Below are 71,750 nucleotides of genomic sequence, written 5' to 3'. Positions count from 1 at the left end.
GTTTAGAATCCAAGAAGACCAAAACAAGTCCAAACACTAGAGAGAAAAATGATAGCTCAAAGACACAGCCACACACCCACAGACAAAAACACTAAACACCTAAAAGAAATGAGATGAAATAGGACAGGAAAGGGAATGAAATGAAGGAAGTGAGAACAAAAACTCAGAAGGAAAGAGAGAGTGGTAGATGACCATTCTCTCCTTGGGTCATATATCATTCTTATCTTATTTACAATTCAATAAACGTTTTTATTAATAAATAAGTCAAAGTAGAAGATCTAAAAATCATGAGCAAGTATGAGCTAGAGCTACATTGTTAAATGACTCATAACTTCGCCAACTTTAACTAATTAAAAAGTTGTTAAATCACAGCTAGAGCATGACTAATATTTATTGTTATAAAAATTACATGAACATGCAAAGTGAAATTTGTATGAATCCACATATACCAAAAGGGGATTGAAGTTAAAATCAACCACATCTTATAGCACTGGGATGAGATTATGTATGTGTAATAAAGTGATACATTGTATATGAATATATATATATATATATATATATATAAATGATTATAAGATAAGATTGCAATAATATTGAGAAGGGGCTTTAGGTAAAGCTGCATTAATTAAAATGTCCAATGAATTATTTTTACATTTTTATATTATTAGCATGATGAGATTCAATAAGAAAAAAGTAGCACATTATTTTAGTTAAAATAAATTACTATTGTGTCTCAAATTCAATTATTACATTCTTGCAAAAAAAAAAATAAAATCAATTATTACATTGGGAGCTTCTCATCATCATTACCATGTGTTTTGTCGAGTTTTACACCCTTGAGATACATAGATAGATTTCATAAAAGAAAAGGCACTAATTCAACAAAAATTACACACAATAATTCATTGATGGGGGCCATGCTCTCATTATATTAGCAAAAAGCATTTTCATGTTTTGAGATTAGAAAGCATTTACACATAATTTAATATATATTTATGTAGTATGTAATTTAAATTAATTATCTTTAATTTAAAATGGGCATGATCAGTCATTAAAAATGACTTACTACATAAGTATGTGTTAAATTTATATATACACATATTATGAAGAACAATTTGAATGTTTTGTGTTTGGAAAATATTGTCATGAAGAGAACACTATAGGGACAAAGAAATCTAGGATGTTCTTCAACCAAACTACAAAAATGAGTGAAGAAAATAAATTGTCATTATGTTTGTGTTTGTTGCATTTGTTATTTTATGTGCATAGCATATATGTGTAATTATTTTAACAACATAATTATAAATAATAATGGATAAATTCTATATAAAAAATATTAAATTGTTTTGGTATGCCATATTAATTGTATTAAATAGTGTTGTTATATTAAATTGTATCCTATATTATATTTTTATATACATAATCTTATGTGAAATCTTAATTTATATGAAAAATATTGTATATTTTTACCTTTAAATAAAAATAAATACCAAATATAGTACTAGTTATATAAAAATGTGATATATAATATAATACATCGAAATACAATATACGGTATACCAACCTCACTCTTAATAAATAAAATAGTTTTTCTTTTAAAAAAAAAAAAAAAATAGCTCAAGGGGGTAGTTGAAAGGACTAATAAAATGATTAGTGAGTACATTTGGTAAAATAATAGTCAATTAGTGTAAAAAAATTTATCAACTCTAATAATTCATACTAAATATCACACAAAAAATTTCACTAAATAAATATATTTTACATAAAATCTCACATTTTATATTATTAACTTAAAATAGCTAATTTATAATATAATCATATCCTATCATGATAACTAATAAGAATTTATAATTTTAAATTGATTTAGTAAAATAAAATATTTATTAAATCAACTAAAAATTACACATTTTTTTAAAAATAAAAACTTAAATAAAATAACACCTAAATAATTTAATTATTTAAATTATTATAGTGTTTTCACATATAATCAATTAATGCATTTTGAAAGATATAGTGAGCATTCATATTCTTAATTTGTCTATGTCGGCCAAGAAAATATTAAATTATTTTAATATTCTTCAAGACTAAGATACTTAAGTAATTAATTTAACTATTAAATTATTATTTTACTTAATATTTATTTTTATTTATGTTATTCTTTTTAGTTTTATAACTTAGTGTTGTGTTATTTTTATTTTATTAATATTAGTATTTTTATTATTATTATTTTGTATTTTCCAATATGTTAGTTTAAATCAATTACTACTTTTATAATAATTTTTTATTTGAGGACTATAATATAAAATTATTTTATATAATAAATTAAAATACGGGTATAATTGCAAAAAAAATATATATTTACACTAAATTGAAGTAGATTCAAAATTCAGCACCATTAATGGTGTCAAATTTTGTGTATTATTAGAGTAGAATAATGTGAAAATTCTACACTAATTTGGTAAAATGGTACACCATTGGAGATGTCCTTAGAGCATCTCCAAAGACATGACATATTGTATATATGCAGTGGGTAAACTCTCAAAGGACACACCATATTCAACATCATTTTGAGGTTAATACTACAATGCAAGGCATATATACCGCGCATTGTAGACATGATATTATTTTTTTTAATATATATATTTAATTAATATTTATATATATTTTATATTATTAGATGTATTTATGAATTAAGAATTTAATTTTAGAAAATTTTATAATGTACTTATTTAAAAGTGATGTACCGATGTATTCTTATCTTTTTTGGCACATGATAGACTTTTTTAGTCTAATTTTTTTACAGTCATGTTATTTAAGATATTCTGTAAAATTTTAAGAAATTCAGAAAAATTTAACACGCCAAAAATAATATACCTCTTTAAAAGTGGTTCACTGATGTATTCTTACATGTTTCAACATTCGAGAGACTTTTTTAGTCTATTTTTTTTCATGGTCGTATACATTATAGTTGTTTAAGACATCTTGTAAAATTTTAAAAAATTCGAAAAAAATTTATACGTCAAAAATAAAATTCAAATTGTTTGTTGCACGTGTGACTCTTTTATTTAGAAGAGTGCATTGTTAAATCAATTTATTGTATGTAAATTTAAATATGAATACTATAAATTATTTATATTTTTAATTATGATTTAAGTAAAATTTTATTACATTTATTGCAAATTAACATTATTTTACTGATTTTACAATTTAATTACCTTTAAACTAATTAGTAAATTTATTTAAATTATTATTTAGATATGACTATTGTGGTAATTTTAGTTAATTAATATAATATTAATTTTTTTATTTTATTAAATAATTAATATAATAAGGAATAATTTTTTAGTGTAATTTTTGGTATTGTAGTTGGAGTGGAAATAGTTTTTGACACCAAATTTAGTGATAGTGTGATAACAAATTTGGTGTGCTCTTAGACCATCTCTAATAATTATACCAATTTGGTATAGAATCTACACTAATTTAGTGTAAAATTTTATTTTTTGGTAGAACAATTCTAATAATTCACATCAAATATTCTACTAAATAAATATATTTTACTTAAAATATCTTATATAAATTATTTAATATTAATTATTTTTCAAAATTAATTAAGTAATAAAATATCTACAATAAGTATAATTAAAACCATCATAACATATATGTTTATATATTTATGTATTTATATAATTTTTCGAAATAAGAAGATCTCTATCAACAAAATGATAAAACTAACAGGTAAGTTTATAATTGATCGACGTTTTGGTAGATGTTTTAATTATTTTAGCATGTAAAAGAAATTTTTAGTCTATTTTATTAATATTGTGATAGTCAGTAGTCCCGTGATCCGTAAGGGGAAATACCGGGTAAGCTGTGCAATCCCACATCGCCTGGGAAAGGTCAAGTGGGATGATTCTGAGACTGTGTAAGTATGAGACTACACAGTTGAAGAGAGCTTAAATGGATTGATTGGTACTACCTATATCAACAAGGTGCATCTTGTTTTTCGGTAACCCATCTCGAAAGAACTCCACAGTTAAGCGTGCTTGACTTGGGACAATTTCAGGATGGGTGACCTCCTGGGAAGTTTTCCCAGGAAGCGTGTGAGTGAGGACAAAGCACGCTGGAAACACTCGTGTTGGTCTGTAGGGTCAGTCATCAATCCAGGAAGTAGCCAGAGTGGCGTACTCGTGTATAAGAGCCATTCATTCCGTGGGTGTAAGGACCCAATGAAAGCTTGAAGCGGGGACGTTACAAATATTTAGGTTTACTTACAAAGTTTTTAAGAATTTCGAATAGTTTACATAAGATTTAAATATTTTATTGTACAAATAATTATTTTTTCTTATGCTGTGGTGAATAATTGTTTAAATCTTATTTTTAATAGTGGAAAACTAATGATAAATTTTTAAAAATTTAGAGATATTCCTCAATAACTAAAAAATATTAATATATAGGATCATAAAATAAAATTAACTAAAAAACTCCTGCAAATACTGAAAGAGATACAAATTTTCTCAAAACTAACACCCATATTATAGCTTCTTCTAATATTTTTTTTCTCTTAAAAAAATAGAAAATGAAAAGAAGTTTTTTTTTTTTTTTTTTTTTTTTCATTTGGCTCAATATATAGACTATTTTGTCAGGTTTTTGAATAATTATGTTATAATAAATGAGTTGAAAGTTAAATATATATAAATATAGTAATGTGGTTGTATGGAGAAACGATAAAATTAAAAGCAGTAAACAGTTGAGTTTCACCTGAAGAATAGTGTAGTTTATTTTGTCAATGAGATTTCAAGTCAGTAGTCACTTCTTCTCTTTTATGGGTCAATTTCAGTTTCAGATATATTAGTTCTTTCTTCTTCTCAACAACAAAACAATCATCACACCAATTAAAGTCACCTTTCTATTAAATTTATATTAATTGTAGTTTAATGAGGTTTTAATGATTATCCATTCCATTTACTTACCTAAATCTAAAACCATGTAGGATTGGATAGAACCAAAACCTTATTTATATATTTATAAATGGATTTTTGTTTTATGTTTTATTAAGTAACAATAATGTTTCTTTATAGAAATATAGATAAGATCTTAAAAATAATTTTAAATCATTTACGGTGTTAAAAATTAGATTTAAATGGTTACTTACCATACGAATAAGAAAAAACACTTACGGGTAAACTATTCAAAAAAATTTGTAATGTAAACTACTCAAAATATGTAATATTATTTTTGGCATTGTAAACTACTCAAAAAATTTTAAAATTTTACAAGTAGTCCTAAATAATTATAACGAAAATGATTTTGAAAAAAAATTGACTAAAAAGATCTTCTGTATGCCAAAACAAATAGGGATACCGAAATACCCCTTTATGGGGTTTACTGTAGACTTACCCTAACTTTATTACACTTAAAACTTTATGTAGATTTTTTTGAAATATTTGTAGTACACCCTTTTAAAGAGTTATTTTGGTAGACCTCCTATCTGTTTTGACATTTGGAAGAGCTTTTTAGTCTTTTTTTTTTTTAATGATCGTGTATGTTATAACTATTTACAATCACCTGTAAATTTTTAGAAAGTTCTAAATAGTTTACAGTGCTGAAAATAAAGTTTAAACAGTTGGTTACCACACGTATAAGACAAAACAGTCACACATGTAACAAAATATTTGAATCTTATTTTCGGTAGTGTAAATTATTTGAAAATATATAATTGCAACGTACTCGATCATAAAAAAGATTGGACTAAAAATTTCTCCTAAATGGCAAAACAGATAGAAATCTATTAAAATAAGTGTATTATAGACTTACCCTAAATTTTTTAATGGTAAAAATATCTATAAAGTTGTGACAGTCAGTAGTCCCGTGATCCGTAAGGGGAAACACCGGGTAAGCTGTGGAATCCCACACCGCCTGGGGGAAGGTCAAGTGGGATGATTCTGAGACTGTGTAGGTATGGGACTACACAGTTGAAGAGGGCTTAAATGGATTGATTGGTACTACCTATATCAATAAGGTGCATCTTGTTTTTCGGTAGCCCATCACGAAATAACTCCACAGTTAAGCGTGCTTGGCCTGGAGTAATTTAAGGATGGGTGACCTCCTGGGAAGTTTTCCCAGGAAGCGTGCGAGTGAGGACAAAGCACGCTGGAAACACTCGTGTTGGTCTGTAGGGCCAGTCATCAATCCAAGAAGCAGCTAGAGTGGCGTACTCGTGTATAAGAGTCATTCATTCCGTGGGTGTAAGGACCCAATGGAGGCTTGAAGCGGGGACGTTACAAAAGTCATTTTATTCAGTAAAATCTCTATATAAATAGTTTAGCCATAAAAATTTAGGGACACGATTTTGTTCCGTGATGTACTTTCACGGAATGTACGGCAGCCGTTAGATGGGTGAGTTATTTGATCTGAGAGTTGGGGTTGATCTAGGGGTAATTAGAGTTAAAAAATAGTAACGTACCCTGAGACCCATCTAATGTACCACGGAATACATTCTGTGAAAGTACATCACAAAACAAAATCGTGTCGCAAAAAATTTGTATGTAATCATTTTATTACAATATTAACCAGTTTAATATTGTTACTAGCTCAGAGACTAATGTTGCATTTAAACTAAATATAACAAGTATTTTTTTAATAGCTCAAATATTGATGATTATTTATATTTTTATTCTATTCTATTTTATTATCCCAACCAAATACGAAAAAAATAATTATTTAAGTGTTTGATTAGTTTTATGATAAATTCAACCAACTGTCTAATGTTGGATACTATTTTGTAATGAATTATCGAAATTGAATTACAAATCACTTGATTTTTTTTTTTTTTTGATTAGTGGTTAAACAGGGAACCACAACCCAAGCAAACAAGGAAACAGCTAAACAGGGAACAAACGACTAACAGCCACAGACTAACAAGAAAACTAAAGAGAACAAACTAAGGATAGGAAAAAAACTACTACTAGACAGTACCAATTAAACAACTAGGCTGAGCCATGACCATCCGCAGTCGCCATATGCGGGAAATCATCAAAATTGGCCAAATCGATACACCCAAATTTGTTGTAGCGATTCGCCCATTGAGCCACAAAGTGGGCTACACCATTGCAGGTTCTAGGAGTCCACACAATCTCCCAGAGATTAAATTTTCCTGCAGTAGAACAGAAGTTGAGAACTTTGTCTTGGATATTGTAATGAAGCTTATGAATTTCAGATAATTTGCTCTTCAAGGCTGCAACCGCATTGAGAGAATCGCACTGGAAGACTATATTCCTATAACACAACCCAGCTGCGACAGTTTCACCTTCGCACACAGCGGCCACCTCTGCCGATAAAGCTTCGCAATTGTTCAGTCGAAAGGTATGGATTCTGAGGATGGTGCCATTATGGTCTCGAAAGACAGCCGCTCCCGAAGACTGATTACAACCAATGGCCACATCCGAGTTGCAAGTTATCCGTCCCTCAGGAGGGGTTTTCCATTCGACATTGCATGGATCTGTTGGGTTGGTAGATGGATAGATTTCTTGAATTCTGTTGTTGATGGAGTTGATTATGATAGCTATTTTGAACGAACTAAAAAATTCAATATACGCAATAATTAATACATAGGTGATCATAGTTTAAAAACAAAAGTTGTAAATAATTTTTTTTTTTTTTTAATTAGAAGAAAAGGGATGGTGGTGTCCTCAAATCACTCCCATTAGTTTTTATTTTCTATAAAATATTTCACTAAAATTTTAATTTCATTATTTTATCTCTCACATTTATATTACATTATAAATTAACTTCTCTATATCTTCTTTATATTACTTAAATAATCTATTTTTCTAATATAAATAAATATAGTAATATCACTCACACATAATAAAGTAAATATTTGAAAAAGTAATACAATATTTATAGTTCAATAAATATTTTTAATATTATTTTTAAAAATTAATATAATTAAAAACACTATTTATAAGCCAATTTTTTAAGGGTAATTAACAGTAAAACTATCTAAATTTTAAAATTTAGTATGTCGAACCCCCTTTATTTAATTTTTAAGGGTTAAACCCTCAAAAATTTACATGTGTTTTGGTTTTTGAAGTTTTGTTAGTGAGCTACTATTAATTGGCAGCATAGATGTCTATGTGTATATTTAGTGTACACATGATATATTATAATTGCTCCACATATTTAAATTAATTAAAATATTATAAAAATTATTATAAAATTTAAAAAGTATATTAAAAATTAATTCTTAAAAATATATTTTTTTTAATTTTTCTTCTTCGTTTCCCCTTAGAAGCATGAGACCTCCCTCATTTTTATGGAGCTCTAGCCAAGCCTAGGTCTACCACCTTCGGCCACCATTTGCCCAGGTGGGATATCGCCATGAATTTCGCAACCTCTAAAACCTTACTCATATTTGTCCTTGTCCCGTTCATCTTAGTCGTAGAAGAAATGGAGCCTCTTACTGGCTTTAATGGTGAGTCTATGACCCCGTCTTCTGGCCGAAGAAACTCAAGAACTCTGGTCGCCAAAACCCCATGGTTCTTCCCTTTTACCCCTCGATCTGCTTTCTCTATGTGATAAGGGAGTTGATCTTCTCTCTCTGTGCGATAAAGGACTCGTCCCACCTTCTTCGAGATGGCGGCAAACCACCACCATCGGCGACAACCTGTAACGGAACCCCAACCATTAAATCTCGAACTCTGAAATGCCAACGTCTCCTTTTCATTTCTCTCCGTCTCTTTATCTCTCCCTCTCTCTCTCTCTGTCTCTGTAATGCCCTACTAGTTTAGGTACGCTACAATGCTTTTCTTAATTACTGTGCTGACATTTGCTAATCAAAGGATTTAAAATAAAATTATGTATAATTAAAACTTTATAATAGTAATATAGTTTCATAAATAAACATTATAAATGTAAAATATATACAAAATAAGGGATTCCGAAATCGATTTTTAAAAAATGAACATAATAAAAGTGTTGCCCATCAACTAACAAATTTGAGCCTATATTGTCCTGAAGATCCAAACAATTTAGGGCGAATCATCCAGTTATGTACAATCTTTACTGAGCTCTAATACTCATATCTTTACCTACACATGAAACATATATTTGTGAGTCAAAAGACTCAGAAAAGCATAAAATATAAATATATAACTGACATGTAACTAGACGTCTATACACCTACTCACAAGTTTAAAATTGAGCCACAAACGTAATTGACATAGTACGATTGACCATAATATCAGCCTATATTTAGTACTCTAGTCGTACTAATGTGATAGCATCAATCCATACTATAAGTACAAATGGCCAAAATACCAGTCTATACTCAGCACTCTAACCATACTGATGTAGTAACATCGCTTTGTGCTTTATTAATTTGTCAAACATATATTCGTTATTATCCAGTGCAACTCTATGTACACCAATACCGCTCTTACTGATATATTTATCTAATAGACAATCACAAAAACATGTACGCTAACACATATATGCATGTATATCTATTATACTAATCTTACCTCAATTCCATAATTAAGTGTATTGATCAACCTAAGTGAAAAAATTGCTCGATGAGAAGCTCTAAGTTACATTCACGTAAAAATGGTAAGTGTCTCGTTAAGACATTTTCAAGGACTTAAACTTAAAACTAGAAGTTTCTCTATTGATAAATAATTTAGCAATACCCGAAATATCGAGAAAATACAAAAATCGAGGTACTTGAAAACCACCCCAACCGGTGGACCAGATCCCTAAACGGTGAACCGTTTATTGGGTACCTGCCTGGGGAGGTGGACCAAAACCTTGAGTTCTTATCCTCAAATCTCATCCAAACCACACCAAACTTTCTAGAACACTTTAACATCAAGTTCTAAAAAAATGCAATAATAAACCCATGGATGAAAATCCACCATTGGAGAGATAAGTTTGAGTTCAAAAAATCAAACTCACTCAAACCAACATAAAATTGTTATTAGCTTACAAAATCAACTTCAAACAACCTTAAAATCAGCTCAAAAAAATTCATATGATAAAGATGTGGCTATAAAGGATTTTTCTTATTTTTATTTGATTAAGGGAAAATGATGATGTTGGTGGTGGTAACAATGGTGTAGTGCTGGTGGTAATAGTGAGGTGATGGTAGTGGTGATAATATTGGACACGAGAAGAAAGAAGAAGAAAAAAGAAAGAGGAAAAAATGATATCTTTTTTAAAATTTTATAATGTTTTATTTTAATTTTTAAGATTTTCTTATTAATTTTTTAGTTTCTTATAATTTTCAATTATTTTTTATAGTTTTTAAATCATTAATGTTATATGGATTAGTGAAAATGAATTAGTCATACTAAATCCAAAAGTATAAATAGTTTAACCATAAATTTTCCATTTTTAAACTATGATAATTCATTTAATGGAACAATATTTTTCTACTTTTTTTTGCTGAACATTATTTTTTCACTCTACTAAATAATTTTATTATTAGAGCACTCGCAATAGAGTAGCTAAAATGTTAAAAATAATGAAAAATATTGCTCCATCAAATAAATTATTATAATTAAGAGATTTTGCTCATGAATAGTATTTAATTACGCGTAGAGAATTACTATTTATTGAATTATAAATATTAATATATAAGGGACATTATTATATTTATTTATTTACTTTTTAAAATTAGTAAAATATATTAAATTAAATAATTTTTAAATGATATAGAGAAACTCTTGTATAATGTAATGCAAAAATATGGGTTACAATAGATAAATATTTGGGTTTAGTAAAGTATTTTAGTTACACTATTATAAATATTTGGCTAATGAGGATTTTTGCTCTTTAAATTTTTACATATACTAAATCATGCCCTTTAAATTTTTTTGGCCGTTAAAAATTCCTCCCGAACTATTGATTATTAGATTTAAGGACTTTTGTCTAATTTTATTTAATTTTACTAATTCAATGATTTTTTATATACTAAATCATGCTCTCTAAACTTTGATATCTACCAAATCATGCTCCTCAAACTTTGACATGTACCAAATCAAGCCTCATGAACTTTCATCTATATTAGACTTTCCTTACTAAAATTAGACAAATGTTTTTAAAACCAACAATCTCAATAGTTCAGGGGAAATTTTTAATGACATTAAAAGTTCATGAAGCATAATTTAGTATATGTCAAAATTCGCGGGGAAAAAATTCTAATTAGCCTAAATATTTTCACGTTCCTTGTCCAATATTTTTGAAAAATTTACTGAACAAAAGTGGAATGAAAATTGATATGTTCTTTGTTTTCCCAATGACTATTTGGGAAGTTATCAAATAGATAATTATTTCAACTTCACTACGTGAATCCCTCAATAAGAGCATCTCTAACCTATACACTAAATTTGGTGTTAAAAACTCTTTCTACTCCAATTACAACACTAAAATTTATACCAAAAAATATATTTTATTATTATATTAATAAAATATAATATATTTAACATTAAATAATGTATATATGCACAAATTAGCTATAAAATATCAATAAAAAAATGCAGTTGCTACAATACTACAGTGCTACTGTATATATGCAGTGTACTATAGCTAAAACTGCATATATAATGTTGAAATGGTATTATGTTGGAGAGGTCCTCAAATTTGAGGTTACATTGAAGTTGTTCTTTTTTTTGAAAATAAGCGTATTCGTGTCATTAAATAAACAAACTAGACCTCTCGGTCATTACATAATAGTTCCACCGGAACAGAGTCAATCGGAATAGAGCCGTACAACTTGTGAATAAAAGCCCAATTCGCCACATTATGGGCAGTAAAATTACAAGTTCTACTAGCAAAAACAAAATTACAACAATTAAAATAGGGAGAGGATCTAGAACAAAAGGAGACATAGTTCTCAATCGCCCAGTGGGACTCCGTCCCATTGAGAGCATTGATGACTATTCTCGAGTCACTCTCCACCAAAACATATTTGAAGCCTTGCTCCAGAGCCAAAGAGACTGCTGAACAACAAGCCGCTGCTTCTCCACATAAAGCATCCACAAAATCTAACTGAGTTGTGTGAATCTGAACCACAGTCCCATGATGGTTTCTGGCTACCACCGCTATGCACATACTTTCCAAGCCTACCCTGACATCACAATTTAATTTTATCCACTCCAGAGGAGGAGGCCTCCAAGTCCCCTCCAAAGAAGGGGTTGGGGAAGGCAAGACAACCTCATGAAGTTCTGCATAAGAAGAACTAATCAGGTCAATACATTTCAAAATATTCGGGCGAATGTTGTCATGAATAAGCTCATTACGAATTCTCCAAATAGTTTCAACAACAACCGAGGCATACAAAAACACTTCCTCCACTCGAATCCCCCTATTTTTAAGATTCCAGATGAATTTGACCCAATCCCAAACTCGAATCCCAGCATTACATATAGGATATATGCCCCATGGTGAGGAACGCCAAAAATGCATTGCCACATCACATGACAAGAAAAGATGTTCCATTGATTCCTCCCCTAAACTGCACAAAGGGCAATTGGTATCCTCAATGTGGAATCTTCTTCCAAGCACAGCTCTAATAGGAAGCGCATTAGAGAGAATGCACCACCAAAGGATCTTATGCCTCTCCAAAATTTTGCTATTCCATAGCTTGTTCCATAGCGCCGGAGCAACCGCACAATGCTGAGCTCTCTCCAAAGCTTGGGACAGATAAGCCGATTTGCAAGTAAATTGTCCTTTTTTCTCCAAAGTCCAAACCCATCTATCATTCCCCAGGCCCGAAGGTTTACCGCCTTTGACGATTGCAGACACCGTTTCCTTATCAAAAAGTCCAGTTAGTTTTTGGATGTCCCAATCTCCATTAGCTAGCAAAAGGTCAGCCACACAGTTATCATTGGTTAAGATCCCGCTTCTTGGATTCGGGATAAAACCTTTAAGATGAGGAATCCAAGGATCCCTCCAAATATTAGTCGACCTTCCATTAGTCACAGTTTTACAAGCCCCTTTTAATAAAATAGATTTTGCTTTCACAACATTTTTCCAGAACCAAGAATCCGAGTCCTTGTAGCTACATCTGAGAAAGTCCTTCCCCTTAAGGTACTTGGCTTCTAAAATTTTGCAACATAAGGATTGAGATCTATTTAATAGATTCCAACCCCACTTGGCAAGGAACGCCAGATTCATCTCCTTTGTTTTCCGAAACCCTAATCCACCCAAAGACTTAGGAAGGCAAAGTTTATCCCAAGCCTTTAGATGGAGACCATGATTTCCTCTTTCAAAACCCCACCAGAAATCTCGGACTAACCCATCAATCCTCGACACCATTCGACCAGATAGTCTTGTGGTTTGCATGGCATATATAGGCATCGATAAACCCACAGACTTGATTAGGGTGGCACGACCGGCCTTCGACAGAGTCTTAGCCTTCCAACCCTGCAATTTAGAAGAGAGATTGTCCAGAATAAAGTTAAAGTCAGCATCCTTCTGTCGAGACCTGAAAAGAGGCAACCCCAAGTAGTTTATAGCACCTTCCGGTGAATTAATGCCCAACCCTTCTTTTATCCCTCTCCTCAAACCATCAGGAGTATTTTTACTGAAGAAAATTGACGTTTTGAGTTTATTCACTTTCTGGCCAGACCAAGAGCAAAACCTCTCCAAACAATTCCAGACACTATTTGCTTCATTTAAGTTAGCTCTACCCACCAGGATAAGGTCATCTGCAAAGAACAGGTGGGTAATAATAGGACCTCCCCTACTAAGTTTAATACCATGTATGTTACCCTGCCCAAGAGCTTCTTCCAGAAGTCTCGAGAGAACCTCTGCAGCACAGATAAACAGGTAAGGGGATAGGGGGTCGCCCTGACGGAGGCCACACGATGGCAAAATCTGGCCAACTTGGCCCCCATTCAAGCAAATATTAAGAGTGGAGGTGGTAATACATTGCGAAATCCAAGAACGCAGCTTCAGAGGGAAGCCAACGCACTCCATAGCGTGGTCAATGAATCTCCAACTCAGTCTGTCATAAGCTTTAACCAAATCAATTTTAATTGCAAAGTATCCCTCCCTACCTTTCTTTCTTTTGAAGGAATGGATGATCTCCTGGACAATTACATTATTATCTTGGATATTTCTACTTGGAACAAAAGCAGCTTGAGTAGGGCAGATTATAGAAGGCAGAATAGGTTTGATTCTATTCGCAAGTAATTTGGATATGACTTTATAGATAACGTTACAAAGAGAAATAGGTCGAAATTGACTAGGTCTCTTCGGGTTCGTGACCTTAGGAATCAGAACTACATTTGTAGTATTGATTCCTTTATGCATATGACCATTTCTAAAAAAATCCGAAACTGCTTCACAGAAATCATCACCCACAGACTCCCAATAATGTTTGAAGAAAAGAACTGACATTCCATCCGGCCCCGGAGCCTTATGACTATTCATGGCAAACAAAGTCCTCTTAATTTCATCCCTGTCAGGGCACTGAAGGGTCCCCTCTTGGTCCTCTATAGATAACCTCTCATGGAACAACTGCCTGCAATCCATACTCTGGTCAAGCTGAGTTCCTTCAAAAATACCTTTGAAGAAGTCGGTAAATTCGCGACCAATAGAGTCTCTATCAGTGAGCCAAACATTATTTTTGCTCAAAATACTTTCAATGGCGTTTCTCCTGCCTCTGATCGCTGCCGATAAGAAAAAAAACTTCGAGCATCTATCCCCCTCCTTGAGCCAAGAGATTCTGGCTCGTTGCTTCCAATAAAGAGCTTTCCTGGTTAACATTTCGTTCAGCGATCTTCGGATTTCACATTCCTGGTTCCACTCCCGATCGCCCACGGGAAGTCTCTGGAGGCTATCCAGTTTCTGCTCCAGGTCTTTAATAACCCAATCAATTCTGCCATACTGAGTTCTATTCCATTGCATAAGAGCAGTCCTAGTAGCACCCACCTTTTTAAAAAACCGGGCAGGAGCCCAATAGTGATTCACCGAATCCCAGGCATTGGCAACTACCAATTTACTTCTATCATCCCTCGTCCAGCCCTCTTCAAACTTAAAGAATCTTTTGAAATTAGGAGGATGACCACTGGAATTCAAAAAAAGAGGTCGATGATCCGAATTACAAGTATGGGAAGAACAGAGAACAGCTTTAGGGAACAAATGGAGCCACGCTTCATTCACAATCCCTTTATCGAGAGCCGATTTCACATGACGATTCCCAGACCTATGGTTATCCCATGTCATCTTATCACCCTGGATATTCATGTTGATCAGCCCTCTCGAATCAGTAAGGTTAGAAATGAAAGGGATAAACGGGTCCCTTCCAGAGGAACCTTCTCTTTCCGAGTTGCTGAAAACAAAATTGGTGTCTCCAAAGATCAACCAAGGACCCCCAAACCTATCTCCGAGGGCCATGACATCCGACCAAAACTTTTTCTTCGCATGGAGATAGGGGGGGCCATACACACACGAGAGAAGCCACGGATTGGAAGGGGGATCCGAGTACACAATTCCAGATATATGATTTCGAGTACAAGCAATACATTCAAAACTAAAGCCAGCTTTCCAAGCCAAGATAATACCTCCCGCAATTCCAATAGATGGCACACATATATTGAAATAAAAGTGGAGGGATCTAAGAATACGTACCAGAGGAGTCGCATCCACTTTTAGCTCAGACAGAAACACAAAATCAGGAGATCGCGCTCTAATCAGGGACTTCAGTTCGCGAACTGTAGAGGTCTGCCCTAACCCCCTACAGTTCCACGCAATCCCTCTCATGGCGCCTGTGGAGGAGATATGACATTCTCCTCCACAGGGTTTTGCGTGTACACAGACACGCTGGATTCCGAAACATCAATGACAAAAGAGCCGCTCAGTGGGTGCTTCATGGTACTTTCATTGCAGCTCGGGGAATCAGAAGATTCCTCAGATGGATCATCATCATGAATCACCTTAGATTCCCGATCCTTATCTTTAGTATCCCACAGAAAGTCACGAACCATATCAGGGTGAGTTCTAATAATCTTGAGAGGTCTTGAACAAAAGGACGCAAAGCCTTTAAATTTTCTTTTCTTAATAGGGGTAGTTCTAGCATTCGTATCCCATGTGGACGACACACTAATGTCCCCTCCAATCCTTTTAATCTCATACAAATCAAGCTTGCCAAAATGTTTCGAGTCAAGAAGCGACTCCTCATGGGCTTTGAAAAAGTGAAACAAAGCATACTCTTCATCAAGCACACCTTTTCTATTCCCATTAAAAGTGTGGGCCACCCCACGGTCAACACCTTCCAACAAATTAGACCCAGATTTCACACTACCCACATTCTCAACAATATTTTCAATATTTTCATTAGTAGCGATGGGCCAAATCTCCAACTCCCCAGACCTATTTCCCTTATCCAAAGATTTTTTAAAACTGGACCCATCCCTGGGAAGTCCATTCGGCCCCTCAAAAGTAGCAAAATTCACCAAAGGGCCCACACGGCCCAAACCCAACAGCCCACACCTTTGCCCAACTTGACTAAACTTAGCATTCATACTATAACCCTTCGGCCCAGACGGCCTTATAACTTTTGAAATGGGCAAAGTGTCCATTACACTCAAGCCCTCCTCATTACCCAATGGTTTTTCCTCAGTTGACTCATTAATTAAAACCAAAGGGTGTACAGCCTTCTCTCCTACAGTCAACGCCTTCAAATTAGGCAATTGAGCAGGAGACCTTTCATCTAAATTCAAAATCTCTAAAGCCATACTACCATATTCAGCATTTCCTCGTTGCACTCCCTTAGCCACCTTCTTGGGAACCCAGAGATTCAGAGCCATTTGTCCCTTCCCAGGAGAGACTCGATCCATCAACATCATACCTCGTCTCGGTCCGCGCTCCACGTAGAACATCACCTTAGACCCTGAACCGGCTAGACGAGGCTGAGACGACGAAGCCGTACGACGGTAACGTCCAGGAAAACTCGAAGGAAGCATTTCAAAATGTTTTCTTTTCATTCTCTTTCATTTTCTCATTCATAACCCCTGTTACCCGGTAAACCCGCAAAAAGGAAAAAATTGATATTTCCGTTTGATAAGTCTACGCAGAGACCGGAACCGAAGACAAAGAAACCCCAGAAAAAGATTTGGAATCAGAGGGGAAAAGGTTGGGACTTTTGGAAAAAAAGAAGAAGAAGAAGAAATAAATGAAGAGGATGAACTAGAAGAGGAAGAAGATTCTCCTAGAGGTGTTTTGGAAATCCCTATCTGGGCAGAGCAGATTCCGATGATCATATCAGTAGCTCCATCGACAAAACGACATCACCTAGTCGTCGTTGTCGTCGACGTCTTCTTACGACCATGAGACGACTCACGACCATGCCGTTGAAGGAAGCGACCTACGAGATTTCGAGGAAGGGAAGGAAGCTGGCTCGGATACGCAGCGCTGACGACGCCGTTCAGACCCCTTCGATATTCCTACGCCCTCTCTCTCTCTCTCTCTCTCTCTCTCTATGCCAATCATATTATTGAAGTTGTTCTAACACTTTATTCTATAACATTTTACATTATGCCACAACCAATTAATATTGAGTAAATTTGAGTTACAATATTTTTAGATCAATATCGAGAAAATAAAGTAAGTCTTTTAAAATGTATTTTGTCTTAAATTAATTAGAAAATATTTGAGTTGCAATATTTCTAGATCAATATTGATTATTTGGGACTAATTTTTAAGATGAATAATGTAACAGTATAGAAAATAACAGAAATAACAGAAAGACAAAGAGAGGAGAGAAACAGAGAGAACGAGAGCTTTGGAAAGAATGAATTGTATTATTGATTGTTATTGAGTATTACACAGACAAGGAATATATACAAAGGGAAAACTGAAATTAACAAACAAGTGACATCAGCAAACATCCTAACTGACACAAGGATAACTAACTAACTGTTAGTTTCCTTGACACTCCCCTTCAAACTGAGTGTGGCCTTGGAAACGACACACAGTTTGTCTCGAACATCATTAAACCTGGAGTTGGAGATAGGCTTAGTTAAGCAGTCAACAAGTTGAGCTGAGGCAGGCACATGCTTAACATGAATTTGATGTTGAAGAACCTTGTCTCGAACAAAGTACAAGTTGATTTCAATGTGCTTCGTGCGGGCATGCAGGACTGGATTTGCAACAAGAAGAACACTGCTCTGGTTGTCACACCAGATGGATGGAATCACAGGCTAAGAAATACCAAGTTCTGTAACAAGAGCCTGAAGCCAGGAGATTTCAGAGACAACATTGGCCAAACTTCTAAACTCAGCTTCAGTAGAAGATCAACTAATAGTGACTTGTTTTTGAGATTTCCAAGCAACAAGGTTACCCCCAAAAAAGATGCAATATCCTGATGTTGATCTCCTGTCATCAGGATCCGAAGCCCAATCAGCATCACAGAAGGCTTCTAAGGAGTAGTCTGGTGCAGGTTGAAGATATAGACCATAGTCTAATGTGCCTGCAATGTACCTGAGAATACGTTTCACAGTTGTCCAGTGAGCTTGCAAAGGGGCCTGCATAAATTGACAGACTTTATCGACTGAAAAAGAGAGTTCAGGCCTTGTGATGGTTGCATATTGGAGTGCACCAACTACAGATTTGTACAAGGTAGGGTCATTAACCGGTTCAATGCCATAGTGAGAAAATTGGAGGCCACTATTCATTGGTGTATTTTGAGTATTGACATTGTGCATGTCTGCCTTGGTTAAAAGATCCTGTAGGTACTTTATTTGAGAGAGATGAATTCCATTCGAGTCTCGAGTTACCTGAATGCCAAGAAAGTAGTCAACTAGACCCAAGTCCTTAAGAGCAAAAGTGCTACTGAGTTCCTGAATTAACTGATCCACAATGTCATTGTTACTGCCCATCACAAGAATATCATCAACATATACTAAGATGTATATGCAACTGGTTGCTGTCACCCTTATGAACAAGGACTGATCTGATTTAGAAAAATGGAAGCCATGATGTAGTAGCACAGATGAAAGCTTTTCAAACCAGGCTCGAGGAGCCTGTTTGAGGCCATAAATGGCTTTGGTAAGCTTGCAGACATGGTTAGGAAATTCAGGGTCTATGAAGCCTGGTGGTTGGTGCATGTAGATGTCTTCTTGAAGCTCACAATTCAAGAAGGCATTGTTGACATCAAGTTGATGAATTGGCCAGCTCTTGGTGACAGCAATGGTTAAGACAACTCGAATAGTGATTGGCTTTACTACAGGACTGAAAGTTTCTGAGTAGTCAAAGCCTTCTTGTTGATGAAAGCCTTTGGCTACAAGCCTGGCCTTGTAGCATTTGTGACTTCCATCAGCATTAAACTTTTCTCTGAACACCCATTTGCATCCTATGGGTGTTCTACCTGGTGGAGGCTTGACTAGTATCCAAGTATTGTTTCTTTTTAAGGCAGTAACCTCTGTATCCATAGCACCAAACCAGTGGAGCTCTTGAAAGTTTTAACAAATCTGGGAGCACAGGCAGCAAGAAAAATTTTTGGTTTCCTGATACCATTTTTGAGTCTTGTTGTCATTGGATGAGTGGATATTGGAGCTGTTGTGTTTACTGTAGTATTTGCAAAAGAATCATTAGTGGCAACTGGAATTGAAACATGAGAATCATTGGTAATAGGCTGTGTTGTAGTGGGCAAAGTGGCACTGACAGGTTCTGCTACAGACACAGGTAGAGTAATAGGTGAGTTGGCTGTAGAGACCTCATTTGGGGTTGGTAATGGTGATTGAGATGGAGAGATGTGTGGTGATATGTTGGTAACAGAGGTAGGGGACAGAGATGGTGGTATAGGGATTGGTAGAGATGTGGGTGTGACTGAGGAAATGCTAGAGAATTCTGCATAGCAGAAGTGGCATAAGGAAAATGCATTTCATCAAATACAACATCTCTTGATATATACATCCGTTTTTCCTTTGAAAGATATTTATAGCCTTTATGGGACATGCTATAACCAAGAAACACACATGGGGTAGACCGGTATTGCATTTTGTGTTTATTGTAGGGTCTCAAATTAGGATAGCATAGGCAACCAAAAATTTTTAATTGGCTATAGTCAGGTTTGATGTTAAAGAGCATTTCAAGAGGAGTATAGCCATGCAAAGTTGGGGTAGGCATCCTATTTATGAGGTAAGTGGCAGTTCTGTAGGATTCATCCCAGAATTTAAGAGGCATGGATGCATGGGCTAATAGAGTTAAACCTGTTTCTACTATATGCATATGTTTCCTCTCAACTGTGCCATTTTGTTCATGTGTGTGAGGACAAGACAATTTGTGTACAATGCCACAGTTTTCTAACAGATTGGTGAAGGATCAAAATTCACCTCCCCAATCTGATTGAAGAGCTTTGATTTTGTACCCTAATTGCAGTTCAACTTGAGCTTTAAACTTTGTAAAAGTTGGTAATGCCTCATCTTTTGTTCTAAGAAGATATAGCCACTGTTAGGTTTTATGCCCTAAATAAAACTCTTTACAATCTGATTAGTTATCAATATAAGAAATTTGAAGTGATTGATGTTTGCATGAATTTTACATGCTAATGGTTTAATATGTTTAATATGTTTATTACATTCATACACACAAAATCAGTTAAATCCAGATCATATGTTTATTCACAATTACAGTATCGTCAACACAGTGGAATGTGATTGTGATCATATGAATCAAAAGTTTTGGTCCCTGTTTCATCAGTGTTATTGGATTTACACTAATGTGATAATCAGCGATGATGTGTACTTACACTTGGAGTAAGTGTTATGTTCTTTCCAGGACATTAGTAAAGTATACTAGTTTCGAATGTATGGAGTATACATTGGACAGGACCGATATTGCAACTAAGTTAAGATATTACAAACTTACCGTTATACATATCTTTCCAAGTCAATATCAGTAGTTGATCTTAAGATTGAAAAGAATCTAAATCCTGATATGCTTGGGCTCAACTCAGGAGTGCTATTCATGTTCTTTGATTTATTAGTTAAGCCTACTTTTGGGTCAGGGTGATACGTATATTTTGGGAACATGATAGTATGATTGAGTGGGAGTGCTGAACATAAATATGGAATCTATAGCTTCTACTGGTGTATAGAAGTTAAGTGATGATTCCCTTCGAGCTTAGCAAATAGAAGTAAATGGATGAGCTCTTGTTTAACTGACTAATTATTAGATCACTAAACACCATTTACAGGTAGCTAAGTGTTTTAAGGGGCAAAATACATTGAGGGGTGAGAACGGTAAAGAAATCCCATCTAAATGTAAATCATCTATATAGAGGATCTTTAAATCACAATAAGATTATAACAATGGTTAAATGAGATAGTATATTGGTATCGTGAAACATACAATATGCTCTATATAAGTCTGAGAGTGCAATTCTAAGTTCTAAGAGTGGATTCAACGAAGAATTAATAAGTAGGAATTTACTTGGTAAATTTGGTTCACTTATTGGAAGCTCAGCATATAGATCCAGGGTCCCCATTCTAGTTGAGAACATTCTGCTTGTAAGACTCATTAATTGATTCGTGATTGATCAATTATAATTCTAAAGTTAGACTATGTCGATTTTATGAATTTTCACTAGCCAGGTGAAATTGTAAGGAAAAGAGTTTTCTAGGTTTATTTATTTATTAATAGACTTTATATGTCTAATTAATAATTAAATTAAATGACAATATTATTTAATAATGTATTTTAATTATTAAATAATTAGTTTTGGCATTTAAAAGGTTAGAATTGGAAAATTGGCATTTTTGAGAAAATAGAGATAAAATTTGATAAAATTGCAAAATTAAGTGAGGCCCATTAACACCATATGGCCGGCCACTTAAGAGGCTTTTTCAAATTAATATTTTCATTATTTTAATGCCAAATAAATCCTAACCTAAACCTAGTAAGTTGCCTATAAATAGAAAGTGATGGCTCATTCACAACACATGCTTTCATTAGCTTTACGACGTAAATTTCTCTCTTCGAGAAAAGCGAGCCTTCCCTCACTCTCTACCTTGGCCGAAATACTTCTCCCTCTTTTCCTTCATCTTTTTCGTGACCCTAGTGAAAGAGTAAGTGCCCACACACAGCAAGCAGTAACTCAATCATAGATTGGAAGACTGTGAAGGATCAAAGCTTGAAGAAGAAGGAGATTCGGGCTCAGATCTTGATTATACTCTGCTACAGAAAGGAATCAAGGGTTAGAGATCTGAGTGGAAGGAGACATTTATTCCGCTGCATCAATGTAAGGTTTTCTTAACTTTATATGTGTTTATTTTATCGTTTTAGAAAGTTCATATTTAGGATGTTAATAAGCATACTTGTGAGTAGATCTAAGATCCTGGTAAAATAATTCCCAACAGCCACATCAACAAAACTTATGTAATACCTATAGCCATTAGATGAGTTTATTGGGGCAGGACCCCAAAGATCATAATGTAATAGCTCAAGTGGTGTGTTATAGACTGTAGTAGAGATATGAAAAGGGAGTTTATGAGATTTACCAAGACAACATGCAGCACAAACATCTGAAAAAGTTTTATTAGGTAATGAGATATTACAATTTGAAAGAGCCTGTTTTACAATTCTAGCAGGAGGGTGCCCAAGCCTGCTGTGCCACAAAGAAAAAACAGGGTTTGAGGTAGACATTTGAAGTGTGTTGCATTGAGACAGAGCCATAGTATTGGATGACTGATTTGGAGTATGGCAGAGTTGAGGGGAATCAAACTTGTATAGCCCTTTCTCAAGCTTCCCAACCAACAAGATCTTCTGAGTAACAGGGTCCTTTACACAACAAGAAAATGGGTGAAACTCAAAGAAAACATTGTTATCTTGTGCAAATTGAGAAACACTTAGAAGATTCTTTATTATTGAAGGAACATGCAAAATATTGGTAAGATTAAGAGATTGAGAAGAAAAAGGTGAGAGAAAGGAGGTATTACCAATGTTTTCGATGTTCAAACCAGTTCCATTACCAACAAATATTTGTTCATTACCTGTGTAAGGTGTGCTTGGGCCAAGATTGGTGTTGTCTGGTGTGATATGGTGAGTAGCACCAGAATCTGGGTACCAGCCATCATCACAGACAGACTCAGAGGTGGCATAGAGAGCTTGAGACTCAGCAATGTTAGCATTGGCAGGGAAGTTGGTGAATGATTCAGGCACATTAAACGATTTATCAAAGCGGTAAAAGCATTGTTTGACAGAATGACCAACCTTGTGACATAATTGACACTGAATTCTTTGTCCTGTAGCATTGTTAGGGCCACGATTATATGCAGGGGGACCACCACGACCTGAATTGTTGATTCTGCCATGAGGGGGACCACCACGAGACTGATTCTGATGAGGGGGACCACCATATATGTTTCCAGGATTGTCAAATCTGGGAGGACCACCTCTGTAATTGAATGAGGGATTTTGATATCCATTATATTGAGGCCCGAAGCTATTGTTGTATCCAAACGGTTTTGTATGAGAGAGATTGGCTTCTCCTTTACTGATATCAAGATTCTTGGCATTCTTGTCAATTCTTACAGATTGGGCCATTAGCAGTGCTTCAATTTCAGCTACTGAGTAGATGTCTTTTCTTCTAGTTACTGAGGTTACAAACACATCATATTCGGAGGGAAGGCCATTAAAGATAGCTTCAATATGGTCTTGAGCAGACTGAGTATGACCGATTGTGGCAAGTTGATCTACAATACCCTTAATCTTGAGCAAGTAATCATTGAGAGATTCAGTCATTTTGGTGTTGCGTAGTTGAGTTTTGTAGAGACCAACATTTGTAGCATTAAGAGCTGTGTAATACTCGTTGAGGCGTGTCCAAATTTGAGCTGTTGTTTCGCATCCAATCATTCGATTGGTTGTCTTTTCTGACATTGACGACAAGAGCCAAGAAACAAGCAGATTATCTTATTGTTCCCAATCTTCGAATTCTGGATTTACTGTGTTGGTTCTTTCGGCTGCAGCATCCAGGAATTTGGGAGGCGCACGGCCAAGATCGAGGTACTTTTGAAGGCGACTGCCTTTGATTGATGCTAACACTTGATGTTTCCATGGGAGAAAGTTGTGTTCTTCAAGTTTACTGGATAAATAATGGTTGAAAGAAACAGGGTACGATTTTGGTAGAGGGACTTATTGATTGTTGTTCACCTGAGCATTGTTCAATCTTGATGCTCCTCCGGTGTTTGCTGTTGAACTCTCCATTGTTGAACGACTTCAAGCTCTGATACCATGTAACAGTATAAAAAATAATAGAAATAACAAAAAGAGAAAGAGAGGAGAGAAACAGAGAGAACGAGAGCTTTGGAAAGAATGAATTGTATTATTGACTATGATTGAGTATTGCACAAACAAGGAGTATATACAGAGGGAAAACTGAAAATAACAAACAAGTGACATCAGCAAACATCCTAACTGACACAAGGATAACTAACTAACTGTTAGTTTCCTTGACAAATAATTAGCCATACAGAACTCTTGTTTGGAGGAGGATTAACTTTTTTGAAAACCCTTCTCGGAAGGACAATAAAGCTTTCTAAGACATACATTCGCGAGCAAATCAATAATTTTTTAGGAATGATGATAACTTCTGGAGATCTTTTTATTTAAAAGAACTAAACCACACTGTATAATACTTAAATTGAAAATATTAATTGTATGATATTGATTGTTTATATATATATATATATGAGTGAGAACATACTCCAATATTCATAATTTTTCGCAAATGGTCGAAAAACATACTGTTTAATTAAATTCTAATTTAGCCCCATTGTCAAAAAAAAAAAAAAAATCTCAAATAGTAAAATATTATTTTGTTTTTATTTTTTAAATAATCATGGTGTGCTCCTTTCAACAAAAGAACATGAAATCCCTATAATATTTTATTTGAATTAATACTTTGTTATCATAGATTAAAAGTGTAAATTATTTAAAAAAGGGAATATATGTGGAAGAATAGCCATAACATTAAAATATCACTATACATAAAAAGAATTATAGTTTAGTGGCGTGTTAGGGCATCTCCAATGGGTAAACCTAAATTTAGTGTTAAATTAACACCAAAAAATTACTATTTTAACACTAATTTGTTTTTTTAAATTTCAACAACAACACTAAAAATTATACCAAATTTTATATTCTTTATTATTTTATTATTTATTAATATAATAAGAATATTTTAATGTTAAATATATATAATTATTTAGTTTTTCTTTTTAAAAGTATTATTTAATTATTAAAAACTTTTTTTTTAAAAAAAATAGTGTAGTCTACAGTGTCTCACTAAATTTAGTAGGACACCGTAAACAAAACTATTTATGAGTATGGCTTTAGTCAGGGCCGGCCCAAGCATTTTGGGGGCCTTGTGCGAAATTTTTAAATTGGGCCCTTTAGAAGAAAAAAAAAATCATGTACATTAAAACTATAATTCTATTAGTAGTTTTTTTTTTTTTTTTTTTTTTTTTTTTTAAAATTGCTTCATAAATTTTTAATTAATTTTTTTTAATTATGTATAAATAATAGAAAAAAAAAATAAATAGGCTTTTTTTTAAAAAAAAAAAAAAATTGGGCCTTAAAAAAATGGGGGCCTTGTGCAATGGCCCAAGCTGCCCAATGCTTGGGCCGGCCCTGGCTTTAGTATCCCATTGGAGTAAATATAGTGTTAAACTACACTATATTTAGTGTTTTAGAGTTCGGTTGAAGATTAGGTTGAAGATTAGGACTGGAATCAACAAATAATAGTAAAACATATATACTTTATTTATTATAAAAAATGTTATTTATTTATTTTTTTAAAAAATGGAAATGTTGTTTATTCATTTATTCCAAAAAAAAATAAAAAATTATCCACAAATTCAGAAGAAAAAAGGGGTTATTATTTGTTCGTAAATAATAATCGTATTATTATCTCTAATCTAAATAATAATATAATTATTTTAAGTAAAACCCAATTAGAGGGGACATAAAAATCAAAACCAACAGCCACCGAGTCTTGTTGACCATTGAAAATGAATAAAGTGTTACAAAAGAAAAGAAAAAAAGCTAAGGCGGGGGATCTTGAAATGCAATAAGATACAATGACTGAGTGAGTGAGCGAGTGAACGAGTTAGGGAGCGAGTTGAGTCCCTGAGAGAGTGAAAGGTACAAGTACACACACACACAGAGTGAGGAGACTACTACCAGTGCTACCCACTCACTCACGTTCCTACTAACAATCTCTCTCTCTCTCTCTCTCTCTCTCTCTCTATACACACTCCTCACTCACTCTCCTTCTTCTACCACCATCACCAGCACCAGCTCTTTCTCTCTCCTGACAACTCGTATCACCCCTGACTCTTTTTCTCTCTCTCTCTCTCTCTCTGTAACACCCTTTATTTTTTTTATTATTTATTTTTTGTTTTTCTTCAAAGTTTGTTATTTTATTTGTAAAAAGCAGAGAGTGGGGTGGTAAGAGACACTGAAAAGGAAGAGACCAGAGGAAAGAAAAGTAGAGAGTGAGAGAACACACACACAAAGACACAACCTTTTTTGAAAGAGGAAGAAGAAGGAGCCACTTAGGTAGGTAGATAATACATAGATTAGCTAATTTTGTATAGCTTGGTTAGCCATGGAAGCTCTTCCTCTCTTCTTCATATTCTTTCTTTCCTCTGCTATCGTTTGTTTCTCATACGAACCTCGCAACCATGAAGGTAAGTTTCAAGCTTTTTTGGTAAAATAAAGAAAGAGAGAAAATTCTGTTCTGTTTTTGGTGATATGGGTTTTTGTTATTTTTTTGTAGTGGAAGCTTTGATTAACTTAAGAGATGGTTTGCATGATCCTCATGGAGCTTTGAACAACTGGGATGGTGACTCTGTTGACCCATGTAGTTGGGCTATGATCACTTGCTCACCTGAAAACTTTGTAATTGGCCTGTGAGTTCTGTTCTTCAACCTCCTTCATTAATGGAGTTTTTATTCTTTTGAGTTGAATTGAATGTGAGCTTTAATGTCTTTTCTTTTTGTTTCTTTATGGGTTTTTGCAGGGGAGCTCCAAGTCAGTCTCTGTCTGGATTTTTGTCTGGTGCAATAGGAAATCTCACAAATCTTCGCCAAGTGTAAGAACCCATTTAAGTATTTTTCTTCCTTAATGGAAGATATAAATAAATAAACAAACTTGTTCTGCTTCTCTCTTTGAAACTTGGAATTATTTTGTTCCATTTCTAATTTTGGTTTGTTTTTGCTATGAATTTTAAGTTTACTGCAAAACAACAATATTTCTGGCAAAATACCACCCGAGCTTGGTAAACTTCAGAAGCTTCAGACATTGGATCTCTCTAATAACCGATTCTCCGGAGTGGTTCCTGACTCACTGGGTCAACTGAACGGTCTCTTGTATCTGTAAGTTAATATAATAATATTTGTATTTGGATTACTTGGTTGTTTGGTGACTAAGAAAAAGGAAGAAAACTAATGAGTTTCTTTCTGTACCATAGTGTTTTATTCATTTAATATTGAAACTGATCACTTAGCTCAATATAGCTATTATGTATAGCTGCAGAAGAAGCCTTTGTCTTCTGTATATTATATATAAGCCCTGTAATGATTCTATAATATTGTATTTAACTGTGTTTATTTTTGTCATGTAATGAGATTAGGAGGCTGAACAACAATAGCTTGTCTGGGCCATTTCCCTTATCTCTATCAAGAAGTCCTCAGCTTGCTTTCTTGTAAGTATAAACTTTCTCAGTTTCACTAAATTGTTAAAATTTGTTTGCTTGCTAGCTATTATTATCTTGAAAAAAGAGAACAAGTTGTAACAATTTTGAATTACTTCTTTTACTTGCTATGCTCTTTGTTCAGAATCTGACAATTGGTTTTTGTTCTATTGGTGAACCTGTTTTTCACTCAGGGACTTGTCTTACAACAATCTCAGTGGACCAGTCCCAAAATTTCCGGCCAGAACTTTCAAGTAATCTCTCCTCTGTCTACATATGAAAATAGTGTAAATATATATATTTTTCTTGTCAATTTATTTATTTATAATTTTCTTTTTGTTAGCATTGTGGGAAATCCATTGATTTGTGGAAGCACTTCAGCTGAGGGTTGTTCTGGAACAGTGACCCCAATTCCTCTTAGCTTCTCATTAGACTCATCACCTGGTGACCTTTTTAGTCCTTTCTTTTTTATTTACTTTAACTAAATTATCTTCTCATTTTCCTTTGCCTAACTTTTTCTTTGACTTTTTTTCTATGATTAAGGTCAACAAAAGCCCAAGAAATTAGCAATTGCACTTGGGGTTAGTCTAAGCTGTGTTTTCCTCATAATATTATCATTTGGCATTCTTTGGCATAGAAGGAAGCAACACAGCCTAACCATCTTAAACATCAATGGTTAGTATTTTCAATCCCACTTAGTGTTATAATCAACATTGATAGAATTTTAGTTGAAGATGGGGTTTGTGTACTTGTTGTAGACAACCAAGAAGAGGGGTTGATAAGTTTAGGAAACCTCAAAAGCTTCACTTTCAAGGAACTGCAACATGCTACCGACAACTTTAGCTCCAAAAACATACTTGGGGCTGGAGGTTTTGGAAATGTATACAAGGGAAAAATTGGAGATGGAACTCTGGTAGCTGTGAAACGATTAAAGGATGTGACGGGAACAGCTGGGGAGTCTCAGTTCCGAACAGAACTTGAGATGATAAGCCTTGCGGTTCATAGGCATTTGCTTCGTTTGATTGGGTATTGTGCTACATCTAACGAGAAGCTTTTGGTGTACCCGTACATGTCTAATGGCAGTGTGGCATCTCGACTTAGAGGTTAGTTTGATTGCTCTATTTTGCAGTTATAATCAATATGTTATGACTATATAAACCTCAAAATTAATAGGATGCTATAGATTTTACTTTCAATTCTAAAATTGTATGTTTTTATTTGATTAATTCGGTCTTTTCTTTTCTCTTATTAATAAAATCATATGAACTTATCCTCAAATCTTGTTTTTCATTTTCTCAGGAAAACCAGCACTAGATTGGAATACAAGGAAGAGGATAGCCATAGGAGCTGCAAGGGGCCTACTTTATCTACACGAACAATGTGATCCGAAGATAATCCACAGGGATGTCAAGGCTGCAAATGTGCTCTTGGATGATTACTGTGAGGCTGTTGTTGGTGATTTTGGTCTTGCAAAGCTCCTCGACCATGCTGATTCCCATGTCACTACTGCTGTCCGTGGCACTGTTGGCCACATAGCTCCCGAGTATCTCTCTACAGGCCAATCATCTGAGAAGACCGACGTTTTTGGATTTGGTATACTTTTGTTGGAGCTCATAACTGGAATGAGAGCGCTTGAGTTTGGCAAGACAACCAATCAAAAAGGAGCCATGCTTGAATGGGTTAGTATGAATGCCTTTGTTTTTTTTAGCCAAAATTTATACTTAGGCCTAATCCAATAATAGTAAGTGTTCAATTGCAATACTGAAGTAACAGAGATATCACTGTTGTTACAGGTCAAGAAAATACAACGAGAAAAGAAAGTGGAGCTATTAGTGGATAGGGAGCTAGTGAATAATTATGATCGGATTGAAGTAGGGGAGATGCTACAAGTGGCCTTACTTTGCACTCAATACCTACCGGCCCACCGACCGAAGATGTCAGAGGTTGTTCGGATGCTCGAAGGCGATGGCCTAGCCGAGAAGTGGGCAGCTTCACATAATCATACTAATCCCAGCATGAACCTCTTTCATAATCCTCACAACAAAAGCACTTCCCGCCCTACAACAACTACTACTACCGCCACCCCCACTGCCTTAAAACATGATTGCAGTGAACATGATCGTTCAAGCATGTTTGGAACAACAATGGAAGATGATGATGATGATCATTCCTTGGATTCTTATGCTATGGAGCTATCAGGTCCAAGATAAAAACAAAAACCAACAAAAAAAAAAGTGTTAAGAAAGTATAAGCAAAAGAAAAGTATTCTTTTTCCCTTTTTCTCCTTATTCTTTACTACCCCAAATTTTACTTTTGTTTCCTTTTTGCATAGATATAGGTTTTTTTTTTTTTATAAATTCTCTTATCTACTAAAATTAAAAGAACCAACTTTTTCCTTTCTCTTGTAATCTATGGCTTTCTCTTTTGTGGGTTTTGTAATGTAAATGAAATGTGACCCTCCCTTGTTTTCATTCAAATGTTTTGAGTATGTATGGTACATAATTACAAATGGGACATTGAGACTTTTGGTGTATAGGGTTCTTTATAGAGTTATTAATAAATAAATAAATATATACACAAATATAGGTATAGAATAGCATCATCATCATCATCATGAAATGCTGTGTTGGCCAAGTTCTGAACCAGTCTTTTCCCAGATTGATTTTGACGAGTGTTTTGACTTAACAGATAGGACAGACACAAAAGCAAAAATAAATTGCAATGAGAAAGGGAAAGAGGTAACTGTCAAAAAAGAGTGAGCTGTTTGTCATTTTCTAAAGCTTTCATTTTTAATTTTTGGTATTGTTTTTTCAGTGTCACGCGCTCACTTTTCCTTTGCTTAATTCTTTTCTTTAACTAAATATCAAAGCAAGTGAGAGACTTTCTTTGAGTACCAAGCTGTGTTGTCTTTATATTACTGGTCTTTTTTTTTGTTTTACAAAATGAGCTATGTCAGTAAGAGATATTACTGTCATATTTTTGTGTGTGTTTTCCCATTTTTTAAGTTGGTTTTTGACTTGTGTATTATGAGTTTGTGTGGATTGTTTCTAATTTTCCAGTGTGGTCAAGTTGAGAACTGAACAGTTATCAAAATAGTCTCAGTTTGGTTGGGTTTGAAATGGTCTTCATTTTGTTCCATTTTTAGGTTTGTTGATTTTTGTGCTTTGAGTTTTGAGGAATGAGAAAATTATACCATTTTTTAATTAGTACTTATAAAAAATAAGTTCTTATTTGTTTATTTTTATTTTCCCTTTTTCAATTGTGTTGGTTTTGTTTATTTATTATAAAAAAAGGAAAGGTCTATTCAGTTCAGCTTTAGTTACATTTTTTTCATCGTACAATTTTAAAAATTGCATATGGCTCCTTAAAATTTAAGTAAATTATAATTCTTGAATTTTTTCATACTTGGAAAGAGGATCAACATGACAAGTTGACAACATCAAACTTTTTTTTTTCTTTTTCTTTTCATAAATTTAAATAAATTATATATTACAATTTCCAAAAATACAGCAAAATTATGAACTATACATAAATATAAAGGGAAATTTGATTTTCTATACTTAGAAAATCAAAAAATTTGATTTCTAAACCAATAATTTAAACCCTAAAAAAACTATACTTTTTTTTTCAAAACCCCAAAAATACCCCCAAACTAAAACTATCTCTCTTTCTCTCTCTATCTACCCGGTCCCAAGAATCCCACACCCCAGGTCCGATGGTCGGGCCATGGGGTCCGATGGGGTCCGACCAATCGGACCCATCGGACCCCAAGGTCCGACCATCGGACCTCTCTCTTCCTCTCTCTCAAATCGCGGGAAAAAAAAAAAAAAAAATTAAAGCGGTCGGACCTTCTGGTCCGATGGGTCCGACCATCGGACCCATCGGACCCGAAGGTCCGACCATCGGACCCATCGGACCCGAAGGTCCGACCATCGGACCCTTTCTTCCTCTCTCGCCAAAATCGCAGAAAAAAAAAGAAAAAAAAAATTTCAAAGGTGCCGATGGTCGGACCTTGGGGGTCCGATGGGTCCGACCATCGGACCCCCAAGGTCCGACCATCGGACCTTTGTCTTCTTCCCTCTCTCAAATCGCAGGAAAAAAAAAACACATACCTTTGACATTTTCGGAGTGGGTCGGGGTTGGGAGTTCGTCGGAGTGGGTCGGGGTTGCGAGTTGGTCCGACTGTGTGCTCGGGTTGCGAGTTGGTCCGACTGTGTGCTCGTCGGAGTGCTCGGCCGACTGTGTGCGTTTTGGGTTTGGGGTGGGTTTCGGCAGAGAGACTAAGAGAGAGGATGAGAGAGGCTGATTTCAAATGAGAGAAATGAGAGGGGTAGTTTAGGAAAATTGTTTAAATGGGCATATATTACCAATTTTAATAACTTTGCATTTAGGGGAAAATTTTTTGGGTAATATAAGCATATTAATTCAAATTTCCCAATATAAATATGTTGCTATAATAATACTAATACTGTAAATAATAAAAAAAAATTCTATTTTGTAATGGGTCTTACATCATTTGATGTGGTCTACATGCAATTTATGTATGCCACATCTCATCCATTTAATGAATGTACTGATTTTTTTTTAAAAGAAAAACAAGAATATTTGTTCTTTGTCCATTCTATATTTTTGGATTATGAAATTGAGCTTGAGGCTTAAGTTGGTGCAGAAAATATCAGTAGAATAAGAATATATATCATTCCAATATTGGAAGTGAAGCAAATATATGAAAAAAAAAAGAAAGAAAAATCAACTCTTTACTTTCTTAACAAGTAAGCCCACCTCATTCTTATAGTCCCTATCAATATTTTTGTATCAATGACAAGAACATTACTATATTAAACAAGCCCACAATCCTAAAACAAGCAATATTGTCCTCTTATAGTAATCACTACAAGTACATCCTAGTAATATTTACATTTTTATTACATGAAAAGATGATGTCCATCTCTCCTTTTTGAGCCATATTAAGAAGAGAGTTCATTGTGCATGGATTTCTCAATCCAATTAAAATGAACAACATGTGGATTTTTTTTTATTAAGGATGTTAATTCTTCTATTGTTCCAAGCCACCCAATTGAGCACTCCAATCAGTTCCTTTAAAAGAATTAAATCCTTAAAAAAAATAAAGAATGAACTTTAAAGTGACTTCTTATATTTTACCTCAAAATTTAGAAAAATTACAATAAATTCTTCACATGTATAATATTATTTACCATATGTATTAATTAACTCATTCTTATATTCTTATATTTTTTTTCTATATATATGTATGTAATTGTATATATTCTGAGCATATTTATTAATCTTATAATATTTTTTTTTTGAATGAATTAATCTTATAATATTAATTTCTGTAAAATATAAATATTTTAATATTTATGTTACTATTATCTTTTATTTGATATCTAATTATAAATATTTAATAATATATGTAAATTTATGTCAATATTAATAGCTAAAACAATATACATGAGTAAATATTAAAAGTATGAAAAATGGTTATAATATATATTATCAATATTTAAAAAATATATATAAAATAATAATATTTATAAATGATAATAGAACAAAAAATCATAATTAATATATATTGTGGGATAATATAATATTTCACATTAAATAAATAATAAAATATTGAATTATATATAAAAATTTGAGCAACTCCACTTATCACCAATTAATTTTAACAACATAGTTAATAACTTATTTAAAACTATTTTAATATACTTTATCAGGCCATAAATGATCATAAACGTGTTAAACACGTAATTAATATATTAATAGGGTGACATATAATTAAATAAAATTTATTAATAAATATGTGTCATGTTCAGGTTGTCACGATTAACACAAAAACGTCTCGTCAATAATCTTTTAAAGTTATAATAATACTTTATCAAGCCATAACTGAGTCAGAAACGTGTTAAATATGTAATTACTATATTAATGGAGTTACACGACCGTGTCATGTTAACTCGTTTATAAACAGATTGTGTTTGTGTATTATTAAACAAGTCGTGTTCGGATAGAGCATATACATATAATACATAGATCTCAACACAACAAAAATACAACCTACAAACACAAATTACTACAACTACCTTTAGTTAAAGCTTTCTTATTTAAGTCCCACATAACAATATATAAAACAAAATATAGAAAGAAAGAAAGTTTGTATTTTCCTACAAATTGCCATATATTGTATGAAAACTAGTTTCACATAAAAACAATAACGACATAAGTTATAGAAATTTGTATATGATGTCCTTAATGACTCGCCATTTTCTTTTCATGTTTCATATTTTCTCTCATTAATCATTGCCAAACCAGTTCATTTGTATAATACTCTTGTTGTGACTAACAGAATAAGAGAGTCCTATAAGTTAAATTGTTCTTCCCCATATTATTATCAAAGTAAAATCATTATATTTTCATTTCTCAACTCACTCTCTATCTCCATTTTTAGTATGTCAAATATTTTACATACATGCTCCTAAAAAAATGTTTAAAAGATTAAGCAAAAACAAAAAATAAATAAGTTGTTTACACTAGATTTTTGCCCTATAATTTTTCTTTTACTGAATTATATAAATAATTATTAATTTCCCTTTCAGGTGCATTTCGTTTTTATTTTTTAAACTTTGGTAATTGATCTAAGACTAATATGTGACAATTTAAAAGTTGAGGAGGGCTAATTACAACCTCTTAGTCAACTTTCACGTTCGAAATCACATGCTGAAATATTTTTTTTCAAAATTTTTTATAGCGATATTCGTTATAGTTACAATATCATCCCTGTAAATTTTTGAAAAACTCCGAATAGTTTACAGTATCGAAAACAGAGTTCGTGATATTCTAGTTTACCACACGCATTCAAAAAACTTCAAACGTATTTTCGGCACTGTAAACCATTCGAAATTTTTTAAAAATTTACAGGGATAATGTTGTAAGCATAACGAACACCCCCGTGAAATAAAATTTGAAAAAAAAATATTTTGACATGTGTTTTCAGACGTGAAGGTTGACTAAGAGGTTGTAACACAAGATTGACAATAACACTCCTCTTAAAGTGATACATGTACCTTACTCCCAAAAAATAATAAGGTAAAGTGTAGAGTATGGATAGTACAATATTTTTTTAGGGTGTAGTACCGTAGAATAAGTAAAATTTACTCATATCTTATTTGTTGCCATTCTTAATATAGATATAAAGTTTGAGAATTAATTATTATTAGATCATTATTTATATTTATTTTTCGTCTATAAAACTTTTAAAAGGAGAATGCACCCTTATCTATTTTGTTTTTAAAATAATTTTTTAGTCTATTTTTTTCAATGTTCATGTACGTTGTAGTTATTTAAGATATTTTATCAATTTTAAAAAATTTAAAAAAATTTAGCACGCACAAAAATAGGGTTCAAATCGTTGATTGCACGCGTGACTCTTTATTATATAATCGTGTAAAATAAATTGTTTAAAACTATTTTATATTGTAAATTATTTTGAATTTCTAAAAATTTTACAAGATTTTTTTAATAACTATAACATACATGATTATAAAAAAAATTGAACTACAAAATTCTCTTAGATGCCAAAATATATAGGGGATGCATAGTGTATAATAATTACGATGATTTTAATAAATTAATATAATAATAAAAAGAATATTCTATTTTATTTAAAAATAAATAATAATAAATAATATTTTTTTAGTGTAACTCTTGTGATTAGAATGAAAAGAATTTTTCATATTAAATTTGATGTTAGTGTGACAGTAATTTTTCTTTGAATAAAAGAAATTTCATTAAATTAAAAAGTCAACCATTACAATAGAATGTACCTCAGGAGACAAATCACGTTCCTGAAGGACACAGTCTGTGAAGAAACAAGAGCTGCGAGCGAGACAATGAGCAGCTTTGTTAACAGATCGTTCAACAAAACATAAAGAAATTCTAGAAAAACTAAATAAAAGACTCTTACAACATTGAACCAAAAGACCAAAAAAAGATGACATACATAAATTTAGTATCAAAAGATGGTGTTAGAGATAAAATTCTACAAAATTATAGTTTATAAGAAGAGAAATAGGCACTAGTGGTACCTAATACTTAAAGTATAACATCGTTATTAGTACAATTATCAGGATACAATTATTTTACTTTAATAAATATTATAAAAAATCGTCCACTAAACTATTCACAAATGCTGTTGTAAGAAAGTATCTTGGTATTGAAAAAAAATAAAAGAGAATAGTAAAAATGATTTTCCTATATGATCCCCAAAATTGTTCATTTTGCTAAAAGGTCCAAGCACAAAAGGGACCCGCTCGTTACAACGGGTACCAAGTAGGCAAGTAGGCCATGGCTCTTGATATTTTCAAGCAAAATCTATAAAATCCATTATTTAATTCCTTTTCTTCTTCTTCTTCTTTTTTTCTGTTCATACCAAATTTCACCTCTTTTGAGGAAAAACCACAGCCTTTTTCATTTCAATTTTGATGCAATTCAACTCTCTCTTCATGTAATCCGACTTCACAACAAGCTCCTCCAATGGCCAACCAGTCTTCCTCCAATCTAGTCCTATGCGCTTCTTTCAATCAGGACGCCAGGTACGAAAGTTTCTGGTTTTTTTATTTTATTTTTTTATGTTAAAGTTATTTTCTCGGGAAACAGAAACAGATAATTTTGATGTATTTGTTGTGCGTGTTTGAATACATGCGAATTAGATGTTAATTATACCTGTTTTGGCAGTTGCTTTGTTATTGGAACTAGAGATGGCATCAAGATATATGATTCGAATACTGGACGGCTTTTCTTCGAACGAGGCAAGTCATTATTGAGTATATTGTTAGGTTTGGTTTTACACTTATAGAGAATTGTGACCTTGTGCAGAGTTATTCAAGCTTTTCTTTCCTTTTAACTTTTTTTTTTTTAATTCTCAAAAATTATGAAATGTGTTGTGTTTTCAGCTTTGGATAATGAATAAATCTTAAATGTGAAAAATTTGGAAAAGAAGGAGAAGAAATATACAATTGAGTTATTAGTTTCTAATTGCACTAACTATTTGAGCCAAAGAATTGTGTTTGAAATTGAAAGTAAGCATGTGAATAGATAGGGAAAGGGAGGTACTTTATTGATTTTCATTAGGCCCACCACTGATTAAATAATGTGGTGTAAGTGTTCTTCTCTAATTGGATAATGTTGGAATAATTTTAAGCTCTGTTTTATCAGACCTGATTGAAGTATTGTTTAGGCATTGCTGAGTTCTCATTTGAGGCTGTAAGTATCACTATGCTTCAAAATGTATAACATATTGTTTGAATCAATGAATGAAATGCTTGAGAATGTTTATAAAATATTGCATTCTGTTTTCAGCTATTGGAGCTTTTACTATTGCCGAAATGCTGTTTACCTCTAGTCTACTTGCCATTGTTGGAGCTGGTGAACAGGTGCTTATAGTGCACCATCTTATTCTTATCTGGAGATGTTTGTTTCTGTACTAATAGTACAAGTTGCCTTTTTCTTGCTGCAGCCATCTTTATCTCCCCGTCGTCTATGTTTATTCAATACGATGACTGGAACTGCCCTCCGAGAATTGAATTTCTTAACATCAATTCTAGCTGTTCGCATGAATAAGAAAAGGTGTGGTATCTTTATCATATTGAAGTTGAACAATAAATATGTCTTATTCTGTTCTTTTTCATTTCCCCCCCCCCCCCCCCCCCCCCCCAATGGGATGGCAATACATACATTTAAATAAAATGTGTCCAAATTTGAGTTACATATGTGGACATTCTTAAGGCAATAATGTGATTGAGAACCATTATGAAAAATGATTAGATGAAAAATAGGGATTTTAGACCAAGGGTGATAAGGGTATTGAATTGTAAGCACCAGTAATGACAGACTGCCCGTTATCTGGTATCTTGATAGTAGCTCCAAACTGTGACCGCGGATATCAGTACTGATGACTTTTTTGACATTTTGCTCTTTCTTGAATGAAAAACCAATTTCAAATCTATGCTTTTCAAAGACTTCTCCATTCTAAGAATGTCTTCTTCTTCTTCTTCTTGTTTTTTTTTTCCTTTTAAAAAAATGTGAAATATGGACTATATCACTGATCACTTTGCATTTCATTCTCTCCCACCCTAAGATCTTGAATTATATTTATTTTCCTTTCTGTTGAATACTTTCATAAACAGTCTTACATGTGTAGGCTTGTTGTCGTTCTGCAAGAGAAGACTTATGTATACGACATTAATAGTCTAGCAATCTTGGACACCATTGACACAGTTCCGAATTTAAAAGGTGAGGCATTGATGTGAATTTCTTATTATCTATTTTACCATTAACATATCATATGAAAATCACAAGAGATACTGCAAGAATAATTGCTGAAATATTTTTCCAGTATAAAAGTTACTATAGATGTTCAATCCTGAAATGCTGCTGGTTGCCACGTTTTTATAATCTGTTTAGTCTAATAGTACTTTTCTGTTTTTAAGGCCCCACCCTCCTTTTTTTTTTTTTACAAAATGTGAAATTTGTGGTTCTTGTTGGTGATGAAGAAATATATTTGAACTTCTTGAGAATGGCCAGTTTTTCACAATCATCATTCTTTTTTCCAAAAAAAAAAAGAAAAAAGAAAAAGGAAAAAAAAAAAGAAAAAAAATGTTTGTTGAATAATTGCATGTATATATACATATATGCTTACATGTTTATATAAATTTGGCCCTTCAGGACTGTGTGCGTTCTCCCCTAATTTGGATGCTTGCTTTGTGGCACTTCCTGCTAGCACTACCAAAGGAGCTGTGTTGTTGTACAATGCTATGGATCTGCTGTCTCATTGTGAGGTTATGACATCAATCATTTATGAGTTGAAAAAATTAAAATAAATAAATAGTAAGACAGATGAGGAAATTTTGAATTGACCTCAATCTATTTTTTTTTGGTACATTTGTAGAAAATTTTGTTAATTCGTAAAAAAACATGATATTTGATTTTAAGGCTGAGATTACCCTGTTGCTACCAATTTTTAGGAAGTTCAAACACTAAGATATCCGATAATTAAATTTCCTTTCTAATATGTTTTTCATTTATATTCATATTTTGATGTTTGTGTTTTGATCAAGTACAGATAGATGCTCATCGTTCTCCGCTGGCTGCGATGACCCTTTCTTCCAATGGGATGTACATAGCAACAGCATCTGAGCAGGGAACCATAATCAGAGTTCATATGGTTTCTGAAGCAACTAAGGTTATGAATCATGTTTCAAATTTAAATTATAAACCAGATTTTTCTACAATGGTTACTGAGGACTGGTCTGGTTTGTCATCTTCTCGATGTTGAAAATAGGATTAATTGCTAAAGTCTAATGGATTTTTCTTTACAGTCTTACAGTTTTCGAAGAGGGACATATCCATCAATTATATTTTCCTTGTCATTTGGACCTTCCGCAGAGCTTCCAGATATTCTTGTGGCCACAGGTTCTTCAGGGTCAGTTCATGCGTTCTCTCTTGGGTTTGCCATATGCCAGAGGTGACAACCGTGACTAGAAATTCTATGTTGTGAAACATTGCTATTTCACTGTATGCTTGTTGTTGATAACTTTATGAAGATTGTTGATTGCTCAACTTGTTATAATTCTCTTTATTTAGTTGATTTTGTCTTAGAAATTAAGAAATATCAGTTAGCCTTATTCCTATACCATTCTCTCTTTACAGAAGCAGAAGATCAAGTATTATTTTGGGATCGATAATGCCCGACTCTTTTTCTGATGCGTTGGATCCAGCTCATCACGGTGTTCTTCATAGTGCTGCACCAGCTGGAGTTAAAAGGTTAAAAAATTTCAGATTATTCCATTGAATTTGAGATTAATTTTTCATTGTCCTAGTTTATCATATTATGTCTAGAAATTCATTGATATTGCAGAGCGATTTAGTTACTAGCCTGTATTTGTTTTTTATGAACACAATTTGTGATCATAGTTTCATCTGAAGTATAGTTATTCTAGATAACAATCATATTATCTTTCAATATTTTTATACATTAAGCAATTAGTTCGTAAAAATTGGTGACATTTTTCAGCTATGCAGTAGTTAGGAAGGTTGAAAAGGTTACCAACTCGTCAACATCTGAGATCATAGCATGCCGGTAAGTTGTCCAATATTCTCTCACAAAACCATTTTCTTTCTTCATTCTCCTCACGAATTTATAAATATTATAAATCTTTCAGCAAATTCCAAAGCACATTTGAGTTTTTCAGATTTTGGCTTCTTTTTGCATAGTTTATATAGTTTCCACTTGGTATTTTTTCAGAGCCACCATTTCTATGGTTGCATACAATGGTTACTTCCAAGAGTACAGCTTAACAATCAGTAGCCGGGACGAGTATTCATGGAGTTTGGAACGTGAATTTAATCTTCAAACGGTAATCTCAGAAAACCCCATTAGCTCATGAAAGTTTAGACATATCTTCTCTCTATAAATATTGTGACATATTTAATCTGTAAAACTTTCCACTTCTTAGCTGTGTACATATGTAGAATGAAAAGTGGGTTCAAGTAGGGCTCAATTACCATTATACATAACTTTATGTTACATTATATAGATAATCTCGTTAACTTACATAGATGAAATTGATACTGATACTGAGATTTATATGTACTGTCATCTTGAATGTACACTGAATTATTTATACCATTAGTTGTTTTTAAATTGATTTATACCATTACAACTATCAATATATTTGAAGCTGATAGTTATAATAAATAAACCATGGCTGTCTCACCAATTTTTTGCTTGCATATGAAAATTGAAACATATTCAAATGAGTGACTTTTGTGTGAAATTTTATATTTGAATGGAATGTTATTAATTAGAAAAAAGGAAGTGATTGCAATTTGAACGGTTGAATCTTTGGTAGTAATTAGCATTATAGTTGTAAGAAAATATTCAGTGCATATGTATTTTTTGTCAGTTTTTAAGCTGCAATTTTTGTCAGTTAGAAGGATAAACTTTCGTTCTAACTATATGCTACGAGATATATATATTTATAAACTAGTAAAAAGTTACGTGCGAGACACGTATACTAAATTTTATGCTAGGTATTTTCTATTATATTAAAACGTAATACACTTAAAAATATTTATCTCATCTTGGTTCAACCCAACTTTATGTTGTTCCCATAGGATTGTGTGTTAGATATGAGCTTAGAAGAATAGTATTCGTTAGAATGGGTGCCAGCAATGGCGGTGCTGATGTGAGTTTTATCTTCTGGGAAAAATCTAGCTACTCTGACATTACAATTACACCTAGCCTTTCAAAATGAGCATCATCAAAAATTCAAGGATTATAAATTAAAAATGATATCTTGTTACTTTTGGTGTGCCCAACAAACTCTCTAACGGATGACATTATATTTCGCATATCCCAAAGTTGTTTAAAAGTAAAGCAATATAGCAAGGGAATAGAAGACTTACTCAACTAAATAATTACTTGAGCAACAAAGGATAACTCGCTAATAGAACACTGAATATTACACCCAAATCAACAAAAAGTGAGGAATCGCAACAGAGAGGCCATGAATCACATCATAGAAACTGAAAGATCAAAGAGAATAGATGAGGCAATAATTCAATAGCAATATAGGGTTTGAGGGTTTGAGATTTAGAAAAAAAAATTATAAATGATTATCCTAAATAATCACGATTGGTTGCTCATCCTCTTGGGGTTAGTTATTTTATTGAGAATTTTCAAAGATTGTGTTTCTGGTTAGGTTTATACGATTAAAATTTAAAAGTAATATTAATTTATTAAAAATTAATATTAAAATACATCTTAAAAAAATTATTATTTTTGAATAGAAAATTATTTTAAAAAAAAAGTTACCCATAAATTTTTCATAAACCCGATTAAAATTTAAAAGTAATATTAATTTATTTAAAAATTATTAAAATACATCTTAATAAAAAAAATTATTATTTTTGAATTAAAAATTATTTTAAAAAAAAAGTTAGCCATGAATTTCTCATAAACCAAGAATTCAGTTATATAAGCACACTTTATATAGAATAGATATATATATATTTTGAGGGTAATGGTAACAAGTTCGAACTTATGTCCTCTTCCTTTTTCTTACGTCTCTCTCACTATTGAGTTAGCCTTAGCGATTCCTATTACAACTTATTTAGTTTAAAGAATTTTTACTTTTAAAATAACACATTTTTTTTTTTTGTGTAAAATGAATCTTATCAAAGTAAAACTAGTATTGTCAAACGGAAGAATGTATATATATATATATATATATTTTTAACAGAGGATATATTGAATAGAGTTGTATATATGGGTTAAACTTTTTGACACGACATAAAATTGTTACGAGTTCGGAAGGCACGACCACAATTAGATAGGAAAAAAATATAAATTTGGGCACAACATGACACAATGCTATAAATTGATACGATATGAGACGAAAAATATGAGCTTAAGCAAGATAAGCCTGAAATATACAACAAGTAAGCACGAAAAGTCTAACTCAAAAACACGACTTGAAACATAATTTGGGTATTTTTTTTAGTAAATATTTCAATTTTAATAATTCTAATGTTTTTTTTGTATGATTATCAGTAAAATATTGTTAAAAAATTATATAAAAATAATTGAAGCTACAAAAATACATATAATTTAGTAATTTTCTCGTAAATTATAAAAACAAAATATTAAAAAGTAGAACACGAATTCGAGTCAAGAAAATAGATTGGCCAAAGTAAAACACGACATGAATCTAAGCACGGGACGAAAAATATCAAGCCCTACAGGATTGTGCCTATATTTTAATAATATTGACATAACACGAGGTGATAGAAAAATATAAGTCGGTCCAGTTCGACACATATTTACAAAACTAGTATTGCATACCTCTTGTATTTAAAACCAATTAGATGAACAACATTACAAATACAAAAAAAAAAAAAAAATATCAATTAAAACGGTACGAAACTCAGCCATAAGCTTTTTTTCCTTAGAAGTTATAGCAAAATCTTTGACAATCTAATTCCACTATAATATTAGAAATATAATTTATAATTTGGTTTTGGCACTTTGCAAATTGTGATTAATTAATCAACCTTTTGGCACTTTTTCCTCTTCAGGTTTTTTCCCTAAAAAAATATAATTGTCTTTAAAACGATCTTAATTTAATTTAAGTATACTTTAAGCCTACTAATTTTAATCCCTTAAAAAAATCCTAAAACGTAATCCGATGAATAAGTAGTTCTTATGAGCTATGAATTCTGATTTCTCAATCAAGTTTCGAACTGAAAAACAAATTATTATATGTTTAGTAACTGTAGGGATATTTTATTAATGATCATTCTCCAAAGGTTCAAATTTTGAATTACTATTTAAAATCTAAACTAGTAATATAATATTATTTTAGAATCTTATATTATATATAGATCAATATTTATTTATATATATTTAAATAGTTATAGATATTTTATCAATAATTAAACAATACAACAGTGACCTCAAACATTATTCATTTAATTTAATTAAATATTAAATCTAGTAATTTTGTCAAAAACATTAAACACAAAATAAATAAAGTTCTCAAATAAGTCAAACCGCCTCATTGTAAAGTCCAACAAAATTAATATAATACGTAATACACAATCAAATTCTTTCCTAAATAAAAGAAAATCAATAACTAATAGCTCCTTTATTCAATCTATGGCTCCTAAATATTCTTATTCTATATTATTCATTCTTCTTCTTCTTCAAATTTCTCAATCTTTTTCTAATGAATTTTCATGTAATTATTACGAATATCGCCATTCTAATAATTTATGTCGATCTTGTTATTTGGATTGGTACAAAACCACCAAAAACACAAACATTGTAATAGTAGAAGTTGCAAATATAGTGAAAGCTCTCGAAAACACAGGGTACCAAATAATGTCAACTATTCTCGATAAAAATCTTAACCCCGATATTATTAACCCTTATTGCCATGATGATTTCATGTTCTTCATGGATGACCAAAATAGATTCATTATCTATGGCGAAAACAACACAATCACTCTCTTTGTTCCTCCAAACAAAGCAGTCCGTTTCGAAAAATGGATTGATTTGAAATACCAAATTGTGATGGGAAAAGTGGACAAAGAAGCTTTTGAATCAGGCTCTTTATCGAAAGGTTCTACATTTGAATCTTCAACTCGTTCGAAAGAAAAACTCCTTGTAACTCAAGTGTTTGATAATGGAACTGTTTCGATCAATAATGTGAAGATTACTAAGTGGAATATTTATAATGATGGACATGTCATTGTGCATGGTACAGAGGATTTTTTCAATCACTTTCAAGGTAAATTAAACAATTATTTTTAATTTCCTCATTGTATTTTATTTTGGAATATAAATTAAGGATTGATTCATATTTAGATAATAAAATTGGTTCTGATTCTTTGTTTTGTTTTTGGTAATTTGTATGCAGGAGAAAAGCAATATTGTGAGAATTTTTGGGAGAAACTAAAGAAGTTGTTTAATCCTATTTCATTGCTTTCCTCTATCGAATTGTTTTTATTATCATGAAAAATAATTATTATTATTTACAATAAATAATATATGGTGTATGTTATTTTTCTGGTTATATATGCTAGTTTTAGTTTTTAGTTCTTTGTTATGTTCCATTGTTCTTCATTTTCTTTTTGAGCTGCTGATTTAGCTTTTGTTTGTTTTTCTGGCTAGATGTATTCCTTAATTTTTTTAGTGGTGCACACATTATGAAAATGGCAATATTGAATTTTGCTAAGTGAGTTTGAATATACTCTGTTATTTGTTCATATCAGAGTTGTGAATTTTATGTGTGCTGTGATTACATGATGGAAAAACTTACTTGAGATTGAATTCTTTGTAGCTCTTGAGATTGGTATCTCTCTAAAATCAATAAAGAAAAGTGTGACAGTGCTTTTAAACTAGAGTAGAGATAAAGTTCACATTCATCTTCTTGAACAAGTATAAATAAATCCTTTGTTTCGTCTCTATGTTTTGCTGATTCATCATTGTATTCATTGTATTAGTTCATTTGCATTTGAGTTACTTGGTTTGTTTACTCTAGTTATGAGTGTTTATTGAACCACATCTAATAGTTTTATTTATAGGAATAAATTTTATCTATTGGATGTATTTAATGTATATTTATTAGTTTAATTCGAGTTTATCTAATATTTTAGACCTATTATATTCGAGTTTAATGTATTTAATGTATTGGATTAGATTGAATCCATCCAATAAAAAAAAATTAATGTTAATTTTCACGTATACATTTATATTTTACGCACACCCCATCTAACATTTCGGATTACAAAAATTTCGGCCTAAATCTCTCAACACCTTGAATTGAATGGTTTACAAAAATTTTATATAAAAACCCTAATAATAATATAAATATTGTAGGGAGTTATCTATATACTAGTAAAAAGCTACGTGCGAGGCACGTATACTAAATTTTATGCTAATTTTTTTCTATGTTATTTGAAAGTTATACAATTAAAAATTAAAGAAAAAATATTATTAGTTATTATGTGAGATTATTATTATGTGTATAGGAAGAAATCACAAATTAATTAATCTTATAATCTTAACTTTAATCAAATAGGGTTTTAAATACATGAACAATAAATAATCACATAAAAATAAAAAATAATTATTTGAATAAAGAATTCAATATACACAGTTATATATATATGAATCCCATCATTCAAAAATAATTATTCAATATATGAACAATAATTTATCACGATAACTTCAGTTACCATATAATCGGAAAAGGTTTAAGTGAACTAAATAATGACTAAGAAGATCTAAATTACAAAATGAAAATAACATGTCTATATGAGTATGATTTTTTTGTTATATGAGCATGATTGATCTAAGAGAAAATAGATAAACCTATAAACATATAAATATATTTAATATTAATTTTGACAAAGAAACAATTCAATTATAAACAATTCTAAATATCAACTTGACAATTTTAACACACTAATTACTTATTAAATAACCATAATGTATACATCATGATAATTTTATATTATTTGATATCAAATGATAGAGATTATTGAGGTTTTCAACTATGGAAAATACACTATGATAAAAAAGTAATGCTCATTAATTGTATATTTCAAAGAAACCCTAATTTCCATGAATGTCCCTAATAAGATATAAACAATAAAGTTGTAAATTAAAAAAAAAAAAGTAGCAAAATTTCAGTTAATATAAGAAATAGAACAAATTGAAGATTTATACAATACTGGAATTTGAACTCTTAAAGACCATTAGCAAAGGGGCAAAACTCGTTAGATCCCCTAGTAGAACACTACCTTAATGGTCTGAACACAAAAATTGTAGAAATCAAAATATGAATAAATTAGTATCATCAACAAAAGGAAAATTAAAGGGAAAGGACTTAATAATTACGTGACAAATAATTATTAATTGAATTAAAAAATTAAAATTATAAGATTAATTCAAATTATTGTTCATATATTGATTCTAAAAAGCGTAAAATTAAGATTATAATATTAATTGAATTAAACTTTTTGATATTAGCCAAATTGTTGCTTTAATTTTTCATCACACTGGAAACATATTGTTTAGCTCTATTAGACAATCATATTTTCCCTCCTAAAAAGTCATTTTTTTTTATAATTGAAAGATGTGATGTTTGAGTAATTACATGTATCGTGTAATTGAAGATTTGATGTTGAGTCATTTTTTTTGTTTTTATTTAATGATGTTTTTTTTTCTTTTTTTGAATTTAATGAGATTTATTTTATTTTTATTTTATTATATATAAATAAAAAGTGACGCATGAATTTCTCATAAACCATTCTATTTTTAATAATAAACTATTTTATTTTTAATATAAATAAGATGTCACCCATGAATTTCTCATAAACCAAGAATTCGGTTATATAGGCACACTTTATATAGAATAGATAAGTATGAGACGGTCATGTGACATCCTAATATCATTGCAAATAGCTTTATCTCTTCTCTCTTTAATTCTCTATTTTTTTTTTTAATCTTTTATTAGGTTTATAAATATTTATTTATTTTCTTATTTTTTTTATCATTTTATTATTAATAATTATATTAATTAATAATTTTTAAGTTTTTTTTAAAAAAAATGTGCCTTTTTTTTATAAAAAAAATCTACATATATTTATTTTCTTATATATTTTTTTATCATTTATAACATAATTTTGAAATCAGATTTTTTTATTATTAGTGTTTTATATGATTCATAATTGAATGTAGTTTCAAAATATAAATTATACCATACAATTTATTGTTTTTACTTCTTTTCTATTTTGTATTCATTTTTTATATATCACATATCTTCTATTCTATTTTTATTCATTTTTTTTTAATTTTAAATTATAAATAATATCTACCATATATCTATCTATCTATAGAAGTATGAAGTATTAACGTGACAGTCTAAAATTTCTTTAATTATCTTTATTTGTTCTCTTTTTATTTAAATAATTTATATATTTATATTTTTTTACTCATTTTTTAATTATTTTATTATTTCTTTTATTTTTTTATTATATTACTTTTTTTTTAAAAGAAATATCTATCCAATCACACTGCATATATACATCAATGTATATATCTATATTTTATTTTAAAATATTTTTATATCTAAAATAAATTAAAAAATCTATAAATAAATATCATTGAGTACATCAAAAGCAGAAATACTTATACTAAAACAATTACAAAAATACTTATACTAAAAAAATTAAATTAGCCGCGCGAGCAGCTATATTACCTAGTTATAATATAAATAAAAATATCACTCCAAACACTTTTTATATTCACTCTCCAAATTAGAGTGTCAAATTAAGGAACTAGCTAGAGATTATCATCATATCCTCAAATCTACAAATTAGATAGTCATTAAAAACATTCTAATTAATTAATTAATTAATTTCACTTGAAGAATTAATATAATAAGTCTCTTCAGAATCAAAACCAGAACCAGAACTAGAATCAGACGTCGAAGACGAAGACGATGATAAGAACGATGTGGAAGCATTCATCTTCTCTTGTACCAAACGTTCCTTCTCCTCATAAGCCCAATCAAGTCCAACACAATAATAAAGAGGAGGATTATGCCTAAAATCATTAATATCAGAAGCTAAGAAGGCCCCATTCTCAACCAAAAACTTCACAGCTTCCCTCTTTCGCTCTTTCGCAGCATAATGGAGCGGTGTCCATCCACAACCACCGCCGCCATTATTAACATGCTTAACTTCAGCATCGATATTGGCCCCGTGCTTAAGTAGCTCCTTCATGACCGAGATGTGACCCCCCTCCGCGGCTAGGTGGAGAGGGGTGATCCCTTTGGATTTGGTGTTGCATGCAACAACATTTACGTCGATTATTGTTTGGTCGTGATCATCGTTAAGGAGACGTTTTACCTCTTTTAAATCCCCTTTACGAGCATTTATATGAAGCAAACTCAAACCATTTTCATGATTTTGATTGTCCTTTGATCGAGATTTGCTTAGCCTAGTCCTTGATAAACTTCTACTACGCTTAGTAGAACCAACCATCATCATGGTAATTAGTAGTAAAAATAATAATAATGATGATTATTATTAAGCGATTGAGTAAGTAGTTAATTGAGTTTCTTCTTCTTTGTATATTTATAGGTTGGTATGACGGTATTTTAATGGAATTTAAATTTTTGAATTATAAATCTAATCCGTGTAGACATATGATAATTAATTGATAAAATATCATTAATTAAATAATAATAATCTCCGATAAATTATGAAATATCTTTTTTCTCAAAAGAAAAAAATCAGTATAAAATATCTTTAAATTTAGTTTGACATTTTATTTTAAGAAACAAATAAAATTTATGGCCAGAGCAAAAAATGCATATACAATTTTTTAAATTTTTTTAGTTTAAATTGCTCTGATATTATGTGAATTTAAATTACTATGTCAATTTCCATAAAAAAAACTACTTTAAAATTTAAAAATGAAAAAACTCCTTTAAAATTATACCGTTAACCTTTAGCATAAACAAATAGTTAATCTACTCACATAATTAGAGCTATATTCTAGAACAACTAAATAAAAAACTTCTTAATTCATCTTCTGTCTTCAACTCTTCAATCTTCATCCTATTCAGAAGGTTTTTTTTTTTTGGCAAGAGATATTGAACACAAGAAACAAAAATAATAAATTAAATAATTTCTCCTAAATAACATACTAATAGAGGTTAGAAAATAATAACAGATTAATGAGCACGGACTCTTCCCACAGTATCAGATAATCAGATTGAACCAAAAAATAGTTTAGTTAGAAACTAAAAAAATTTATCAGCGGGGTGTTTTACATTGTTTTTTGTCTTCAAAATTGTGCTTTCAAAAATAAGAATAGAAAATACTTTTTGTAGTTTTTAAAATACAAGACGTTTTTAGTTAATGTTTTCTGAAAATTGTTTTAAGGATTTTTTTTTTACTAAAAAAAATACTTCAATATTCCACTCCACACGACATGCATCCAACCCCACTCCTACCTCGGTATTTAAATTAGGTGGATAATAGGTGGAGAATGATTCTCCATCCCTATCCCCATTAACTATTTTTATACCCATTTCTACCTTCATCCCCATATATTCTCTATCAGAGGCGGGGCGAGGAATCCAAACTAAGGCGGGTAATACCCACGAGGAACCTACTTATTTTTAAAAAATAAAATTATGAATAAAAAAATTAAAATGCATAAATATTACCTATGTAAATAATTTAAAATTGGCAATCAATGTTAGTTCAAAAGAAAAAGGCAATTAATGTTATCTAAGATAAATGAAAATATTTAAAAAATTTACTAATTATAAATTACAAAACTCATAAAGATAAAGATGATGTATAATAATTTATAATAATATTATAAAATAAATAGATAAAAATAAATGGGTCCATCTAGGGGCGGGGGTGCTATCCCCATCCCCACCCTGTTTAACATTTAGGGATAGAAAGTTGTCCCCGTTCCTGTCCCATTCCCTATTTAAATGGAGAATTTCCGCCCATTAGGGGCGGGTACCAGCGGGCTCCATATCCACGGGTGTATTTTCCGTCACGCGTGCAATTTTCATCCTTACTCGATACGAGCTCCGGACATTGACCTCGAATCTGAACCCGAACTCCGGTTATAGCCCCAGACCCAGCTCGATCCCCAAACCTGGCACCAGACCTGAACCCTGACCCAAACCCAGCCCAGGAACCGAACCCTGACCCGAAACCTAGCATTGGACTCGAACCCTGAGTTGGCTCGACCCCGGACCCCAAGCCTGGACCCAAACCCGAACCTGAACACAGACTCAAAGCCTTGACAATGAACTCGAACCCTTGACCCTGACTTAGACCCTATACCCAAATCTCGAATCCAAATCTCTAACCCCAAGATTGTTATTAAAATTAGAAAACAACATTTTAATGAATTATGTTTATTATTTTTTTTAATTCAATTTTTAAAATATTATTCTTTAAAAATTCGACCAAAGGCCCTTTATTAGTTTTTAAAATCAATTTTTTGTTTTTATAAAATGAAAACAGTTTGTAAGTATAAATATTCACACCGTGTAAATTTATGATCACAAAACGACCATAATGGTCTTTTATGGTCACATAGTGTAATTTGCTAATAATTTCTTTTAGCAAAAATCTAAAAAAACTAAAAATGAACAATTGTAGAGAAAACAAAAGTATCCTCACTGCACGTGAAAAATAAAATAAAATGAAAGCTGAAAACAACCCAAAAAGAGCCTCATTGAATAGTATGACTCTCAAGAAAAAAAAGGCATCATAAGGGATGAGAAAAAACCAGGTTGAACACTGAACCACAAGAAGAAGCAAAACAAGAAACCCTAAAAACTCAAACTGATCTCTCTCTCTGTCTCACCCTCTCTCCCTCTCTCCGAGTCAAATCACATATTATAACAATCATGTTCAACTCTGTTACAGTGGTCAGATTACATTTTGCTAACATTGCAGCTCTAGATCTAGAACCATATAGTTTTGCTTTACACTAAATATAACAGCAAACATTGTTAGTCTATAGTATATCCAAAATAATTGAATCTGAATATTATTGGGAGTAATAAGAGAATGAGGACTTCCAATGTTATTCATGTCATAAAAACAAGGATTTATTATTTTTACTTTTTTACTTACACCATGATTCAACATATTACTAAAGCCCAATAACCAGTAATATGCATGTCACTGGCAATACTAAATATTGGTAACTTGATAGAGCATAAGATCTTCAAAAGAAAATGGTGACCATGGCAGATATATGGACTCCATTAGTTAAAAATATAATAGTTGAACTCCTTTAGTATATTCTTTGGTCTATATCATTAACATGGTCATGTGTATTCATTGTATGATACAGAAGACAGATTCCAACTTATCCATAAATAAAATAGTTGAATTCTTAATTGACAGAGTAATATGATGATACCAGTAGAAATGTTGGTGTCCTTTTATTTTCTGCTGGAACATTGAGCGTAAATGAAAAGTTTTAAAATCAATACGAAGCATCCGAAAAGGCATCAGCACTTGCAACCTCTTCGATAATATTTCTCTTTGAAGGCATGCCAGCAACCACATCATCTTCGATATCGCACTCGTTTGTTCCTCTCCTGATCATGAAGTAACCATCCTGCCATCCAGAAAGAAAACATCAAAATTGGCACATATTTAGATAACATACAGTTATTAAAAATGGAGGAAGTTTTAAGAGAGACTTACATCACCCCAGCTTCTGTTCCACTGATTTGCAAGAAGCTGCAACAAAAGAGTAAACAGAATCAGCATATAACTTCATTCACAGCATTAAAACTCGAAAGTTAGAGCTAGAGCGTATAAAATACCCAGTAGTCGTCCCCGTTATCACTAGTTCCCCATCCAATCAGCTTAACAGCATGACCTCCCATTTGTTCTCCTGTTATGTGTTTGTAAACTCCAGATTTGTAGTGAGCGAAATCCTGAGAAAGGTTTAGAGAAGTTTAAGAAGTAGAGCATGTACATTCAGAAATTAAGCCATTTCCTTTCTACATTTGAATTACTAACTAAAAAGTATGGAACCAGATGATACCTCATAAACGGTGAATGAAACTTCAACTGGGCCATTTTTATAAACTTCAGCCATAATACTGTGGGGGTCGGACTTGATTCTGTATGCATTATTACTATAATGCTTTGAATTCTTCCAGAACTGGTTCTTATCAACACACTTTCTAGCACATTTCGGAGTAGGGAATCCAGGCTCGCAACCAGGATGAGAACAGCCAGTATTATCGAAATACGGGTCACACTACAAGATATGAAATTTAGAGTCATCAGCAATAATAGAAATCATTAGCTATTGCTTGATAGAACATTGGGCAAAAATAAAAAGCAAAATTTTTCCAATATAATACAGAATTTCATAAGGTGCAAGTACATAAGAAAGGCAAAGCTAGATCCCGTCCTTCTCCATGGAAGACAAAAATAAAACAAAAGTTCATACCTCTTCAGTCACAACACCATGATGGTTAAGGTATCTCCAAGCAGAAATGGGGTAGCCCCCATCACAACCACTTCCACACATAAAGCCACAGCAAGACAAGAGATCGTTCACAGAAAGGGATATGTTCTGAAACAAAATTTACAGCATTATCTTTCAGAGCTTGTAATAAAATATCATTAGTCGTGATGTCAGTACCATTAGATTCAACTTACCATGTTAAAATGGATGCAAAACCGATCTGACAATGCTTCCACAGCACCAAAAGCCCAACAAGAACCACAGTGCCCCTAAAGATGCAAAACATTTAATGTTACATTCCAAACGTTTAGTCACTCAAAAAAAAAAAAAAATGCTCTGCTCAGAAAAACAGAAACAAGATTCACCTGATCTTCATTGATAAAGTTGATACAGCATTTGACATAAAGAAACAGAGAACAGTTAGCACTATCTTATTTCCACAAAAAACAGTTATATTGGAAAACTAGATAATATGAAACATAAGGTGAGAGTAACCTAAAATCCTTGAAATGGTGCTGCACTGCGACCAAGCAGTTCTCGAATCAAACGATTTTGGCAGCTTCAAGGATTTTGGATGACTTATAACTGGGGTACTCCTCAACTGCTGTTTTGGTGTTGGTTTAACTCCAAGAATGTGCCTAAATTGGCCAACCTTTGAATCAAAAACAAAATCAAGCACACAGTAAGTACTTTATCCTAAAAAACTAATATCAGTTGTGTCAGACAAACTAGAGGAGAGAAAACCCTTTTGAAAACTCACAGTGAAATTTGAGAATCTATCATTCTTGGCAGCAGTCCATCCAGCATTAGGGTTATCATTGATCTCTTTAACAATTGAGTCCTGCATAGCCATAGTAATAAATAAGCATAAAAACACTATATACCAAGGTTTACATGTATAAATATATATTAGCAAAAGCTTAATACCTGAAGAATATGAGAATTAAGCTTGAGACTGCTTACTGGTTCAACAGCAATAACCTGGTGAACAAATAAATCACTGTGTAGATTAAAATACAGAATCAAGAATAAAACCAAAAGGGCATAAACTCAATCTATCACAGAACAAGGATAAGAAAATCAATCAAGCAAGATACCCAATAAAGTAAAGTTAAATTGGGATTCACCAAACAACCCATCTAAATAATATCTCAACTAAATATTGCTACTTTCCTTTACCATCAAAATTTCCATCTCAAATTGAAAGTAAGGAAAGAAAAAAACGACACACATCCACCCACACACACGGCACATCCATACATCGCAACAAAGCTAGAAGTTCTTTTTTTTCATCAAATAAACAATTTTTCCTGAATCAGAAATGGGAAAGTTTGAATTTGACAAATTTTTAAAAATTGCGAGTAGACAAACCTGGAGATTACAGAGGGAGATGGTGGTAGCGAGTAAAAGTAAAAGAGAGAGAAACGAAAAGGGTTTGAGTGATGCTGCTTCTGCCATGGCTCGTCAATGGTTGGTTTTCCAAACTGGAGATTGGAATTTATGTAAGCTAACTTGTGGAAAACGATAATATAAGAAAATAAATAAATTAATAAAATAATAAATAAATTAATTAATAAAATAATAAATAAATAAAATTATAGGTTGCTTTGCTTTGGTTGTACCTTGAGAGTTGTGACAATAATAGAGATAGTTGGACAAATGAGATTGAATATTCTTTCTTTTTCTAGGATAAATAAATAGGATTCTTTTTCAATATTATATGGAAGATATTTTTATATTATGGATTGTTATTGTTAGCTTTGTTTGTTTGGGGTGTAAAAATGAGAAATGAATGAAAAATACAAACAAAAAAAAATGCTATAAATATCTTATCCAAAGAGGCACGGCCCCATAGACATTATAATGTTTTTCTTTAACAAGGCATTATAATGTTTTGAGCATTGATATTAAGTAATAGTAGTGTCTAAAGATAGAAATTGGGCCGTTAATGTACGAGGAATGTAATCTCCGCTCCCATTCCCGCTACTTATTTGTACTCCTATCCCCACCCTATCCCCGTCTAATAACCAACAGATTCGGGGTAGGGGAATACACATCGATTATGGGGAACCCACCGGGTATCCATTAAGGTAAAATGAAAAAAAAAATTAAAATAATTAAAAAATATAAATTAAACCAATATTTTTACAAATATTTATTATGCATTCATAATTCATAGAAGATAAAAGATAAACCTATCTAAAAAAAACATAACCTAGTAGAAAATAAAAACTAAATATGTCTCAAAGTTTGAAAAAAAAAAACAAAAAAATCATAACCCAAGTATAAGATCATAGTCTCATATCTCTCAAGCCTCCCAACAAATTAAGAAGTAAATAAAAATGAAATTAAGAATCGAGAAGAAAATATCTTTACACATGTAATCCACAATGATCATCAGTTCACTATCGTTTTTAGATCTTCATAATTTAAGCATATGATATATAATTTTAATTATGGATGATAATCAAAATAATTTTGATAATAATTTTGATTATCAATCATATGTATACTATATATATGTTAAGAATAAAAAGAAAATTATATATATCTATATCGGGGTCGGATATGGTGCGGATAGTATTATCCCCGCCCCTGCCCCATCCCCGCTTCGGGTTTTAAAATTGTCCCCCACCACCGCCCCATTAACCATGAAGACGGGGAATCCCCACCCCATTAGAGGCGGGTCCCCGCGGTATAAATTTCTATCTCTAGTGGTGTCTAACACTCTAACACAATTTAAAGTATTTTATGATTAGTTAGCGATATTTAATAAAAATTATTATTTTTAATTATGTTAAATGTGATATTTAATTACACTAATAATATTATAAAATATTATTTTTTAACATTTCTGTAATATTTTATATATTTTTCGTAACAAGTAGAAGCAGGGCCGGCCCAAGCATTGGGCAGCTTGGGCCATTGCACAAGGCCCCCATTTTTTTAAGGCCCAATTTTTTTTTTTTTTTTTTTTTTTTAAGTAAAGGCCTATTTTTTTTCTTTTTTTTTTCTTATTGTATACACATAAATAAAAAAATTTATAATTGAAAATTTATGAATAAATTTTTTTTAAAAAAAGCTAGTAATAAAATTGTAGTTTTAATGTACACAGTTTTTTTTTTTTAAAAAAAAGTCCAATTTTAAAATTTTGCACGAGGCCCCCAAAATGTTTGGGCTGGCCCTGAGTAGAAGTGATATGTTTATGAACTCAAGTGTTCACAAACTATTATATTGATGTAAATATATATTTTTTGAAAAATCTATAGTACCTTTCCATCACATAAATTTTAGTATATTCTTTATTTGTCATATCTAATTTTTTTCTTACTTAATTTTTTTTATAATCACGTATGTTATAGTTATTTAAAGCTATTTATAAATTTCTAGAAAATTTTAATTAATTTACAATAAAATTCAAATATTTTATTGTACGTGCAATTATTTTTTTATACGTATAATAAGTAATGATTAACTTTATTTTCAACACTATTAATTATTTATAAATTTTTTCATCCTAATTAATTACAATTACACATTAAAAACTATAGTTGAAATTAATTATACAACATAAAATTTGAGTATACAAATTAAAAGTGCACACATCATATATATATAGAGAGTTTTTATTTGATTTTGGTATACTATGAGCTAGCAATGCTACTGCTTATTTTCTAACTAAATTGTCTCTTTCTTTAGAAATTTCTGAGTTTAGTAGTGTGATATTTCGCCCAACTTAGAAAGACTATCCTTATATTAATCTTTGGATGTTTTAGAATTTTTTTTTTTTAAATTGTATAGATAATACATAAAAACTATTTTTTTTGTAAGAGCATAAAAGTAAAATATTAATTATTTTTTAAAAAATATCTAAAAATATTAATGAGAGAGAGGGAGAGTACGTTTCTTATACGCATATATCTGTATTGGTTGTCATTGATTACTTGAAAATGACTCACATCTAACTTATAATATCATATCTCATAGTAAAAACATTTTAAGCTCTTTCATGATTGAATCCAAAGGCCAAGTATAATGGAAACTTACAAAGAAATTTTGTTTAATTAAAAATGAAATTCCACACATGTGCCATGTATGGCTTGAACTCTTTATCAACCATTGAAAAAATAAAAAATAAGTAGAATATTTTTATCAACATTATTACTAAAGCAATTTATAGTATTCCTTTTTATCTTTTTTTTTTCCAGTAATAAAACATCATTTTATTTACTATTTAACATTAATGAGTTGTTTAAATATACAACCTTAATAAAAAGTATCATTAATGAAAGTCATTTTTTTCAAAAAAAAAATTAATGTAGTCATTTTTTTTTACAAATAAATATATTTTTTATTGGAGTATTACTATAAGACATCAAGGTACGTAACACTTCTATGTCATGACGTTTTATAATTGGTTAACAGTTCTTTATAATATGTATTAAATTAAAATAAGTGAAATCCGATTTTGAATTACACCAATAATAATATTGCGTACATCATAAGAGTACCATAAGTTCCCTTTAGCATTTCTTTAATTTTTACAATTGAACTTCCATACACAATAAAAAGTGCATTGTTATAGAACACATGTGCCTATCATTTTTATGACATGACGTTTTGTAATTGGTTAGCAATTCTCTATAGTCTTTATTAAATTAAAATAAGTGAGAACCGATATTAAATTACACCAATAGCGATATTACACCTCATAAAGGTGCTAAGCACCATAAATGTCCTTTAGCATCTCTCAAATTAATAACATTTAGAGTACTCTACTCACTCACATGGGCTACTTCATAATAAGTTTTTCTTTAAAAGAGAGAAGATAATGGTTAAAAAATACATCAAATGAGCTATTTTACTTCAAATTTAAAAAAATATTACCGTACTTATTTATATATGTTGAGAAACACTATTCATTTTTGAAACAATATTTTAATAGTATTTTATTCATACTTTATTATTGTATATTTTATATATATTTAAAAATTTAATATTTAAATGAATGTAGAGAAAAAAATAAAAAAATTAATATATGGTGTATCGTAAAAGTTTAAGGTAAAATAAAAAAATTAGAGTTTTGGTGAGGTATTTTAAAAGATATAGTGAAGATGTGAGTGCTTTCCAAATATATAGTTGCCTATATTGCTAATAAAATATACTTAGAAATACTCATAATTTAGGATAAGTCCACCTTGTTTCTGCCCCTAAATTAAAGTCAGTACTCAAAACAATTGCAAAACCAGCTCACAATTTCATATTCTACATGGCATCTATATCAAATCATTCAATCCTCTGTTTTACAAAATTATAGGCATCAAAACTTCTGGAACAGCTCCTAAATCTACACTAAGAAACTACAGCAACGAAAGTAAACTAATGTTTTTTTCTACAAACAAAATGTTGGGTCAATCACTACCTGTCCATTCATTCCAATCCTTGTCAACATGATTTGTTGCCCATTTGACCGCCACTCGAGCTGCTTGGGATGCTCCAGGCAATCCCCTACCATGGACAGTTTCTGCCATATCGATGAAAGGAAGGACCAGGAGTGTCCCAGGACCGCCATACTCCGTGTGCAAGAAAGTACTGAATATCTATTGGAAAGACATGGTAAAAGTAAGTTGAATTTCTCTCTAGTTTACAAACTCAATGTAAAGAAGTAGATAGAATCGCAAATCTGTAAGTTCAGTTTACCTCGGTGCAGACATTTACAACTTCTTCGACTGAATCTTCATATATATCTTTCTTGGAGAGCCTCTTGATGAGATGAGTCCTAAACTTTTCTGTCTCCTGCACTCCGAACATTTGAAAACAAAAAATGAGACGATAAACCAAAACTCAGAAGAGCATAGACTTGATAAAAACAAATAAGGGAAGTAAATAGTAAGTACATTAAGATTATAGATTAACAATATTAAAGAGGAACTTACTGCCTCAGCGAATTCAGGAATAGGATCGGGAAATTTGTACTCGGCTGCTGCTCTACAAATCAGTTGAGTGGACCTGGAGGTTGAGTTTGGTACTGTATTTGCCTTTCTTTTCTCAGTCAATTGAGAAGATGGGTAAAATGAGGACCTTCTGAACCTAAAACTGTTTGGAAAAATAGAAGAGAAGCATAATACAACCCCACTACTCGTAGAAGAAGAAGAGCACAATGATTGGGGTAGCTCATTTTTCGAAGGAGCAACTGCTGATGCAGTGGCTACTACACTCCAACTCATTTCTCTGAAAAAGAACTCCTCTTCCCCCTAAAAACACCAATGCCTGTGCAAAAAAAAAAAATACCATTAAAGAAGCTCATCTAGAAACTTGAACCATGGTCAAAATAAATGTACAAAATAATAAAGATTGATATAGCACTCAGGAGAGATGCCTAATAGTAATAGCTAAGTCTATCTAATAAACAATTCCTTTTCCAGAGATGAAACTCTTTACCAAGCTATTATTAGAGGATTAGACATTATCAAATCTTTGAAGTTAAAATCTACTTCAAAAACCATACAAACATACCAACAAAGTTCAAAGATAGAACAGAGAGAAAAGGCCATAAATACACTGTCGTTCCAAGAAGTGTGCAAAAAAGTCAAACAAGCCTTGTTCGAAATATGTACCCTTCTAACTAAATCAACAAATGGAATTAATCAATGCCGGTCTGAATTAAAAACTGAAAAAGCATAACAATACAATAGAAAAGAAGATAACCCAATATTCCTGTAACCTCAAGCATCACAAAGAAAATAAGTTTGGCATTAGAATACAGTAAGCACAAAGATAACCCGTTATTCTTGTAACCTCAAACTATACCAATAAATAACTTTGACATCACAACAACATAGCCACTATGACATTGCAACAAAAACAAATTTGAGAACAAACAGACAAACTTATCATTTCTTTGGAACATCAACTCTACCAAAAATTGAGTTCATTTTGCCTATAGAGAATGAGTTCATTTTCACTGACAAGAATCTAAACTGTGAAGTGGGTTAGGTGGAGGTCTTAACTGAAGCCGCAGCAGAGGGAAATTAGGGTTAATGGTGTTAAATCTTAAACTTATATATAGATAAAATTCCAATATTACAAGTAAATCAAAGTCAAAAATAAATATAAACACAAACACAAATGCAAATGCAAAGATCAGAGATCAACATTAAAAATTTACAAATATTCAACCAGCTAACTCAGCAAAGAAAAATGGAAGAAAAACAATTCGCCAATCCAACAATGTTAGAACAGAAATACACAACAGCCCAGAACAAGAATTCTTCAAGTCTATGATTCTACTCTTTCACTCCAACACAAACTTTTAAGCATATTAAGCAGAAAAATTATAAGTTACAGAAAAAAAAAGAGTACAATCATTATAGTACTCAACAAACAGGAAGCACGGACAGTAAAATTAACTAAATAAATTTGAAATCTCATCACAAAAAAGAACAAACATAAACAAAATCATCCTAAATGAACAAATTAAAACCTGAAATTTCATCAATTAGACATACCAAACAGCAAACAACATACAAATAATCACATTACACCCAAATAAATTTTACTGGGAAAGAAGCGCATAGTGTATAGCCATTTATATATATTGATTTCAGGAGGAAAGTTAAATGGATTAACCTGACTATTATGGTTAGTATACTCATTGTCAGTTGAATAACTATCCTACATAACATACTCTAATGGTTCAAATGAGTATCTGGGTTTCAAAATTAGTGTTCGAAGAAGGCCACCATCTTCCACAATTATTGAAAATAGGGTGCAACAAAAGATTTTAACAAGAGACTAATAGAAATTTTTTTAAACCCAGTTAATATATAATTGCAAAAGAGAAAATGAAAAGGATGAGAAGACATATGTATATGTTTATGTATATGCATATTTGCTGTTCTAACTTAGAGAAATGAAAAGCCACCGAAGCCAAAATTAGCTAGCTACTAGTAAGTCTAAGTTAGAGAGAGAGAGACTTACTACTTGAGAGGAGACCAGCTGAGGAGAGAGACCACCGGAGGCGGAGAAGAGAGATACCACCGGCGACAGGAAATGGAATTTAGGAAGTTGGAATGAGCAAAGAAAAAGGTAATGAAAGATAAGGAAATAAAAATTTTGTAAAAAAGAAAATATATATATTTTGTCTTTGATTTTTTTATTTTTTTTATTTAAGCGTTTATATATTAAAACCATACCTTCAATATTTCTCTTTGATAAGCAAACAAAATTTGCATAGAAAATTATTGATATATTTCCTTTTCTTTTTGATAATTTTGTAGTGTAAAAATAAAAATTAAGTTGTAGACTCTATCTGTTTTGTTTGATACCTAAACTATTTAGAATTTTTTAAAAATTTACAAGAGGTTATAAATAATTACAACAAAAGAATTAGACTAAAAATTATTTTCAATGCTAAAATAGATAAGAATGTGGCAAAATACTTTTTTGAAGAGTATACTTTAACGTCGACTTTTGTTAACTAATAAATGAGCTTTAATTTAATAAATATATTTCATAATATAAATAAGAGTAGTAGTAGCAATAATAATACTAAACAAGAAGGTTTTTACATGGGTTTGAAGTTAATCCACGAGTTCATCATATTCTTAAAATTTGATGAGTTTATAGAATATTAATAGTATAATGCTCTTGTATTTTTGCTTAAGATTCTCAATTTGGCTGTCCCCCGAATCTAGAACTTCTTCCCCTATTTATAGGTGTTTGGGGTGACAATTATTACCCTTTGATCTTATCTTCATAATCGTTCATAAAATGTGGATGATTCTCACATTTCATATTTACAACATATAGAATAAATAAATATAAGTGCTATAACTGCTTTTGTCTTTATCCAAAACGGTTATGCTGACTAAGTTTCTATGCCTCACAGCATTTACTGGCAACCGCTTTTTGTGTTTATCTTGAAGGTAGTTTCTTTTACCGAGGTATATATTATATGTAAGATGCTCCTCTTGTTCTTTCATAATGTTAGGACTGATTACGCGTGTTTTGCGAGATACTATCCTCTCGTGTCATTCATGAATATCCTGAAGTGAATCGTCTTTTCTTCACATCCCTTAGTCTTTCAACATACTCATAATGTAGATCAATGAGCGTAAGCTTTTAAAAAATTCATTATCTACCATTTCTAACAACTTGTTCCTACATAGACAAAATGGGGCTCATGGGAAATGATAAATAACATTAAAAATTAGTTTTTTAAAAGATAAAAATATAAATTTTTATTGGTTGTTAATTTTTTTTAATTGAGTGTTAATTTATTTTAATTGGGTGTCAATTTTTTTTTTTTTTTATAACCTACAAACATATACATCTTATACAATCTTGACTTTTAAAAATCATATGAATCAATGGCTAAAAAAATGTGTGCATAGTATAGGAACAAAACCATAATCACTACCATAGAATTTCTCTATAATACTTTTACCTTATATGTTTCTCAAACACCAACAACATCTTCAATTATTTGTGTTTATAGAATAGTTAAAACCAAAACCAATGGTGTTCAAGATTTCTTTAGCTATAGGGAAATTCTTTTGAAAGTCTTTAATATATTTTTACTTCACCAAAATTACATGATTGCTTGAATGGTTTACTAGCCATATTTGCTGTGTGTAAAAATTGCTCTGATTTTTAGCTTAATTAATAAATTGATTAATTAACTATACACAAAAGCTATCGTAATTAATTGTAAAGACTATAGAAGTGAATGGAAAAATAAGAATTCGAACCATAATGTCTAAAAAAGTTACAAGTATAGATTTAGACTAGTTTGAGAGTTTGTAATAGCATATACAGCCAGACCTTTTGAATGGTGCTGCCTAGTTTGTACATATTTGATTATGAAATACATATTTGATTATGTACATTAAAAATTTAAATTAAAAAAGACTAAATTTTGTATTTCTGACAATCAACTTTTTCCATATTCAATCTTTTGTAGTCAAGATCCTAAGTCATATGGTAGTTTTGTTGAGTTATCCAATTACTATTACTTTCCCTTGATTAGCTATATTGCAAAGCACAATACTCTCTTTGTATGTTGTTTGATCAAAATATGATTATCCAATTCCATAGTTGCCTCCCTTTCAGTCCTCACTTTAGGAAATTCTTTAAGATTCTCTATCAAATCACCTCTGAAGCATAGCAATTTACCAGTAGCACCTTCATGTTCTTTCACACCTAATTCATACAACTGTTCTTTCACATATGTTTTGAGACTAATCACAAAATTCTCAGGCAATGCAGTGGCTGATGATCCTGTATCAATGATTGTGTCGATCCTGCATCACCATCTTCATTTACAAAAAATGTAGTGTCCAATAGCTATATGGTCTATGTGTACTCTATAATTACCACCTTCATTAATCTTACAAGTTGTCCACTTTTCCTAACATTTCTATACCATAACCATGGTCACCATGGCTATAACTATTTTGTGTATTTGTCAAGTCTCCTATACAATAACAAAATAACGATCCTAAGTTATTTAGGAAGAATTTCATTCTTATCTAAAGCCAAACATACCATTAAATTTACTTTTGTGCACAACCGAATAATTTGTGAGTTATTACCTGCACTGCACTCCACCATCACTTGTTGGCATAGTGAATGATTTTGTACCCTATGTTCCCATTGCATTGGGTCCAATTGCATAAGATGTGTGAAAATATCCTCCAATTGGGTCATTAGGATCTTAAGGTGTGGATTGAATGAGAATGAATTAGGTTAAAGCTAGTGTAAGATTTTTGTAATGATTTTGAGGTAATTGGTGAAGACAAATGTAAAATAATGAAAAGTAAGCAAAATGATAATAAAAATAATGTAATTTCCATTGTGAAATTCGTACAGATGTGTATTCAAGTAGGATGTTGATGTATTTATATATGATATTTATTTATAAGTAGGTGGTTAGTAAGTTTTACATACATTTAGCATTTATTTTAAGTAAGCAAATTAAATAATAATATGTAAGTTGTGCACACATTTGAATCCAGTTTTCATAAAGGGTGACATTAGGTATACTTGTACATATAGTGTGATTATGGCTAGTAAGTTAGTTGAATAATGTCATTCATCAACTTTTTGGTTTTTTTTTTTTTTGTTTACATTAAAGTAGCATGAATTAGTCGATAAGAAAAGGGTATAGATTAAAAATATATATTTAAAACATCAAGTCTGTAATGTTTGTTATCTTTAATACATATATATGTACTAGATTTTTGTGTTTATTATGAAGAGTTTATGTGTAAATGAAGAGTAAATAATATAAACGGCATTTTAATCAGTGATGGACTTTAAAAATTATTTTGTGGGCTTAGAGTCACTACAAAAAATCTTATTTTTAGTCATAAGAGAATTTGTGACTAAAAGTGAAAAAGTTGTGACTAATAATAAATTTTTATTTTGTAACTAAAAAGTCGGTGGCTAAAAGTATTAGTTACAAAATCACAATTTGTTGCGACTAAATATGTTTTTAGTGACAATACTTATTTTGACTAAAATTAAATTAGTGATAATTTGTGTCTAAATATTATATGTTTAGTCACAAATAATTTTATTGTTGTGACTAAAAATCACATTTAATCATAAATTTTTTTATTGTGACTAAAAAATTGTATTATATTAATCGACATTAATAAACATAATGTTATATATAATTACTTACATCAAACAACAAGAGTTATAAAACCTTTATATTTTATATGTTATATTATTTAATAATATAATATAAATTAAAATGTGATAAATATATGTTATTATGAGACTAATATATATTATAGTATTTAGTGAATAAATTATATAATCTATAGTTTATTATAAACTAAATATTGTGACATAAATAAGAATTCAAAATAGTAACTGTTTTGTAATAAATTGTGTAATTTAAGTAACTTGTATATATGTTATGGAAATCAAATGCATGCTATAGGATTATAGCTACTGGAAAATGATAAATACTCATAAATATCAGATTACGATGTATAAAAACGTTAAAAATTAATATAGCTCAGAGAGGAGTTACAAAACTCAAATTTGAGTTTTTTAAAAACTATTATTTTATGGTTGATAACTTGTTGTTTTATAATTGTAATCACTTGGAATTTTAAAATAAGATGTACATGAATTTATTGAGCATGTTTTCAGCTTTTTTTCCTAGCATTTTTATTCTATTAAACACCAATTGAAATGTTGGCAACAACCATGAGGTGAAGAGAATTTAATTTTTTAAAGTAATCCTCAAACACTATAAATAGAGGTTTAAAGTATTCATTTTGTGACAATCAGTATTTTATCAACAAGCACTTGCTAGAAAACACAAGATTTAATAATTTTTAAAACTATTTCTTAGTGATTAGAGATATGGACAAATAATAATCTTTTGGACAAAAATGTAATATCTTGTTCAAGTCATAGTGATCTCTACTAATCTACACTCAAGGTTGTGAGTGAGTGTTTCTATTTATATTCTTATTCTACTTTTTTTATATATATATACATATATCTATTCTATATAAAATGTGGCTATATAACAGAATTCTTGGTTTATGAGAAATTATTGGGTGACTCTTTTTTTTAAATAAAAAAAATAACAAATTATTAGATGTTACCACGTAAAGGTTCAACATCCATGTAGTTAGTTAAACCTAAATATAATTAATCTACCTAAAGTGTTTCAATTAATAATAAATTTGTTCATATTGTTTATTTTTTTATTAAAAATTATTTTCAAATTTTAATATTTGGAATTAGTTAAGTTTTAAATTAAATTTGAATGTTTTGCTAGTTTAACCAGATGAGCATTTTCATTAATTCTGAAGATAAATTTATGACAAATAATATTTTTTTTAATTACTATTATAAAGTATAATAGTAATTTTTGTTTTTATTTTTATTTCAATCACTATTATACTTTCAAATTTCAATGATTATCACTATATTAAATATTATTAATTTTAAAATTATGATATTAAAAAAAACTAAACACTAAAATAAAATTAACAGACTTAGCACGTAACATCTATTTAGTATAAATATATGTATAGTATATTTTTAACATTTATATAATCTCTTTATTAATTATTGTATTGCAATAGAATTAATGTTTTGATTTTGTTCTATGGTAAAAAATCTCTAACATTATATGGGGATTTAGTTGTTCTATAAAATATTTTTTTTAACTACTTTTTGTTAATATTTAATCAAAATTAATTCTTAATAAATAAAATAAAATAAATATAATACCATACAAAAAAATGTGTGGGGATGTTGGAGTTATTGACATCTCTTGGCCATGGAGAAATCGTAACAGTAACAACAAGAAGAAAAAGAAGGAGAGAGAGATGTAAATAGAAGAGATAGAAAGATAAATCCCACTATATTTGGATGATTGCGCAAAACCAATGTGTCAAAGGAAAAGACAGACACAGAATATGTCACTATTGATTTTCTATGATCATCAGGGCAACATGTACAATTAACATCTGAGTAGGCTGTAATGATAAGTTTCTCACAAAATAATTTAAGGTGCAAGCCACAATTGAACCATGAGGTATCCTTTTGGGATTTATAATATAGTATAGATTAGTACAGTACTTAATTATGACCAAAATGGCAATTACTTTTAACATATATATGTATGTATATTCATACCACTTCTTAATATAAATCTCATCCGGTTCAACAATACGTCTAGTTTACTAGTTTTAATAAAATTAAATATGAATATATATATTGAATCTTGTTTTGAATCAAACAAATTATAACCATCTCATCAAACAATTAGATCATTAAATTTTATAAATTAGAGATAACATTCACAAATAGTTGATATATATGGAAAATTTATAATGCAATTGTTGGTAATACCAATCCAATCCAATTACAAAAAGTTGGATATGTAACCTATGTTTATATAAAATTTTATAAATTAGAGATAACATTCACAAATAGTTGATATATATATATATAGGGATAGGATTTGGTCCCGTTATGCCAAAATAAGGAATACAATCCCTGATTGTACTGTAGCCGTTGGATTGAATTGGGGCATGATCTAAAGGCTGGGGTTAAAGTAGGGGTAGTTAGGGGGGGAAAATGGTAACCGGTTGGTTTTTTGTATTTTAAATTAATTAATTTTTAAAAAAGTGACACCGATTGACGTTTGATGTACGTGACAGTTACCAATTTTTGAAAATACATTAGTCTTTCCTTCTTCTTCTTCGTGGGTATAAAGAGTTAGGTTTATTTTAGGGCAGTTGTTATTTTCTTCTTCTTCTTCAAATTTTCTTCTTCTTCTTCTCATTTTCTTCTTGTTCTTCGAATTTTCTTCTTCTTCTTCCCATTTTTTTTCTTGTTCTTCACATTTTCTTTGGGAGAGGAAACTGTAGTACTTTCAGAGTTGGTGCACTTGGTTTTGTTTGTCTCCGACTCCTTCTCCGAACGAGGTGGGTTTGTACAAGAAATTTTCTCATTCTTTTGCATATTGTTTGTTATTTACTTTGGATAATGTTAGATACAAGTTAGGAAGGAGGTCCTGACTGCCATTCCTCGTGATTTTTTATTTTTCAATCAATAAATTACTAAAAAATTATATAGAAATTTCTTGGTGTTAATTTGTTTTCAGAAAAAAAAAAAAATTGTTGTTACAGTAAAACGTTATATGTGTTCTCCTTCGTTATATTTTACATATTATTATTATTTTTTTTATTAAAATGGAATTTTTGTTGTAAAATATATAGTTAGAATTAGAAATAATGATGAATTAACAAAACAGAAAGTGCGATCAAACAGATATTTACCCTTAAAATTATTAATACGAACTGGGCACCTTTTATTATTTTAAGTCAAAAAAGTGGAAATTTCAAAGTTATGTAGATAGAACAACTTTATTATAATTAATTAAGGTGTTGCTTAGCAACATTCATCACCACTCATAAATTTGTTCCTCATTTTGGGGTAATTTGGATAGTAATGTATTTGTCATTGATGGAAAAAGAAAACTTAATTTGTTTCTCAGTTTGGGTTAAGTTGGATAGTAAAGTATTTGTCAAAATTGTGATGTGGTGTTCAATCCGTGTATTTGCATTTCGTATTTTTTTTTCTGTTCCATTTTTGGTTTATTGAGTAGTTTTAATCCGTTTTACAGGCCTTAAATTTGCTTATTCAAGAAGTTTTGATTCACGGGTTGCAGAAAATTGAAGGTACATTTTATGTTCCCCAATTTTACACAGTACTAGGAAGTAGTTTTGATTCGATTCATGTGTTTACCCTTTTTGTTTGTTGATTTATTGTGAAAGTGTGTTGGATTAATTTATACCCTTGCAGTGAAACAATTTTAATGAAAGAATGTAATGAAAGAAAGAAAAACAATGTAAACATTGGTATGTACAGTGTTGCTGAAAAATAATTGTTTTCGGAAATCAATTTTATTGTGAAAGTGTTTTGGATTCACGTGTTTGGTTATTCTCGTGTGTATTTTTTTTACCCAAATGTTTTGCCCTCGGCTGCCCTATATTGACCCAAAAAAAAAATTGAAAGAAAGGAAAACAATGAAATGGTGATGACTGTCATGTGTTGGGTAGTGAGTGATTTTTGTACTTTAATTAGAAGTTGTAGTTTGTATTTTCCTATTGTTATGAATTTGTTTTGAAAAATTGGATGGTTTAGACAGAAGATTCATGAGTTAATGAGATACACTATTGATAAAAACTATGGCAGTTTTGTTTTTTTGTGTATATCAATTATTGGAGAAGTTATTGAAATGGTTATGACAGTTAGTAGTGAAGCATTGTTTTGTTAATTCTGATATTAAATGTTTTCCAACTGGTTTTGTACTCTGTTCATCATGAATTAACAGGTACAAGGTACCTAGATTGGTTAAGTTTGGGGGAATTTTGTCTATTCATGTGTGTGCTTTATGTTCTTGGTTCTCACGGATTGTACCAACTCGTTTGTACCACTTTTTGGTTATGGGAGTTAGTAGTTAAGTGTTGTTTTGTTCATTGTTTTGGTTGTGGAAGTGTTGTCGTATAATTTTTGAGTATTGGAAATCATTTAGTTGAAAAGAGTTTCACATCATTTTAATGTACTTTAATGTGTAACATGCAAGAAGCATGAAATGTGTGTTTGAAATCTGAATTTTTCCAATGCCGAATGGTTAAGTTGATTTGATGTGATTTTGGGTGATTACAATGCACGATTTTCATTGTGTTTTGGTCAATTATTTTTTTTTTATATATATAGTGTATTTGTTGAAATATGTAGTCCTTATTGTTTAAATTTGTTTATCTTTAATTTGGTTAGGTTCATCATACATGGCTGGGAAACGCAAAAGGAAAGGGGGAAATGAACCCGTAAAGAAGGATGTCACCCCCGAGCCGAACGATAATGCGGTTGCTTGGAGAAATTTCTTGTAAGTTTTGAATGATGGATAGTTGTTTACTCGTGTGATTGATGTTTAACATTTATTTTATTATATATTTGATTGAAATTATGTCCATATGTAGCAATGCGAACTACAAAGCCCTTCGAGCAGCTGAGAAGGGATTAACTGAGAAAGAGGTTTGATGTCGACTGTTACTCAATTTTTTTATATCAATTGTCTGTAATTCATCGTAATTGTTTGACGTACTTTAAGATTCTTTCCATGTACTCTGTAGTTGATGTAAGTTTGCCTCATATTAAAGGCTACCGACAAATTGAAAGTGCAATATAAAGGTTTCACCGACGAGGAGAAGTCTGAGTGGAGAAGCTATGACCCTAACCCTAATCCCGCTAAGAAGGCTGTGCAAACAAGGGGGAGGAAACCAAAGGCAGCTGATGCCAAGGGGAAGAAAGTGGAGGTGGATGAGGAAGAGGGTGCTCCTGAAAGTGAAGAAGCATCTGTGTACGGTCGATGCTCCTTCAACCGTTTAATCAGAATTTGCAAGAACCTGAACCTGGAGCAGAAAGATGTGATCCAAAATGCTGGATTTGGATCATTCATCAGAGAGGATGCACCATACGTTGACACCCGACTAGTGAGTTGGTTAATCAAACATGTTGACCCAACCACTAGCATACTGGATTTGTATGGGAGGAAAATTCACTTATCTGCCGCGATGTTCGGAGATGTTATGGGGGTGGACGACGGAGGGGATCCTGTAGTCACCGAGGGTGATAGTGACACTCGATATCTGGAGGAGATATTGAACGTTGTCGAGTACACCGTGTCCTTGACAGGGTTGGAGAAATCTTTGTTGGAGTGCGTTGAGGCAGACAGCCTATTTCTGATTAAATTTTCTTTGGTGGTCATTGAACATCCTCTCGGGCTAGGGTTCTACTGAGCGGCAGTCAAACGTTCATAGCACTCACACTGTTACTGGGGGTGTTTTTTGGTTAATGTGACACACAGTAAGTACTCGTGTCACCATTCGTGTACCGGAGTCACTATCCTCACGAGGAACTCACTGAACATCCTCTCGGGCTAGGGTTCTAGTGAGCGGCAGTCAACCGTTCATAGCACTGACATTGTTACTGGCGGTGTTTTTTGGTTAATGTGACACACAGTAAGTACTCGTGTCACCATTCGTGTACCGGAGTCACTATCCTCATCACGAACTCATTGAACATCCTCTGGGGCTAGGGTTCTACTAAGCGGCAGTCAACCGTTCATAACACTGACACTGTTACTGGTGGTGTTTTTTGGTTAATGTGACACACAGTAAGTACTCCTGTCACCATTCGTGTACCGGAGTCACTATCCTCATGACGAACTTACTGAACATCCTCTCGGGCTAGGGTTTTAATGAGCGGCAGTCAACCGTTCATAGCACTCACACTGTTACTGGGGGTGTTTTTTGGTTAATGTGACACACAGTAAGTACTCATGTCACCATTCGTGTACCGGAGTCACTATCCTCAGGACGAACTCACTCAACATCCTCTGGGGCTAGGGTTCTACTGAGCGGCAGTCAACCTTTCATAGCACTGACACTGTTACTGGCGGTGTTTTTTGGTTAATGTGACACACAGTAAGTACTCCTGTCACCATTCGTGTATCGGAGTCACTATCCTCATGACGAACTCACTGAACATCCTCTCGGGCTAGGGTTTTAATGAGCGGCAGTCAACCGTTCATAGCACTGACACTGTTACTGGGGGTGTTTTTTGGTTAATGTGACACACAGTAAGTACTCGTGTCACCATTCGTGTACCGGAGTCACTATCCTCATGACGAACTCACTGAACATCCTCTCGGGCTAGGGTTTTAATGAGCGGCAGTCAACCGTTCATAGCACTCACACTGTTACTGGGGGTGTTTTTTGGTTAATGTGACACACAGTAAGTACTCGTGTCACCATTCGTGTATCGGAGTCACTATCCTCACGATGAACTCACTGAACATCCTCTCGGGCTAGGGTTCTAATGAGCGGCAGTCAACCTTTCATAGCACTCACACTGTTACAGGCGGTGTTTTTTTTGTTAAGGTGACACACAGTATGTAGTCAAGTTAGCTTTGGTGTACCGGAGTCACTATCCTCCTAACGAACTCACTGAATCCAGTTCCACCTAGGGTTGTACGGAGTGACACTCAACCATTCGTAGTACTGACGCTGTCACTTGCGGTGTTTACGGGCCCTGTGACACAGAGTATGTAGTCAAGTTAGCTTTGGTGTACCGGAGTCACTATCCTCCTAACAAACTCACTGAATCCAGTTCGAGCTAGGGTTGTACGGCGCGACAGTCAACCATTCGTAGTACTGACGCTGTCACTCGCGGTGTTTACGGGCGTGGTGACACAGTACGTAGTGAAGTTTGCTGTTGGGTACCGGAGTCACTCCTCTTCTAACGAACTCACCGAATCAAGTTCGACCTAGGGTTGTACAGAGTGACACCGATGCAGTATGGCAGAAGTCGCACTATGAATTTAGGTTGTTTGGGCTGAGTGTGTACTCAGTTCATCATGAAGCGTACCGGATTCACTATTCTCCTGATTTTATTACTAGAGTCACTTCTTGTCTTAAACTACTATTGTATGCATAACATTAAACGGTTTTGTTATTAAATATCTATATTTATATAGTATTCAAAAAATTATTGTAATCTTGATTCCAACGATTGATACGTTAATATAATCTTACAAAAATTATTGCAATATTTACTCCAACGAATAATATTTTAATGAAATATTAAAATCGTATTTAAAAAAATATTGAGTTTTCATTATTAGTAAACATCCTAATTTAATTTCTTATTCATTTGGCCACACATGTTTATTTGGACATAATATTAGGATATTTGTTGCTACATGTGATAACAATGGGAACAACATTTACCTTATTTAAATACATAATTTTTGTTTAGCACAGTGAACCAATTCAGAACAAAACCGAGCATGCATATTGGTTCGAATTACGTCTT

At 31.7% G+C, this 71,750-nt stretch overlaps 7 protein-coding genes across 11 annotated transcripts; 4 read left to right on the top strand and 3 right to left on the bottom strand.

Moving 5' to 3' along the window:
• Positions 1–26,003: 26,003 nt before the first annotated feature.
• On the top strand, positions 26,004–30,174 carry LOC115725328 (probable LRR receptor-like serine/threonine-protein kinase At4g30520). 2 transcript variants are annotated; one of them, XM_030654810.2, is made up of 11 exons: positions 26,004–26,693; positions 26,783–26,915; positions 27,026–27,097; positions 27,237–27,380; positions 27,638–27,709; positions 27,892–27,951; positions 28,041–28,141; positions 28,241–28,372; positions 28,456–28,800; positions 28,997–29,376; positions 29,491–30,174. In XM_030654810.2, the coding sequence occupies exons 1-11, from the start codon at positions 26,612–26,614 to the stop codon at positions 29,905–29,907; spliced, it is 1,938 nt and encodes a 645-aa protein (XP_030510670.2). In that variant the 5' UTR covers positions 26,004–26,611; the 3' UTR covers positions 29,908–30,174. The 2 variants fall into 2 exon arrangements, with proteins under 2 accessions (XP_030510670.2, XP_060972969.1); XM_061116986.1 differs by having other exon boundaries at positions 26,056–26,562.
• Positions 30,175–36,046: 5,872 nt separating this feature from the next.
• LOC115724600 (autophagy-related protein 18b) lies at positions 36,047–40,426 on the top strand. 3 transcript variants are annotated; one of them, XM_030653916.2, is made up of 11 exons: positions 36,047–36,309; positions 36,452–36,525; positions 37,076–37,149; positions 37,233–37,342; positions 37,917–38,008; positions 38,441–38,553; positions 38,838–38,957; positions 39,094–39,239; positions 39,425–39,538; positions 39,789–39,854; positions 40,020–40,426. In XM_030653916.2, exons 1-11 carry the CDS (start codon positions 36,251–36,253, stop codon positions 40,159–40,161), a joined length of 1,110 nt encoding a protein of 369 aa, XP_030509776.1. In that variant the 5' UTR covers positions 36,047–36,250; the 3' UTR covers positions 40,162–40,426. The 3 variants fall into 3 exon arrangements, 2 of the variants coding, with proteins under 2 accessions (XP_030509776.1, XP_030509777.1); XR_004013237.2 differs by having other exon boundaries at positions 36,105–36,309; positions 39,797–39,854; positions 40,020–40,101; XM_030653917.2 differs by lacking the exon at positions 36,047–36,309 and adding an exon at positions 36,932–36,979 and having other exon boundaries at positions 36,453–36,525.
• A 2,890-nt stretch (positions 40,427–43,316) lies between these two features.
• LOC115694688 (uncharacterized) lies at positions 43,317–44,392 on the top strand. Its single transcript, XM_030621773.2, has 2 exons — positions 43,317–44,067; positions 44,197–44,392. Exons 1-2 carry the CDS (start codon positions 43,434–43,436, stop codon positions 44,292–44,294), a joined length of 732 nt encoding a protein of 243 aa, XP_030477633.2. The 5' UTR covers positions 43,317–43,433; the 3' UTR covers positions 44,295–44,392.
• A 3,303-nt stretch (positions 44,393–47,695) lies between these two features.
• Positions 47,696–50,983, bottom strand: LOC115694905 (phytochrome-interacting ankyrin-repeat protein 2-like). Its single transcript, XM_061116985.1, has one exon. The coding sequence runs from the start codon at positions 48,335–48,337 to the stop codon at positions 47,696–47,698; it is 642 nt and encodes a 213-aa protein (XP_060972968.1). The 5' UTR covers positions 48,338–50,983.
• Positions 50,984–51,058: 75 nt separating this feature from the next.
• On the bottom strand, positions 51,059–53,973 carry LOC115725062 (cathepsin B-like protease 2). Its single transcript, XM_030654478.2, has 12 exons — positions 53,948–53,973; positions 53,697–53,809; positions 53,253–53,306; positions 53,086–53,166; positions 52,821–52,977; positions 52,691–52,695; positions 52,520–52,594; positions 52,308–52,433; positions 51,894–52,112; positions 51,670–51,783; positions 51,548–51,583; positions 51,059–51,458 (listed from the first exon to the last, which is right to left on the bottom strand). The coding sequence occupies exons 2-12, from the start codon at positions 53,781–53,783 to the stop codon at positions 51,324–51,326; spliced, it is 1,089 nt and encodes a 362-aa protein (XP_030510338.2). The 5' UTR covers positions 53,784–53,809; positions 53,948–53,973; the 3' UTR covers positions 51,059–51,323.
• A 3,589-nt stretch (positions 53,974–57,562) lies between these two features.
• LOC115724502 (protein PLASTID REDOX INSENSITIVE 2, chloroplastic) lies at positions 57,563–60,922 on the bottom strand. Of its 2 annotated transcripts, none has more exons than XM_030653792.2 (4): positions 60,306–60,922; positions 58,262–58,595; positions 58,026–58,121; positions 57,563–57,925 (listed from the first exon to the last, which is right to left on the bottom strand). In XM_030653792.2, exons 2-4 carry the CDS (start codon positions 58,550–58,552, stop codon positions 57,737–57,739), a joined length of 576 nt encoding a protein of 191 aa, XP_030509652.1. In that variant the 5' UTR covers positions 58,553–58,595; positions 60,306–60,922; the 3' UTR covers positions 57,563–57,736. The 2 variants fall into 2 exon arrangements, with proteins under 2 accessions (XP_030509652.1, XP_030509653.1); XM_030653793.2 differs by having other exon boundaries at positions 60,309–60,457.
• Positions 60,923–67,930: 7,008 nt separating this feature from the next.
• Positions 67,931–69,673, top strand: LOC133039128 (uncharacterized). Its single transcript, XM_061117950.1, has 3 exons — positions 67,931–68,760; positions 68,855–68,909; positions 69,035–69,673. Exons 1-3 carry the CDS (start codon positions 68,663–68,665, stop codon positions 69,671–69,673), a joined length of 792 nt encoding a protein of 263 aa, XP_060973933.1. The 5' UTR covers positions 67,931–68,662.
• Positions 69,674–71,750: the final 2,077 nt, after the last annotated feature.

The sequence above is a fragment of the Cannabis sativa genome, chromosome 6 (assembly GCF_029168945.1).
Source record: "Cannabis sativa cultivar Pink pepper isolate KNU-18-1 chromosome 6, ASM2916894v1, whole genome shotgun sequence".
Lineage (NCBI taxonomy): Eukaryota > Viridiplantae > Streptophyta > Magnoliopsida > Rosales > Cannabaceae > Cannabis > Cannabis sativa.
The sequence above is the reverse complement of the archived record's forward strand: the minus strand, read 5'-3'. Positions and strand labels throughout refer to the sequence as shown.

Coding starts and splice junctions, on each gene's coding strand:
- LOC115725328 (XM_030654810.2), top strand. CDS start 26,612: ATGGAAGCTCTTCCTCTCTTCTTCATATTCTTTCTTTCCTCTGCTATC. Junction 27,098..27,236: donor CTCACAAATCTTCGCCAAGT/GTAAGAACCCAT, acceptor ATGAATTTTAAG/TTTACTGCAAAACAACAATA. Junction 27,381..27,637: donor CTGAACGGTCTCTTGTATCT/GTAAGTTAATAT, acceptor TAATGAGATTAG/GAGGCTGAACAACAATAGCT.
- LOC115724600 (XM_030653916.2), top strand. CDS start 36,251: ATGGCCAACCAGTCTTCCTCCAATCTAGTCCTATGCGCTTCTTTCAAT. Junction 37,343..37,916: donor GTTCGCATGAATAAGAAAAG/GTGTGGTATCTT, acceptor TTACATGTGTAG/GCTTGTTGTCGTTCTGCAAG. Junction 38,554..38,837: donor ATCTGCTGTCTCATTGTGAG/GTTATGACATCA, acceptor GATCAAGTACAG/ATAGATGCTCATCGTTCTCC.
- LOC115694688 (XM_030621773.2), top strand. CDS start 43,434: ATGGCTCCTAAATATTCTTATTCTATATTATTCATTCTTCTTCTTCTT. Junction 44,068..44,196: donor TTTTTTCAATCACTTTCAAG/GTAAATTAAACA, acceptor ATTTGTATGCAG/GAGAAAAGCAATATTGTGAG.
- LOC115694905 (XM_061116985.1), bottom strand. CDS start 48,337: ATGATGATGGTTGGTTCTACTAAGCGTAGTAGAAGTTTATCAAGGACT.
- LOC115725062 (XM_030654478.2), bottom strand. CDS start 53,783: ATGGCAGAAGCAGCATCACTCAAACCCTTTTCGTTTCTCTCTCTTTTA. Junction 52,978..53,085: donor ATAGATTCTCAAATTTCACT/GTGAGTTTTCAA, acceptor TTTGATTCAAAG/GTTGGCCAATTTAGGCACAT. Junction 52,434..52,519: donor TTTGCATCCATTTTAACATG/GTAAGTTGAATC, acceptor ATTTTGTTTCAG/AACATATCCCTTTCTGTGAA.
- LOC115724502 (XM_030653792.2), bottom strand. CDS start 58,552: ATGAGTTGGAGTGTAGTAGCCACTGCATCAGCAGTTGCTCCTTCGAAA. Junction 58,122..58,261: donor TTCCTGAATTCGCTGAGGCA/GTAAGTTCCTCT, acceptor TTCGGAGTGCAG/GAGACAGAAAAGTTTAGGAC. Junction 57,926..58,025: donor TTGTAAATGTCTGCACCGAG/GTAAACTGAACT, acceptor TCTTTCCAATAG/ATATTCAGTACTTTCTTGCA.
- LOC133039128 (XM_061117950.1), top strand. CDS start 68,663: ATGGCTGGGAAACGCAAAAGGAAAGGGGGAAATGAACCCGTAAAGAAG. Junction 68,761..68,854: donor GTTGCTTGGAGAAATTTCTT/GTAAGTTTTGAA, acceptor GTCCATATGTAG/CAATGCGAACTACAAAGCCC. Junction 68,910..69,034: donor AGGGATTAACTGAGAAAGAG/GTTTGATGTCGA, acceptor CTCATATTAAAG/GCTACCGACAAATTGAAAGT.